Raw genomic sequence first — 60,948 nt, 5'->3', positions numbered from 1 at the left:
GAAAAGTTAATATTGCTTTCCCCAAAGTTAGGGAAAGGGAGAAGGGGAAGAGAAGGAAAGGAAACAGAAGAGAGAAGGAGGAGGAGGAGGAGAGAGAGAGAGAGAAAGAGAGAGACTTGACAGTTTTAAAAAGAACTACCAGTAGCCAGTGGAGAATCAGTAAGGTTCGTACTCAAAGCATGAAGTGGGCCCCTATCACACTATGATGCCATACAGTTTCATCCTTGTGAGAAGGGAATGAGGAAAGTAAACATGTTGAGAATGGAAATGATAACAATAAACCCTCCATTTCAAGAAAGAAAATGTATGACATGAGAAATACAACCTTTCTAAAAGTGGGATTAGTTATTGATTATAACCTTGTTTTAGTCTCATTTGGATCTAGGAATTTTCTCATGTAAGATTCATATTAATCATGGTATACATATATTAATCATGTATAGGATTACTATTACCATATTCTTTTGTGTGTCTCTAGTCAACAGATCTAGGAAAGTAGAGGAGCCATTATCCATCCACACTGAAAATGCAATAGGGCAAGAGAAATTTTGAGATTTTATTTCTTTATTTTCACTATATGGTAGAATTGAGGTATCTTTTCTGGAAAGATTTAAAATTATCTCTGGAAAAACGAGTTGGACCTGACAATGAAGGATGCTGAATTTAATAGGACAGAACTGAATGTTATTCTTTCAATATTTCTGAAATTATATTATTACCTGTGATATGTCATTGTTCAAACATGTTGCACTCTCCCACCACCAACGTCATCAGAAGAGTATAGAGCCTGGTTTGATTAACGTTGGATGTGGCTCTGTGACATGCTTTGTCCTTGGGAAGGTTGGGTGCAGTGCCTTGCCCATTGACCTTGTTCTCAGCCTTGCAGCTTGCTTTGACCAATGGATATTAGCAGATATGTCTCAAGTAGGTCTAGAAATGACCTCGCATGCCTGGGCTTATCTTCTTGCACTTCTGCCATCTGGGTGGGTAATACTTCTTTTGAATTACATCTGTAGCCTGGGCTCCAGAGTGAACATGGATAGAGAAAGCCGAATTTCAGTGAGAAGCCAAGTTCAGTTGGATTTACAGCTTGAAGCAGAGCGGCCCCATTGTGCTAGCCCAGGTGAGCTAACCTCTGCCTTACAAGCAGCTATGTGTTTATGTCATGGAGATTTTGTTATTTGCTACTTCACAATAGCTGAGCAATACATCATTATATCCTACAAATTTGGTAGGGTAACACAGCTAAGCATACAGTGAGAAGGGAATAAATGGAATAGACTGAAATCTGTTATCTATATTGCTTACACTCCAGTCTGTACTTGTATTCAGTATCCAACACAGGTATGTGTTTAAAGTTTTAATCGAATGAACTGTTCGAATGAATCTCTGTGGTTCTAAAGGGCAGGGACAAGGATTAGGAGAGTCTCTATAAAGAATGCTGGCTGGGCTACTTTGGTATTTTTCCTCTGGTATCCTCAACAGAGAGGCAAATGATTCACCCTGGGCTGAGTTGTTAAAAGAAAGCAGAGGATATAGGCCTCTTTGGGGAAAGTGTGCATTTTTCCTTTTCATTTTCTACTCTTCTTTAAGGAGAAAAAAGTCCTGTGCTCTGTACTGGTCAGATTCAAGGTCATGGATTAGTCCATAGGGATGGAATAATGGAGTGGAGAATAAAGAAATCATTGGTGAGAATACTTCAGGACAAAGGTTCCAGGAGGTCCAGGTTTACCCTGGAGAGATGAAGAAGTGGTGTGTGTTTGGGATGGGGCAGGGCCAGCTGCTTGGGGGGTTGCCTTAATATATCTACTTTGTTCAGTTGATCCCCCTGCATGTACTGAATCTCCATAGCAGGACCTCCTGATCCCATTCCAGCACCTCCTTGCTTGGGCTCTGACTCTCACTCTTCGTTGTTCCCTCTGTCACGTGCACCATCTCTTCAGAGTACTTGGGGTATAAGAGGCTGTGCTGGACCACCAAGTCCCTGCCTCCCTGAATGGATACTCTCTTTCCCCTGTTGGCCCTGATATCCATGTCAGAGGCACCATCCTCAGTGTCTTGCCTCAGACACGTCTAGGATGAGGAGGTTACTGCCCACCCCTGTGAATGTCTGCTCTGCTAGTTTCAGCTGCTATTTCAGTCATCCACTGGAGAGATTGGAATATATTCTCCACGAATAAAGGGAGAACACCATGCTTAGTTTGAATTCTACCCAGATCTGTCCTCCACCATTGTTCTGTGTTCTTCTCTGCTCCCAGGGAGACTTCATGGCTCCCTTGCTGGTGGGAGGCAAGGAAGGTGTTTGCTGCCCAAGTGGCATGTCTTATCTTTCCTGTGGCCAGAGTAGATTTATTTTACTGCCCAACCTCCTTATGACCTCAGCAGAGAGCAAGGTGGAACAAAGAGCAAGTGATCCCTCAGAGCCTGGGGACCCCTCCCACAGCAGGTGTGCCTTTGATGGTCCTGCTTGCCAGAATCTCTACAGAGAAAAACTCTTAGAAGGTCAGTCCTATGTCCTTACTCTGACCTTGCAGTGGGATTCCACTTGGGTTTGGTCAATGGAAGAGACCCATAGGAGACTGAAAGTGGAAGGAGAGGGTTGTAGGTGCATTTCTTTCCCACGTGTCCTTTTTTCCAAACCGAATCTGATGACAGTGGGATGCCTCCACACCACAGCTCCCCTGGTCACCCCATCTGTCATAGTCCTCTGGCTCCAGTAACTTGGTTTTCTCCTTGTATTCCTTAACTGTAAGGAGATAACTACTTCTTGCTTTAGCTAGCGTCTAGGTGCTTCACTATTTCTTGTTCTATTCCTTTACCCTGCCCACACCTCTATAAGCTACCTTTACATTAAAGTCTCTTCTTTGAACTACACAAGGCTGAATTCTATTATCTGTGTGGACTGTGACTAATAATGCTACCTTTCATTGTCTCTGTCTCCTTCCTGTACATCTATTCATTGGATGATGGATCACTTGAAACATCTGTGTCTCTTATTTTTGCGCTGATATCTTCCAGCTTTATGTGATTTTGTTCTGCCCAAGTGGCATGTCGTATCTTTCTTGTGGCCAAAGTAGGTTTATTTTACTGCCCAGTCTCATTATGACCTCAGCAGAGAGCAAGGTGGAACAAAGAGCAAGCGATCCCTCAGAGTCTGGGGACCCTTCCCCAGATGGGACACAGCTGGAAAGAAGAGCAGACCAAATTTGAACACTGCTTCATGGCAGTTTGTTTTTGTTGTATGGATGTGGTAACTTCTCTAATCTAGGGATTATAACAGTAAATTTGCTCACTTCAAGTTCTTTTCTATTCCCTGAGTTATTTCAGTTTCGTTTTGAGGTTGGTTATTTTGTTTATTCCTCTTGATCTATCTCCTTTGTGCTACTGATTTTCTAAATGTGGAGGAAATTTGCTTCTCTCTTCATAAGAATAGGAAAATAAGCTATTTTCACTGGATAGTTGGTTTCCTGTGTTATATTTTCCAGGATAATGCAGAACAGCTGCTGTATGTATGGGAGCTTTATGCACATGGGCCAGACTTGGCAACTTTGCTTTAGAATAAGGGAGAAGGGGCAGTGGAGCAGAGGTAGGCAGAATGCCCAACCCTACCCTCCCTCACAGCCCAGAAATGAGGCAGTGATAGAACAGCCAACTGGAGAGGTGGAGAACAGAGTAAGTGCTCTTAGACCCAATGTTACACAGTCTGAGACCTGGAGAGACTTGAAGTTCAGGTACCAGAGAAGAAAATAAGGACAGAGTTCCTCAACCTGATACCTGAACTAAGGTAATGGGAGGTGGGAGGAGCTGAGAAAGAAAGAGGGAGAGAAAAAGCACATAGGCTCACTCCTTTAACACAACTGGAAAGAAGAACAGAACAAATTTGAACACCAGAGTAGCAGTGGGGTCACTGAAAAACATCAAGCCATTTAACCCAACTTGTGGACAGAAAGCCATGCCAGATATGGTAACCATTTTATGAAGCCCACAGTTGGCCAGCCACCCTAGAAGAAATTAAATCAACATAGCTTCTCCCCATCTTTAGGTAGCAAAAAATATAACCAGAGGGATACCCCTGCAGTGGGATGTCACAATATTCCCTGTAAAAGGGATTTGTAGAGGGATTGCAAGTAGTTGAAAGCTTCTGAAACCCCCTTCACCTCATAGTGAATAAGAAGAGTTGAGTGGAGCACACCCACCCTTCAAAGAACCAGCTGAACCCAGCACTCTCCACAGCCTTTGTGGGAGCCTGGGTAGAGAAGGAGTGAACCTGCACAATTCATGGTGATAAGAAGTGAGAGCTCAGAACTGCACAGGAAAGTAGTCTCTGTTCCAGGCAAGAGAGGGGGATAGCACCCATGATTCGTGGCTGCACCCAGTACGAGTTTCTACATGGGTAGTACAGCTCTTTTATTCCCCAACAGTGGAGGGGAGCAGTGCCCATGGTTCACAATTGGCAGTGGGAGCTAGAACTCAGGTGAATCAACTGAGTCTCTTTCACAGTTATAGGGCTAGTGCTCCAGTGATCAGTGTTGGTCAGAGTGATGCTTCTGTACCACAGAGCACCCACAGAGAACCCACAGCTGCAAACCCTTTGCTTGCAGACAGCAACCAGGCTTTCTGCTACTTTGAAGAGGACTTCGTGAAGGGAAGCAGGTGTGTAGTGACTTGCAGCAGTCAGAATGACAACATCCAATCCTGAGGTCCTGCACACAACAGAAATATCCAACAGACACAGCACTGCACCTCCAAGCATTCAACCTCAGGCCCTTGGGCTGACAACTAAGAACCAGCTGGTGGAAGGTCCATAGCAACTAGGGGAGTGTCTCCATGCCCCAACACTTCTTGGGGGATCCAAAGTCAAAGAGAGATAGACACCTTCTTAAAGTCCCAAATCCTGATGAAATCCAAATAAAGACTGTTTCAATCAACTTTTTTGCTGCTGTGACTAAAAGACTTGGCAAACACAATTTCAGAGGAGGAAAAGTTTATTAGGGGGCTCACGGTTTCAGAGGTCTCAGTTCATAGTCTATTCCTTGGGGCTCACAGTGAGGCAGAACATCATAGCAGAAGATATGGGGAGGGAAGCAGTTCATATGATGATCAGCAAGGACAGAGAGAGAGAGAGAGAGAGAAAAAAGGGAGAGAGAGAGAGAGAGAAAGAGAGACTGCTCTCTCCAGATGCAAAATATATATGCCCCAAACACTTCCAATGCCCACCAGCCACATCCTGCCTGCCTTCAGTTATCACTCAGTTGACCCAAGGGATTAATTAATCTCAGGGATTAATTCATTGATTGATTTAAGGCTCTCAAACCCAGTCATTTCTCCTCTAAACCTCCTTGCATTGTTTCACACGTGAGTTTTGGGAGGAAACCTCAGATCAAAACCATAATAAAGATGCAAAAAGAATATTCTTCACATTGGCATGGTTTACTACAAATAGCCCTAATGTCAACTTCATTTTTATTTAATAGTTGCTATCAAGTATTTGATATTTGATATTGTGCCCTCAAACCATTTGATTGTATTTCTTCTAAAAAAAAAAAAAAAAACATGGATTAGAATCGTTCAGTTTTCCTAGCTCAGGCTTATATTGCTCCTCTTAACCCCTCTTTTCCCTCTTATGTTATCAGATACTGCCTCAAATCCCCCTCTCATCTATCTTCTTTCTGCCTTGATATGTATTATTATTTTATATCTTTCTTTTTCTCTCTTCTTTGGCTCAATCTTTCTCTCCTCTCTTTTCAACCTCTGTGTAATGCAATAACAATTTTACTATACTTAATAACTGATTTTTCAATCTATTTCAGAATTTTACTACATGTTTATGCCTGGAATAAAAGAACTGTGAAGAACAGTATCAAAGAATTTTGGGGTTTTCCTCAGGTTAAATAGTATGTGACTTTGCTTTGAAGTGGTTACAGAAAATAGGGTTCAGTGTCTTCTCTTTAAATAGTGTTAAAATGGGGACAGCAGAGGACATACATTGAGGCAATGCCTGAATATTTGTCCAGCTCAAGGCTCTCAAGAGAAAGAAGCTTACTAAATAATCCTTTGCATAAAATAAAAAGTGATAATCATCCCTATATGTGGGATGTAAGCAGTTTGAGAAAGCAAGGGAATATATCACCCCAAAGAACCCACAACACATCAACAATTGACTCCATGGACACCACAGTGGAAGAACTATTGGAGAAGAATTTTAAAAGTTCATATTGAAATGTTCATTGAACTAAAAGATGTAAGAAATGAACTTAAAGATAAAATGCAGGAAGTTTCACTTCTTTTCAGCAAAGAGAGAGATTCTGAAAAAGAACTAAATAGAAAACCTGGAAATAAAAACTCAATAAATCAAACAAAGAATTCAATGGAAAGCATCACCAATACCTCTGACCACTTTGGAGATAGATTTTCAGGGCTTGAAGACAAATTATACAGAGTTGAAAATAAAGTCAGTAATACAGAAAAAGTGTTGAGACCATGTCAGAATATTCAAGAAATCTGGGATAACATTAAGAGACAAAATTTAAAATAACCGAGGTTGAAGAAGACCCTGAAATGCAAACTATAGGAATAGGAATGCACAATCTTTTCAATGAAATATTTTAAAACTTTCTAAATCTTAGGAATAAGACAGAAATCCAAATACCAGATGCATATAAAACTCCAAATAGGCAATAAAACCCAAAGACACTATAATGAAAATGCCTAATATACAGAATAAGGATAAAATTTTAGAAGCTGTAGGAGAAAAATGACAAGTCAAATTTATAGGAAAAACAATTCATATTTCGACTGATATCTTGACCCATGCCCTAAATCCAGAAGGGCTTGGAATAATATATACCAAATCCAGGAAAAAAAGGTGGCAACAAGATTGCTATATCCAGCAAAATTATCCTTCAGAATTGAATATGAAATGAAAACCTTCCATGAAAAAAAGAAACTAAAAGAATGTATAACCACTAAGTCTGCATTACAAAACATACACAATGAAATATTTCATGCAGAAGAAATGAAAAATAAAAATAAAAATCAGCATAGGGATGAATTTCACTAGAATTTATTCAATTAGAGAGTCAAGTTGATTTAAACTTTAGAAATAAAAAAAATGACAGAAAGTAAAGATCATCACCCTGTAGCAATATTGAATTAAATGATGTATATACTTCAATCAAAAAACACAGATTGGCAAATTGATTGAAAAACAGGACTCAATTGTATGTTGTTTATAAGAGACTCACCTTGTAGACAAAGACATTCACAGACTTAAGGTGAAAGGATGGAAAAAGATACACCATGCAAATAAAAACAAAGAAAGCAGGGTAGCTGCTCTCATATCAGACAAAGTATATTCAGGCCAAAATTAATCAGAAGAGACAAAGATCACTTCCATACTGGTTAAGGGAATAATCCAACAGCAAGATATAAATACTTATGCCTCAAATAATGGTGCATCTATGTACATAAAATAAACCCTTCTCAAGAGAAAGAATAAAATAGACCACATTACAATAATACTGAATGATTTGAATACACATCTCTCATGGTTAAATAGATCATCCAGACATAACTAAGTAAAGACTCTTCAGAAATGAAAAATATTATTAATCAAATTGACCTAACAGATATCTATAGAACATTTCATCAACTGACAACTGAATTTACTCTCTTCTCAGCAGCACATATTCTCTATAATAGATGATATATTAGGACACAAAGACAATTTTAACAAATATAAAAAATGGATAAAATTTCATGCATTATATCAGATCACAATGAAATAAAATTAGAAATAAATGACAAGATTAAAAAAAAATTCCAGTAATGAGATTAAATCATTTTTAAGTGGGGAATGAATCACAGAAGAAATCAGGGGAGAAATTTAAAAAAATTCTTAGAAACAAATGAGGATAGAGATACAATATATCAAAATCTCTGGGACAATATGAATTCAGTTCAAAGAAGAAAGTTTATAGCACCGAGTTCCTACATTAAAATAAATAGAGGGTAGGGAATGTAGTTCAGTAGGCAGAGTGCTTATCTTGCAAGCACAAGGCCCTGGGTTCAATTCCCAGCACCAATAAATAAATAAATATCAAATAAATTATCCAATGCTACAACTCAAGGTCCTTGGAAAAGAAGAAGAAACTAGTACCAAAATAAGTAGGCGACAGGAAGTAATTAAAATCATCACTGAAATTAATGAAAGTGAGAATAAAAAAGTACAAAGGATCAATGAAACAACGTGTTTGTTCTTCAGAAAGATAAACAAGATTGATAAACCCTTAGCCAAAGTAATCAAAAGAAAAAGAGAAGAACCTAGAGATGAAAAGGAGATATCACTTCAGACAAAAAGGAAACCCAGAGAATCATTAGACACTATTTTGAAAATTTATACTCTGATAAACTAGAAAATCTCAAAGATGTTGACAGATTCCTATAAACTTATGACCTACTCACATTGAATTATGAGGGGAAAAAAAAAAAACTTCAGCAGACCACTATCAAGCAATGAAATTAAAGCAGCTTTTAAAAGGCTTACAAAAAATAAAATCCAGGATCAGATGGATTCTAAGCCAAACTCTACCTGATGATGTTTTTAATTGTAGATGGACACAATACCTTTATTTTATTTATTTTTAAGTGGTGCTGAAGATTGAACCTGTACTGAGGATTGAACCCAGTGCTTCACGCATGCTAGGTGAGCGCTTTACCACTGAGCTACAAGCCCAGCCCATCTACAAGACCTTTAAAGAAGAACTAGGGTCAATACTCTTCAAAGTGATCCACAAAATAAGGAGGGAACATTTCCAAATTCATTCTATGAAACTAGAATTGGAGATCTTTGCCAATTGCTCCTCCAGCAGGGAATTAATATCCAGAATGTATAAAGAATTCAAAAAACTTAATGCCACCCCAAATAACCCAATTAATAAATGGGCCAAAGATATAAAGAGACACTTCTCAAAAAAAGAAATACAAATGGCTAATAAACACACACACACACAAAAATGTTCATCATCTACAGCAATCAGGGAAATGCAAATCAAAACCACTCCAGTCAGAACTGTGAACATCAAGAATACAAATAATAAATACTGTTGAGAATGTGGGGGGAAAGGTACACTCATATATTGTTGGAGGGATTGTAAATTAATAAATCACTCTGGAAGGCAGTATAGAGATACCTCAAAAAACTAGGACTGTAACCATCATATGACCCAGCTATCCCACTCCCCAGTATGTATCTAAAAGATCTAAAATTAGCATACTATGGTGATACAACAATATCAATGTTTATAGCAGCACAATAACAATAGCCAAAGCATATAATCAGCCCTAGTGCCCATCAACAGATGAATGGATAAAGAAAATGTGGTCTGTATACACAATGGAGTTTTACTCAACCATAAAGAAGAATGAAACTATGATATTTTCTTGTAAATGGATGGAACTGGAAAACATCATATGAATGAAATAAGCCAGACCCCAAGAGTTCAGTGTCAAATATTTTCTCTCATATGTGAAGTTAGGCCAAAGGAAGGAAAGGAAGGCAGGCAGGCAGGCAGGTAGGGAGGGAAATCCCATGAAAACAGAAGAGAGATCAGTAGAATAGAGGGAAGGGATTGAGGGGGAGGGAAGAGGGAGAAGTGATGGAATAAATCTGGTCTAAACGTTCCTGTGTACATATATCAATATACATATATGCTGACTTTCACTTTTATGTATATCAGTAACACACTAAAGAAAAAATATATTAATAAACAGAAGATCAGAAGAGAAGAAAAGGGAATGGAAGAAGGGAGGAGGGAAGAGAAAGGGAAAGTACTGGGAATGAATTGAAGCAAATTATATCCATGTACATACAGTTATGTCAAAGTGAACCCCAATATTATATATACCCTATAATGAACTAATTTAAAAAAGAATAAGCAGGGAGTGGGGGTGAAGAGACATTTCACAGAGAGCTAGGTCTCCAAGAATGAACAGAAGTTCCCCATCTGGAAAATGAGCTTAGTGAGCCACATCTGCAAACCTGGACACTTGCCACTCAGTGATATCCCTAAGCATGAGGAGTTTAAGTACAGAACGTCTCTGGGGAAGGCAGCAATAGAACAGCAGAACAGATTAAGGAAAAATAGGCTCAAACTGATTTTAGCTCACCATGGCTGAACTCACAGGGCCTCTTACGACCTTGTGGAACTAATCCAGGTGAGAGGCATGGGTTATAATGTGCACTGGAGAAGGTTCAAACTAGAAATAATGGAGATTGTACATTAGAACACGGTAGGAAGGGGAGTGGTAGCCCAAGGAGGGGACTCAGACACAACTCTGACAGTGACTGTGCTAAGAGAGATTTCTCATTTCATTTCTCCTAACAACCAACCCCACAGTGGATTTAAGTATTAGCTCCAGTTTATAAATCGAAATTTGAGGTTCAGTGAGATGATTTCGAGTCCCAGCTTGTGAAGATGCCCCATATTTGCTCTCAGAGGGAGCAGGCCTGACTCCAAATCCTAAGACACTTCTAGCAAGGAGAGTACTCAGGGCCTACCCCTCTCCTACTGAACACAGACCTTGCTAGATGGAGAGGTCAAAGAGAGGTCATGGATCATGAAAATTCTTCACTAGCAGCAGAGGGTCACACATAGCTGAGATATTAATGCTCCAAAGTGACTCAGTTGGAAAAGTCCTGAGGGATGGGAAGGGAGGACCATCACCAAGTTGTTAAGGAGGGTCAATCTCAATTTCCAGAAAGTCAAAGAAGCCAGAAATTTTTATGGCAAAAGGAAAATCCTACCCAGCCCCTTCCCCAGTGACTGTGAAATGCATTCTGGCCCACAGAGCTCCATAGACTGGGTTTCTAGCCCTGAACACCAAAGAGTGAAGAAGGCTGGCTCTCTGTTTCTCACTCCTTGTCTCTGCTTTCTTGGAGAGCTTCAGGGGCTTTAGAAGACTGGTTGCCAGGCTCTGATACCACTAGAGGGTGCTGTTTCCTTTCTCAGCTGAGACAGAGGGTCTAGCAGCCAACATGAGGCATGCTGGTTTCACCAAGAATGTCTGCAACCAGGAGATGCATACCCCTCAGGGGCAGTATGATTCTGGAGAAGGAGCTTCAATTTGGGGTCAAATGCCAGCTCTGCTTCTTCCTGGTGCTGGAGCCCTTTGCTGTTTTCTCCGACCTCTCACCTCCTCAGCAGTTCTCTGACCCCCCTGAAACTCAGGCAATTATTCTCAGAGTGTCCATGTGGCAGCCTGCCTTCAATGGTTCACCAGCAAAGCCTCAGAGGCAATAGGCAGCCCAGGCCATTCACAGCCACCCCACAAGGAGGTGGTGACAGTGTCAGTTAATGCCTGCACAGAGGACAGGTGTTCTTGGAGTCCAGTGGTTATTGGACAGGATATATTCTCAGTTTACACTTCTGTAAGTCACAATTACAGGCATCGTCTGTTAAATGTATTCCTCCCTACCTTTGTCAGAAGCTGCACTGTGTGTGGATCTGGGCTGAGCTCCTGGGACAGAGACAGCAATGGTGCCACCACCCACAACTCCAGGGGCAGCCATAGAAGGTTTTATGGGGAGTTGTACACGTCCAGTATTCAGGAGATGCACTGGAAGTAGATCTTACCCTCACAAGGTCCTCTGAGCACCCACGTGATTGTTAAATGTGTGTCTTGGGAGGAAACAGTGTTAGTGTATTCAAAATAGGAGCAGCCTTTGTAAGTAATGCTGTTCTATTTCATTTGAGTTCTGTCACCTGGTTCCAAAGGAGAAAAGGAGGCATTCTCATTTAATCCTCACTCCCACAACCTTGGAGTCCTTTCCAGGATCTACAAGGCCCCTGGTTGTTCTACTTGCTGCTCTGGAAGTTCGTCTCCTTGCCTGCTGACTGACATTGTGCAGCCACACTGCCCTCCCATGGGCTTCAGTGGGCTCCATGCCTCTGGCCGACCACAAAGGGCAAAATCTGTGCTCTCCGCCTGGTCCTTGTGTTTAAAGTGGACCCATTTCCCTACAGCATCCCACTCCCTGGAATAACTTATTTGTGTACTTGTCTCTTGTTTATCTTCTCCTCCATGATGACACAAGCACAGGGATTATGTCCAAGCAAGAGATTCAGGCTCTAGGAAGTCTGCGGCTAAAATTTCGGAACGAGTTTATGAAAGGCACATCTTCTTATGCCCATTTCATGGATGGGGAAATCAAGGTTCACAAGGAGAAGGAGTACGTGTGCTAGAAGCCATGCAGTTCCAGTCTGTTGGCATGAAGGGCTGGGTGGGTCCTGCCAGCACCGTTTGGCGTGCAGGGCTGCAGTCCTGGAGCTTGAGGTTCGCTGTGGGTGCGGCTCCGGGAGACCGCTGAGAGTTCACGTGGGCGGGCGCTGGCGGCGGCGGCGGTGGCAGCGCGGTCCGGCCGCTGCAGTGCCGGCGGGCTGTGGCTAAGCTGGAGGCAAGGAGGTTAAGCTCCGCACTTGGACAGCGCTTTGGCCCCTGGAGAAGGTGTACTATGAGCCCCAGGGCCACGTATCCTGTGGGTACAGGGACCGCAGCGCAGCAGGGCGGGGCGGACCATGCGGGCATTGAGTCTCTTAGAAGCAGAGTTTGCTGCTCGCCTTTGCCCCTCCTGCACTGGGGCTGGGCTTCAGGTGGGCTTCCTAGAGCCTGAGGCTCAGAGCTGTACAACCCGGTAGGGGGAGCCATCCTGCCCTGCTGTGGACCTGGGTCCCAGAAGTGCTTCAGTCTCCTTGCCTGAGACCTGGATGTCCGGGTACCTGGAACTCTGACTGCCAAAAGAAGAGGTAAGGAGTACACCTGAAGTGCCTGGTCATTAGGGGATAGTAGCTGTTTGCTGAGATTGCAGGAAACAAGACAAACCTCCTCCTCCATTCTTACCTCCCTCGGAGACTAACATTGTTTTGTTCATTAGTTTTCCACCTCTGTTTGGGAAGACAGGCTACATTGCATTTCTCTGGGTAAGTGGGGTTGCAACTTTTCCCATGTTGTCTTCAGAGCTGCCTGGGAACTAAATTCACAGCATTTTGTTGACCTTGCAATATAATCTGCCTCCCCTCCCAGAATTGCCATCCCTTAAGGTGTGTCAGGACTTCCTGAGGCTCTTTGGTCCCCGATGGTCAGGGCCACCCCAGCTGCCCTGGGGAGTGTATGTGATCACCTGGAGGAGATGCCAGAGTTGAAGGTACAGACTGGAGGTAGCATGAGGAAGGAAGGAAGAACAGTTGGGAACTTTGAAGACACAGATAGTGGTGCTCTCATTACCCTTTATTCCTGTGTTTCTCCCCCTGGCAGCTGTACTCTTTGACTCTACCATGTGCAGGAGGCCTTCCAGGATCCAAAGTGCTGGGAGGGAGACACCTCTTTCTAAGGACGTTATTACATTAGAGACTGATGGGGAAGAACCAGGGACTGGAGAAGGCTGTGCTTTCTTTGGCGCCCCCTGGTGGACACTCCCCGCTAGTGTACTGGGACTCTAAGCCAGCGTGTGGGGACTACTGGGCAATGGACTTTTGGCATGCTGCCATTCTCTCCCTGACCAACAGAGGCCCTGGGGCTTCAGGAATACTTTCACTCTGGGTTGAGGCACATGGCAGTTCCTTCAGGTGCTCACTTGGGTTCTGAGCTCCATGAGTGGATGAGATGTTCATCTCCAATTGTGCCCTGCCACTTTCATGAATCAGTTTGTCTCTTGCTTTGGTACAAACTCCCCTTTCCTCCTTTAAAATCTCTCTATATTTAGAAAGGAGAAAAGGGAGCCAGAGATTTCAGAATCAAACTGACCAGGGTTCCAGCTTCAGCTCTGTTCCTTATGAATTGTGGGACAACAGCCAGGACTCTTCATTTCACTGAGCTACAGCGTCCTGTTTTTTAACATGGGATTGATCTTAGATGGAACCAGGTGAATTTATTAACTTTATACATGCTCAAACATGGTCATATACTGGCAATTTTATAAAAAGGCTTCATTATAGGTCTGTGGTGTGAACTAGCATGCAGTGGGATGGCAAGTGAGAGCTGATGTCTCCTCTGCTCTTGGTCTCCTGGGAAAGCTCAAGACTTCCAGGGTGAAGAGAGCCCCTCCCTCTTTGTGGTCTCTTTTCCAAGATGGGGAATAGGTTTGCGTGGTTGCTCTCCAGCTCATTCTAGGGGTGCTGAGGTCTCTTAGGTAGGGTTGGTGGAATAGTGGGGAAGGGAACTAACATTTGATCAGCACCTACTATGTGCCAGGTTGCTCTGGTTCCAAAATGAGGAACTATACTCCCTGGCAGGTGGCTAATGAAGCTCCTGAACAGGGGCTTGTCCATCCAATTATACTCATTTGCTCAAAGAACCAAGATGGAGACTGGAACCAAAAGAGTGCCAGGAGTGGGGGCCCAAGTCCTATATGTTCCCATCAATCTCTTCATCTTCTGGCCTGGGAGGGAGCCAGACCACTCTGCAACATGGGTGTTACTTACCTTTCACACTGTACAGCTGAGGAAACTGAGACGAGGAAAGTTTAAGTGACCCTCACATAGGTACCCTCTCATAGATGGCAGAGCTGGGATTTGAACCCAACTCAACCATGTATGCTGCTGGCATCGAGGATCATTGGGCAGTATGCTGCTCTTTTTTCACATAGCTAGATGTTTGTAACTATGTTATAGAGGATATTGTTCTTGACTCCAGAGGCCCTGAGGTGACCTGAGAATGAGGTCTATAGCCCCTTCTTTGGTGTAAAGGCCCCAGCTGCCAGGTGATCCACTCCCTATAGTCAAATGGTCTCACTCTGGTCATTCCTAACCTTAGATTCTTTAGTTCCAATTGCTGAATCTGGAGCTGTGCCATGATAGCTTCCTACAAGGCCCTGGGTGCACCTGGATTCCTCCTCCTTCCTTATCTGGTTCTTTTGAGGCAACTCCCTCATGCATCACCTCATCTCCCAGCACATTCTCTGAAAAGTCAGCTGTCTTGCTAACCTGAGGTTCAAGGATTTGAATTGCTGCTGCCTTGGCCCTGGAGTGTGTTTCTGGAAATCTGCAATCCCTGTGTACATAGGGCCCCTCCAAGCATAAATTTGTGGCGTCTGCTCCAGGATGGCTCTTCCCAGCCTCTCGAGCTCTAGGGAAAGAGGCAAGGACCAACAGATAGTTTCACTTTTCTGACCCCACAGTCTTTTGCATCCTGCTTTACTGCTCTCTCAAACCCTCTGTCCTGTCTCTAGAAGCAGATAAAAGGGCTTAATGGCTGCGTTGTGGTATTGGAATGGTGTGTCCTGGCCTACTTGTGAATTGCAAGTTAACTCTCCATCAGTTCTCTGAAAAAGGAGCTGCGAGCCATGCTGACTCCCAATGCTGCCTTCTTCAGAGCTCTTCTTCTGTCATAGCCTTCTCCACCACCCTTTTCTGTGCATTCAAATAACCTTTCTGGAATGCATTTGGCTTGCTGTCACCCTTTCAGTGGCTTACCTAGCATCCCTCTTACTTAGCATTCTATCTCTCCAGCCTCATCTTTTGCTACTCCCTTCCTCCCAACCTGGCTCCAGTTATTTTGAACTGCTCCCCAGAGGCTCTCCTCTTTTCTGCTGTTGCACATGCTGTCCTCTGCACCTTGAATTCTCTCCTCCTTTTTGTCTATTTGAATGGGTGACTTGCCTGCAGTCTTTGAGCCCAAGATCAAAGACACTTCTCTCATCTCCCTGCTCTCTGCTCCTTCTCTCATCTCCTAATTCAGAGGCACCCCATACATACTGGTTTTGACAATAGCAATTTGGCCTTGAGGTCCATCTGCATTCCTAGAAGTCAGTTTCTGTGGTCTGGTATGGCCATGGCTATATGAGTCATCTTTGCAGCCCTTGTTTCTAGACTAAGGCTTGGCACATGTAATTTAGTAGATGAATGAATGAAGCAGTGATTATTTTCTGATCCTTCCCTGCCCCTGCCTAGTAACTCCCCTCTGATCATGCTACAGCTGGTGGTTTGGATTTGCTGGCGTTGCCCCTCACTAGCTCTGCTCTGTCTAATGGTCAGCCAGATCCTTGGGTATTTGTCCCATTTGCTGCATCTGAGGCCAGTACATCAGTGGTAGCTGTGGCTTACTTCATGTATTTGATCATGTGTACTTTATTTTGTCATGTTTAACTCCACATGGCCCTTATGCTAGTAAATCATGGTGCTGACAAAACCATTCTGCTTCCTGAGATCTAGAGCCCAAATAACCAGACTGTAAGCTGTCAGGAAAATTCCTGGTTTGACCTTGTAAATGATTCACTTATATAAATCAAACAAGGCTTATTTCTGTAAGTCAAATGTACATTGAATGGCATTTATGGCAACTGACAAATAGCTACTGATCTCTGGGTAATTCAGCCTTACTCTGTAAGAATTACCTTTAGGGCTGGGGAGATAGCTCAGTTGGTAGAGTGCTCGCCTCGCAAGCACAAAGCCCTGGGTTCAATCCCCAGCACTGTAAAAAAAAAAGATTTACCTTTAACTTGGAACTTGATCATGAAGAAGATTAGCTATGTTCAAAACTAGGCATAACTGATATGTGGGAAGTATTGAACATCTCAAATAGAATGTTCTGCTATGAATAGTGTTTGTCAAAATAGGGCCTGGCAATCACGGGCATCAGAATCCTTTGGGACACTTGTTAAAATACAGATTCCTGGGCCCCATCTCAGACTCACCTAATTACATTCTAGGGTAAGGGGTCCTGGAACCTGTACTTTCAGTATGCCCTGGAGTAATTTTGATGTTTAATGAAGGTTGAAAACTGTGAGCCTGTGGGACTAATGATAACTGGAAAACCTGTGAACCCATGTGGTAAATTGTATATGATACATATTGTGATAAGATGGGTGACTTTACATGTCAGAATGTCCATCATTCTGACAGGCTCTGGAGTACAAGTCCCAACTCAATCTTGGCAGAGGTCCCTTTGCTGAGGAGGCCCCAGGGAGAATCAACAGCCTGTGGTAAGGCATGGAAGTGTGGAACAACTGGTGTATTTAGGAAATGCAAACTGCATCAGGTGACTTGAGATACACATGGTGAGGGCTCCAGGGAGAGTGATGGGCAGCCCATGTCCTTGGCCAGGACTGTGTGCACATATGGTGGCAGCAGAAAGAAGGTGGTGTGCTGTGAGCTAGTCTTTGCATACCTGAAAGTCATCACCTTTGCCAAGTGTCACCTGAGGAATGAGACTGTCAGGTCAGGTAGGGACTGAGACCAGGAGGGTGCATTTTATGTTGACTTCCAAGGAGTGATTCTGTCCTAAAGGGTATGAGGTGACATGAGAGACTTACATACTTATTGTGAGCGGCAACATTTATTGCTGTCTCCATTTGGATAAAGTGCAACAAAGGGTAGAATTCAGTCCCTGAACAATTCTGCCTCTGAATTCTGGATACAATTCTCTAACTGGTATTCTAATTCAAAAGAGTATCTGCAGCATTAACAAACATTGCACAGCTTTATCACGAATAGAATGAAATGACTATCTGTTTTACAGTCTTCAACACATAATGCTGGCATCTAATCACAACTAAAGTCTAATTGCACTTGCCAAATGTGTTCCTTGTGGAAATTTTTTTAAAGATAAAATTCTGTCTGTTTTTCTTCTGTTTGTGTGATGCTATTTTACAGCTAAGAGATTAGTAACTTTCCAATTTCAGAAAAACTTGTATAATGATCATTAAATTAAAACAAATAAAGTTGTGCCTTTTGACTTAAAAAAAGAAACAGACTTGATTCCTAAGGTCAAAGGGAATGTGTGGAACAAATTCTGTCATCAGACAGACCTTGGTTTGTATCTGGGACCCATTACTGTGTGAGTAAGTTGCCTCGCTTCTCTGCATCTTAGATTCCTCGCCAATAAAATGGGTTGATATCCACCTTTCAGAATAAACTAGCTAACATATACAAAATGCAACACATGATTCTCAACATGCAAAAGCACTTCCTACACAGTAATGTTTATTAGATGCCATTCTGTTCCCTTGAGCCTTAGGTGATAGCTCCTGTTGTCCCAAGATAATACCCTTGGAATGAAGGCAGCCAAGAACCTTCTCCCTGGCCCCAACTCCTTCCTGGATTCCATCTGGAGGCATGATCACTGAGTCCCTTTTGTCTATTGGCCTTGCAGGTATCACGTGTGAATTTGGCCCCTTAGTTCAAGAGATCCTGGAATCTTCTCACATTCACCATGAACACCTCTCGCTTCCTGGCCTTGGTCTTCCCAGGATCCTCACTGGGTAAAAACACAAGTAAATTTGATGGTGTCCTATACAACTTCTCTGACCACTGCCAGGATTCTGTGAACCTGATGGCTATCATCATCACCTTCTACAGCATTGAGACCATCGTGGGGGTCCTAGGAAACCTCTGCCTAATATGTGTGGCCATGAAGCAAAAAGAGAAGAACAATGTTACCAACCTTCTAATTGCCAATCTGGCCTTCTCTGACTTCCTCATGTGCCTCATTTGCCAGCCACTCACTGTCATCTACACCATCATGGACTACTGGATCTTTGGAAAGGCCCTTTGCAAGATGTCAGCTTTCATCCAGTGTATGTCTGTGACAGTCTCCATCCTCTCGCTTGTTCTTGTGGCACTAGAGAGGCATCAGCTCATTATCAACCCAATGGGCTGGAAACCCAGCATCTCCCAGGCTTACTTGGGAATTGTGGTTATCTGGCTCATTGCTTGCTTGCTTTCCCTGCCTTTCCTTACTAACAGCATCCTGGAGAACATCTTCCACAAGAACCACTCCAAGGCTTTGGATTTTCTGGTGGACAAGGTGGTCTGTACTGAATCCTGGCCCCTGGATGACCATCGAATTATCTATACCACCTTCTTGCTACTTTTTCAGTACTGCATGCCCCTGGGCTTTATTCTGATCTGCTATGTGCGCATCTACCAGCGCCTGCAGAGGCAGGGTCGTGTATTCCGCAAGGGCACCTACAGCTGGCAAGCAGGGCAGATGAAAAGAGTCAACTGGATGCTCATGGCAATGGTGGCTGCCTTTGCATTATTCTGGTTGCCCTTCCATGTATTCAATACCCTGGAGGACTGGCATCATGAAGTCATCCCTGTCTGTCACAGCAACCTTATCTTCTTGGTGTGCCACCTGTTCGCTATGGCCTCTACCTGTGTCAACCCTTTCATTTATGGTTTTCTCAATACCAACTTCAAGAAGGAGGTCAAGGCCCTAGTGCTGTCTTGCCAACAGAGTGCCCCCTTAGAGGAGTCTGAGCATCTGCCCCTGTCGACAGTACACACAGAAGTCTCCAAAGGGTCTCTAAGGCTGAGTGGCAGGTCCAACCCCATTTAACCAGGTTCTGGACTTCTCTTGGCCACGTTACTTGCCAGGCCTTTCTATTTAGCTAAGTGCACATGCTGCAGGCTTGAGGGGGCATCCCATCAATCCTGGATTTCAGATCCCAGATAGTCTGTCAAGAGCCTATTTTTACATCGTGTGCATTGTGAAGTATGACATTCAGATGGTTCATCTATTTGTTTTTGGGAGAATTCTGAATCCAAATTCTACAGGTCACAGTGAACCTTGTGACTTGAACTGCAGGATGCCAGAGCCGGAGATGTCTGGTTATGACAGGAAGGGTTTATTATAACTCAGCACCAGATGCCTGGCCTGAGAAACCTTGAGGTCACTGCAGTGAGGGAAGTAGCACTTGGAGATAGAGCTCTGACCTTTCATCAACCCTTTCCCTCTGAGAGAGATGATGTTTGTGCAGATGTGCTTTGCAATTGGTAAGAATTCCATAGATGCAAGGCAGTGGAATTACTGCTGTAGCATTAGCACATCCAGCTGAATCCAGCTGAATAGGACGGATCCTGGCAGTCATAAGTCCTCATGGCCCTCTGCAGAAGGAGTTCCACTGTTCACAACCTACTCCATTCTTTTTCTCTTTCACTACATTTGCTACTTTATATGGACATTAGTTTGCAAGTATCTCTCTTTGATGAGATTGTCAGAACCTTGCTAACGACATTTGTATTGCCATAGAGCTCATATCCTCAATGCCTAGAACAGGCGCTGACATAGGGAGAGGGCTCCAGAAAAGTTTGCCATTATAGATCAATGGTAAAGGTGCCACTTGCCACTTGCTGCTGAGTGTTAGATCACAGGCAATTGCTCCATGCTCTGGTCCAGCATGGAAAGGGGTCAGGTCTCAGGCTACTACACCCACAGTCTCTCACTTGCCCTACCTGACTTCACAAGGAAGCAGGACATAAACTCTGTAGCCCTTCCTTGTGCTGACCCACTACAGAGGCCTACAGTCCTTAAGCCTATGTCTAGAGCCTCCTTCATCCATTCCTTGACCACTGAGAAAAGTTGCCCTAGGCCATGGTTCTTTCAAAGTGTTCCCAGGACTTTAGCATCCCATTGGCCTTTAGCAGAAGTAGGGTCAGGGATTCCTGAGTCTCACTTAATAAAGCACTGACTGGCAAGAGCAGGGGAGATGGAGAAAACAAGTATGAATATCTCCCTCAAGGAGGTCAAGGTTCAGTTCCCTTGATTCTGAACCAGATTCAATGATTGTGTGTGTACCCACAGCCTGTTCTTACATAAAAGGACATATCAAGATTGTTCCTGGGCCACCTAGGATGGGATGTCCCAACCTGACTCTTCCTACTTAAACCTAACCAAATGGACTTGCCTGAATACACCATGGTTTCATGAGGCTGGGTGTACAGTGTCAGGGCCCTCAAGAATTCTCACTGTGAGAAGACCAGCATTGGCCCAACATACATGATCTATCAAAGGGTCAGGCAGTAGTGGACCGAGCAGTCACATGGTGTCCTTGGTCCTGGGCTCTGCAAGAACCTGTGCAACTGACTCTTGAGACAAGTGGTCTTTGAGTCATCTGTTTCCTTCCTGAAACTTTTTGTCTTGTCTCCACTTTAGTCACATCTCCCATTCAGTTCTTTTTTTAACCTTTATCCTGGATTTTGAGGTGATATCTTGAGCCATTCTTGGACACAGCTTGTGTTGTCCTCTGGTGCAATCTGCTGCTGACTGTTTCATGTGACCATCTGTCAGAAAAGCCTAGACACTGGCATCCATCCTGGCAAGATGTCATTTTTCAAGCTCTCCAAAGAATTGAGGGACACAGCCCTCTCCAGATACCATAGAAGTACCTGAGTTGATTTCTCTTTATCAATCTCAATGATGCCAAAATGCTTGGGGACAAAAAATGCTTTAGGGTATTGGCACACTTGGAGACAGGGGCACCAGACTGAGTATCTGAAGGTGCTTGGTATTAGGAATTGGGTGGTGGGTGGAAACCTCACTGAACATCTTCTCTGCTCCTCTTCCCTTGCTTAGTGTGTGGCACAGCCCACCTGGATGGCTGTTTCCTGTTCCTGGTTCCTAATAATTCCCAGTTGCTTGGATACGGTAGACACTTGGTACTCAAAGTATGGTCAGAAGACTATCAGCCTCTCCCTTAATCAGAGCCTGTCAGATATGTCAAATTCTTGTTGCCATTCCAGACCTACTAAATAAGAATACACATTTTATCAAGATTTTTGGCTTAATTTCATGCACATTAAAGTTAAGATGTTTTGCTCTAGAAACAGATTAACGTGAAACCTAGGGTTACTGGGTGAGTACCTGCAAACACCTACTCTGGAATTTGGAGTACAGCTGTGAAATCTTTGTTTCAGACATGTGTCTTTAAACCTGTTATTACTGCAAAGGTGACTCAATTTTGGTTGTTTATGTCATCTCTGGCTGCATGTGAATGTGCTGTTTGTGAAGCCTTTTCATTCCTTACCAAATGTGTATTTGTGTAGTTACATTCAAAGGAAATGTGCCCATTTGTATTCTGCTGTTTCACCTAAAAATGTATCAACAGTTTTCCATCTTGCTAGGTACCATTTTTGAAGTTTGGAAATTGCATCTGTGAAGGTTAATACCTCTCACCATCTCTCTTTAGCTCCAGAAGGGACCCTTGCCAAGTGTAGTGGGAGTTTACCTTCCTATAGAGGAGCATCATGGTTGGGATTGGATACTCAAACACCCACAAAGACTGCCTGAGAACCCTCAGAGTGCAACACCTTTCAGAATCCTGGTTGTGAAAGTTAAAATCTGCCTAACTCTAGCCCTTCCTTTTTAAAGAAGTGTTATTGACTTGATTTTTTTCCTTTAGAAAATAATCACATTCTTGAAAATATGCAGTATATACAAAAATAAAGTTTTTTAAAAAGGAAATCATCAGTAGTTCCACCATCCAATGATAATCACTATTTACATTTTGAATATTCATTTTTTAAAGTTTGTATACGTATAATTATGTATGCATGTCTTTTTTAAAATATGATTGAGCTCATATTGTGCATATATTGACATTCATAAATAATTTTTAAAAATATTTTGTCTTTTTTTCACCTTTAAAAAGTTTCAGTTGTTCATTTATTAAGTAAATACATCAGGTGCCATGCTAGCTGCTGTAGATACAGTGGTAAATAAAATAGACATTGTCCATGTTCTCTGGAGCTTAGAGCCCATTGACTAGATGTATCTTATTATGTCCTTGATCATCAACCATTATGCCAGATGGAGAGGTTTCTAGACGTACTGCATGTAGTTCTGTGATCAACATCTATATAGAGAATGTTATCTGCATTTGGAATGATTTCCTTAGGGGTGATTTACAGAAGTGGAATTAATAGGCTAAAAGACATAGAAATTTTCAAGGCTTTTGATTTCTGAAGGGGCTGGAACAATTTCCGTTCCCTGACTAGTGTTAGTTTCATTGTTACCCTGGCAACTGTTGAGGATTTCCATTGGCTAAAGCTACCTGTCCTGAATTACCTAGACTGGGATGTCACATTTCCTGTCCCCAGGCTCCACCAGGCACTGTGGGCACTGAGTTTCCCAAGGCCAGCTCATGTCCCTCTGTGGTCTAACTACCATTTAAACAGGGATACTTGAACATGAAAGGAACACTATTAATAACCACCCTGGGAGGACTGGCAAAACCATCCCAGGAAACTGAAGTTTGAGGTCATCCTACTGTAGATAAACTTAATCTCTTTACATACATTGAAAGTTCATTGTCTGGCCCCACCTACCTTTACAGGTTTTTGTTTTAATATATACCTACCCTATCACAGGGTCTAATCACAGTGAACTTGCAGTTCCTCTGCATATCTGGGCTCTTTTCTTTCTGTACAGTTTTTCCTGCCATTTCTACCTCCTCACTCCACCGTACCCTCAATCTTCTACCAAGTCTGTAATGTCCCCCTCACCTATATATGTTGCTATAAATCCTACTGCACCTTCAAAAAACAAATCCAATTGCACCATTCATTACTGCATTCATCCAAAAAAATATTTAGTGATAGCTTATTATGTGTCAGGCACATGGTAGATAAGACTGAAGAGATTCTACTTTTCATGGAACCTTAATTCATATAGTGCAATTGTAATAACTGGTTCTAGGGATGGGCACAGAGTTCTGTGCTGGAGAGTTACCCTGTTACGTGTTCAAAAGAAACATCCACCATCCCACAGATCTCCAAGCTCCTTGAGAGCAAAGCCCAAGAGGACCATCAAACATCCCTATGGCCTATTATATGCCCTTGGATAGAGCAGGCTCTCAACCAACATTTGTCAAATGAATAATTAATTTCAAAGAAGCTTATTTATTTAATCTGAAGAGAATTTTCTAACAATTAGTTCAGGATTCTCCATGACTATGTAGGACCAATCAATGATGAACCTGCATTTCCACTGATCTTTGAGAAACCCCAGCCCAGGTAGGCTGCCCTTCACCTATCTTCTGGGGTTTGAGGAGAGTGCTTGGGAGCATGGCTGTGTAACCATGGCCTGGAAGTTCCTCCTTGTTTAAATGTCACCACTTACTTAAAACCCATTCCCTCCAACTCTGAAAACAGTTTATCAGGGTAATTGTATGCCCAGCCAAAGCTCTTAAAATACATATGCTTTCATTCATAAAGCTCTGAATGAGGCATTTGATAAGTCATTCTTCTGACTGCCAAGGAAATCAGGCTGAAAATAGGGCACATTTTCAGAACAAAGAGCTCCAGCTCACTGATGAAAACCCTGAGATACCATATCTCCCTTAATAGGGAGTCTGCTTAGTGGTGGCCAGCTGCCTGTGCCATCTTGTAAATGTCATGTGTAGTCCCTTCTTGGTTTTGTGTGGGAGGTTGTCTACTTGGGCTTTCCTAAAGAGAAGGCTTCTTTTAAGTACCTTTTGTTTTTTGAACTGACCATCTCTTCAACCTTCATACCTTCAGCTGTGGGAGATTGTATCTTAACTCTTCACAACAGGTGTCAGCTGTGAGCACTGGTCTCTTCCCCCAGGTTCCTCGGCACTGTCAGGGTGTGCTGCCCTGTGTCAGTGGGGCCTCAGCCACTGGGGTTTCTCACTGATATATTTAACTATTCACAGTAATGGCCTATTCCAACTTTTGTCTAGTATATAACTTTAAAAGAAATTTAAAATGCAAGAGGGAAAGAGAGAGTTTCTAGAGCAAGATATGAATAACCTGGATATGAAGTGAGATACACTAATCCTTCATTATTCTCCCTGTATCCCAATATCCTGCTTATTTGGAAAATTGCTCCATTCCACCATCTTGATTCTTGACTTTCCAGAAACTGTGCTCATGGTCCACATTTTCATCTCTCTGGAGAAACAAACATAAATAATATTCTCTTTGTATTTAAAACTTCTCCTTTCCTTGAGTTGATACTTAAGACAACCCAGTGGAACTCCCACTTAACTTGAGGGTGAAGGATTGCTGTGCAGTCTCACCTCCCAAGAGATTTTCTGTGCAAACTTGATATGCACTCATTTAACTTTTCCTAAGTCTTTTTGATCTTTGGTTATAAAGGAGCTAGTGTGAACTCTCAAAAGAGTGCAGGCTTTGGACTTTGGAGTTAGATATGCCTGAAGTCTTAAAAGGTCTTTCTCATAATGTTTCTTTCTTTCCTTTTTTTTTTTTTTTTTTAACATTTGTATAATGATACAGTGTTAGACCTAAGCAGGAAGCCCTCTTAAAGGGTTCAGCCCCCAAATTGTGATAATTTAGGTCTCTAGAATTCAAGGAATGGAATGGTTGGACAATGAAAGTGTGAGATGGTGGGGAAGAAACAAGCAGTTCTTGAGTCACAGGGAACTTTCTTGTGGTTTGGACATATTCTTTTTAAGGACAGGCCAATTTCCCATGAAGACACATATGGTCACCAATTCTCCATGAACTGAAATTTTCATGACTTCCACAACTGCAAATGAATTAACTTTTTATTCAATTCCAGTTTGAAATGATAAAGAAAAGCCTCCAAATGGCCAGGTTTCAAAAGCTGAATTTTTAATGGAGGCAAAGGAGAAGTAGGGTTTTACAAAAGCATGGCAACCTTTTCTCATGTCAAGTGGTCTGAGGGTATGGTGGGGGAAGAGATTGTTTCCACGAGGAGGCTGAAATTTGGCAGTAATAACACAGAGTTCATGGGCAACTGAACACAGAGTTCAGTAATAACACAGAGTTCATGAGAGGGTTAAACAAGGTAGTATCTTTATAGCATGGGACCTCTTATTCATGGTAAACGGATAAACCATTTGTCCGGGCCTAATAACAATAACAATAATGGGGTCTAGCCTGCTAAGCCCCTTATCACTCAGGAAGGAGAAACACCATCAGTTATTTCAAGAAAATTTCAAGCAAACACTTGTAAATTTGTTATAAAATTATTGTCTAGGTGACTGCAAAGATGTAAAGACAGAATAGTAAGTTGTCACAGAGGGATGAAACATGGGAAACAGCTTCCATGCTAAGGATAGGGAAAAAATGAGAAGAGGTTGGGCTCATTAAAATCGGGATCTAGGAGAAGGGGACTGAGTGTACTGGGGTCTTCAAGGACAGCACCTTGAGGCTGGCTCTGGAGGTCATGGAAAACTGCAAATGGGATCCCTGTGCAGCTGTGGGAAGGAGCCTCCACCTATGGAGGAAGGAGCTTCAACAGGTCCTACTCCCAAGGGAGGCAGCAGAGAGGGAGGGAAAAGCCCTACCTTTCTCCAGCCTCACAGTTTCCCTACAGTGCCCTGTATTGGTAGACTCCACAAGGGAGCAGCTGACCACACAGAAAGGGGTTTGTAGAGACTCAGTCCTCAATCATGAAGTGTGATTTCTAAAGGGTGTTTGTTTATGAAGAATAGTAGCTTACTTTCTGGCATGGTGCTACTCAAAGAAGACCTCTTTGAGCATTTTGCTCAAGGTCACAGAGCTGATGTGTGGTGCAGCCTTACATCCAAACCTTTAGTCTGTGGCCTACTCTCTGCTTGGCACCACATTAGGATTGCTGAAGATAATGCCTGGCACAAGGCTCAAGCAGAAGCTGGGTCATTCCATGTTTAGTGGAAGCTGGGATGTGCTACTTCTAGGTAAGTTTATCTCATATCTGGGGCACTTTACCAGATGAGGGTTCCAATATATTTCCTTGGGATGCTGGAATGCTCCAGAGTTTCTGGAGTCTCCTGGTGACTTTGGGAAAGGGAATATATTTCTCATCTGAATCTCTCCTCTTCAATTCTCAATCTTGTGATATATTCTGAACATGCTGGTATAGCACTTTTTAGGGTCCAGATTCTTCTGGTTTGTCCTATTCTTTGTTGTATGACTGGGGTTTGCCAAAAAGAAGCACTATCAGGCATTAACCTTCAGACTTCTTTGAGAGTATGTCTTTTAATTAACACAGTCTCTAGAGCTGTATGGTATGGTATAGCCTCTGGCCACATGTGTATGGCTACTGAGCACTTGAAATGTGATTCATCTAAATTGAGGTGTGTTAAGTACAAATTTTATAAATTTTACCACAAGTTTAAAGATAGCATCCTCCAAAAGAATGGGATTGTGTCACTTTTTTAAATGTGTTGAAGTGTAACATTTTAGATATATCAGGTTGAACTATAAAAACTAATGTCATTTTTCTATTTTACATTTAAAAAATAGATTATTTTTAGAGTAGCTTTAGGTTCCTAGCAAAATTGAGCTAAAAGTAGAAATATCCCACATCCCCCAACCCCCTCACACACAGCACCCCCCGCCCCATTACCAAGATCTCCCTCCAGAGCAGTGCCTTTGTTACAATCTTAATCACACATCATAATCATCCAAAGCCCATAGTTTATATTAGGGTTCAGTCCTGGCTGTGACTGAGTTTGGACAAAATATAATGATGTGTCCACCATTGCAGCATTATATAGAGTATTTTCATTGCCTTCAAATTCCTATGTGTTCCACCTGTTTATCCTCCTTCTTCCCAACCCTAGCCAAGCACTGCATGTAGTTGGAATTATACAGTAGGTAGCTTTCTCATACTGGCTTCCTCCAGTTAGTAATATGCACTTAAGTTCCCTCTTTGTCTTTTCAGGGCTTGATTCTTTAGTATTGAATAATATTGCATCTTTGGGATCTACTGAAGTTTGTCACTCACATACTGAAGAACATCTTCCTTGCTACCAAGTTTTGACAATTATGAATAAAGCTGCTATAAATATCCACATGCAGGTTTTTGTGTGGATGTGAACTTTCAACTTCTTTGGGTAAAAATCAAGAAGAAATGTTGCTGGATTATACTGTAAGAGTATTTTTAGTTTGGAAGAAACTTCCAAACTTTCTCCCAAAGTGTCAGTGCCATTTTGCATTGCCACCAGCAGAGGATGAGAGTTCCTCTTGTTCCATGTCCTTACCAGCATTAGGAATTTTCACTGTTCTGAATTTTGATCATTGTAGTAGATGTGAAGCCATTGTTTGACATTCCTTAACAATGTTTGGTGTGGAGCATCTTTTCATGTATCTATTTGCCCCTGTACATCTTCTTTGGTGAGGTGTCTATTCAAGTCTTTTGCCCATTTTTAAAATGGATTTGTTTTCTTATTGTTGAGTTTTCAAGTTCTTGGTATATTTTGGAGAAGAGTCCTTTATCACTTGTGTCTCCCGGATATATTTTTTCCCAGTCTGTGTTTTGCTTCTTATTCTTGTCATCTTTTTGTTCTTTAAATGTGGTACTAGATGATTTCTGATTACACTGTGACTTGTGTCCCATTCTTTGGACCGTGCTGCTGTGAAGCCACTCACTATCCATGTGGTATGAAGTGAACAAGGGAGCCCTTTAAGCTTTCAGCATGTTGTCCCCTCATCTCTAATCTCAAGCAGCTGGGTCTTTACCACCTATGAGACCAGGGAGTCCATGGCTGTGGGCAGGGCCAACAGTCCTGAAACCTAGTCTTAGGGAGAGGTATATGCAGCTGGTGCACTTCAACCTCATTATTCATTGGCCCTTCCTCTGTACCTGGTGTCACTGAGACCCCTTGCAAATGGACTGGTCCAAAACAACTTCAGTGTATGATGAGGAGTTTAATCACAGAGCCAGAACATTGGTGAAGAGCCATTCTCCATGAGGGTGTATGAAAGGATATATTTAGGTCTTAACCAGGTAAACAGGCTAGGAAAAGTCAGAGGACACACATGAGCAATGGTGGGGTAGGGGGTGCACCTGACAAGTGTAAGAACCTAAAATGAATGGATCTGGTGCATTTGGGGATGTGAAGGTGGCTGAGAGTGAACCCAAATGGAGACATGAGATGTGGTGTGTAAGTTCTTCCATCTCAGGTTAAGCAGTTTGACTCTGTTATATAGGTGAGGAGAGGGCTCCAGGGGATTACTGCAGGGAATGCCATGATTAGCTTTGAAGTTTGGGAAGCTGCCTTTGGCTGCAGTGAGAAGGAGCAGAGTGATAACTAAAGTGTTCAATTGATTCCTGGTTTCCTTTTTTCTCTGCAGGTTGGCCTCAGGGAGAAGTTCATCTCCTGCAGAATTCTATGGATGCTTGCTCTAGCTAAAATCAGTCCTGGTAGGACACAGCTGGGACCCAGGCCCTTGACCACATCAGAGCATGGCTGCTGTTCCTTGACTATGTGAACTGAGCTGGAGAAATGAGGCAGATAACCAGATTGTTACACACCTCATTGTAACTGGATTCCAAGTCCTGGTCCCACCTGATGAGAGGCTCTGCTTCTTTGACCATTACAAGCCCAGAATCACTTTCCTGGAGTCTGACCTCAGCCCAGCTTAGTCTCTGTACACTGCCCTGGAATGGGTCAACATAGTTGTTCCTGAGCTTATCTCTATGGGTTTCTGCCAATAAACCCTGCTCCAGCAGGCAGTGTGAAAGTTGTCAAGCAATTTTTCCTTGTTTATGTAAGGAGTTTTGGGGCCTACCACCATTTCCACGAAGTTTTGCTTTAGTTTGCTAAGGGGAGGCCACTCTCATCCACAAGCATAGAGTCCTGTTGAATGCAGGAATCTGGAAGAGGATGAACTATTATAGGGAATCCTGATGAGGCTGCATCCTCCTACTCCTTCCTTCACTGTCGGCATTTCAGAATCAAGCAAAGACCCTTGATGACAGAATCTGTGCCAGTACCAACAGGTGGAATACCCAGTTTACAGTTGAAGGTCCATGATTTTTCGTAAGGTCATAGTCTCATTTTAGTGAGCACCATCCTGATTTTTCTGATGGTTCAATTAGTTAATTTATTCATTAATGTTAATGCTAATCATTGCATGTCAGAGCTGCTCGATTGACTGTTAAAAGCCAGATAACAGCTTCATTGTTTCCAAATAGTACTGAACACTTACTGGCACATGGTACTAAATAATGAGCCATAAAAATACAAAATGTTGAGGAAAAAATGCGTAATGTTCAGTGACCCACATCATGGTATTGCCAGCCTGCCACTGGGTCCTGCAGTTGGGCCTGGGTCCAGCCATGCATTCTGTGCCTGTATCAGAATGTCAGTGTTGAGCCTTCCCAGGCAGCTTCTTTAGGGAACTCTTGGCCTCCTCCTCCCTCCTGCTTTGCCTGAGCTGGCCTAGAGCTCAGGACTGGGCAGTGTCAAAGTGTCTAAGCCTTGGGGAAGTGACACATCCAAAGCACATGAGGATTCCTTCTTTATGGAGAGTTTATCCCATAATTCATGGCCTCACAGTGCCCTAGTCTCCCAGCATCCTCAAAGAGATCTGCATTCCTTCTCACTCTTCAGTCTTTGTCATTGCAGCCTGCAACCTCAGTGAGGCACCATATTAAAAACCCATCCCATGACTTTGTCAATGCCCTTCAAAACCAAGTCCCTGCAAAGTATTCTATACTCACAGCCACCACTCTCCCTTGTCCTTTATTTCTCAAGTGGTGGCATTTTGACTTCTATAGCTGCTGAAATGACATGGTCATCAACACACAGTTTGGGTCCTTGCCCTCCTTGAACTTTGCAGCATTTCCTTCTTGACATCACCTCCTGAAATTCCCTTTTACATTAGCTTCACAACATGACTCCAGCCTCATCCTCTTGAATCTGTCTGTATCTTTGTGGTTGGCACCTCTGTCTCTCATACATGGGAGACATGTATGAGAGACACGGACTGCTCCAGGGTGTGCCTTGGCATTTGTTTCCCACTCCACATCCTTCCTGTGAGCAATTGCACATGTGCTTGTGAACTTACTTGCCATTTACAGGTTTAAGGTTCCAGATTTGCAACTGTTCCACACCCTGTTTACTTGCTGACTGGACAATCATGGGTATCTCAAACATACTTCAAGCACAAGTCCAAACATCCATTTTGACTTCTACTGCTGCTGCAGTTGCCCTCCATAAAATCAGAAATGGCATGGTCATTGCCTCATGGTGGTGCCCAGGGGCTTTTAGGCATGTCTCCCTCTCCAGATGGCTTTTCCATTCTCTTTGATCTAACTTCCCTTCTTAACTCCATTCTACCATATTCCTTGTTTTTGGTTCCTCAAATATGGCACATTTTGCCCAGCTTGGTGCCTGTAAAATTCCTGTACTTCTTCCAATTCTAAGTTTATCTTCCCTGGAAACTTTCTCTGATTCCCCTACTTTTTGTCTGCATCCCAAGAACACTCTGCAATATCTCCATTAGTCCCTTAGGAAGTCTTGGAACTGGGAAGAAGAAAGGAAGTCTCTGTTTTTTCACCCACCTCTCACCCTCTTAAGCCAAAGAATTAGACATTTGTCCCCTGGGCATCCATCAGCACAATACCTGGCCCAGAGTAAATATCCCACGAAAGGACATTGTGATGGTTTACACCATGAGGAACAGAAAAATAAATGTAGAAACTTGGAGATGAGTTGGGCCTCCAAGAGGGGAACGGGAAAGAGTCAGGCTGGAAACTTCATCTGCCCTATGCTGCAGCTAATCAAGGCTAAGGCCATTGCTGGCAACTATGTGAAAATGGCGACTTTTATAAATCATTCAAACTAGACTTTGGGTTTTAGGGAAATGGGGCTTATCCACCTGTATTTAAGAAAGTAGCATGTTGTACTATAAATTAAGTGAGGAAAGACAGATACCCAGAAAGACAGAGAGACACACAGAGAAAGGGGAATAAGGAAGAGGAAGAGTATAAAGAGAGGGGTGCAGAGGAACAGTGGATTCTGATGGAAGCCAGTTCTCTGACTTGGGCTTGGTATTTTATCACTTGATCTTATGTACTTCCTTTTCCCTAGGCAAAACTGTTGACACAGCAATCTATGAAATTTCTATATATCAATACAGAGAACTCTTAATCAAGGCTTGCGTTACTATGCAAATGTGCAAACTTCCTTCTTCGGATAAACAGGCTTTCAGTAGTGATTTTAGAAATAGTTTTAAAAAACTGCTCCAGATGAGATGCAAGGTGCATTTCCTCCTCCAGGGGCCCAGGGGCCTTGACCCTTCTGTTCTCAGTTCCCCCTGCTGTGCTGTGGTCATTTCTATGGTCATTGTCTTTGGGTCATTGTCATTAAAGCTGACATTAAAGCTGTTCTTTACTACTTATGATCTGCTATATACATTCATTCTCTCACTTAACAATGAAAGGGAATGGATTCTGTGTGTCATTAGTGAATGGGGGCCAGGCTCTTGGGGCTGCTGAAAGTAGGACTACAAGGATGGAAAAGGCACCCTGTGAGAGTTCAGAGCTTTTCTGGGACATTTATAATTGTTCATTTAGAGGTTTTTTGTTGTTGTTGTTTGTTTGTTTGTTTGTTTTTGCAGTGTAAGAGTTGAACCCAGCACTCTACCACTGAGCACTCTACCACCTCAGTCCCATTGCTCATTAGATTTCTGTACAAAATCCCTTTTCCATGTTCCATATCATACAGTAAAATAGAAAAACAATCAAAAGTCCATGAGAAAAGGGTAAATAATCTATGCATGACAGGCTATTGTGATGATATTGAAAAGATTTTAATAGCACAGAAAATGCTCATGAGCCACTAAATGTTTTTTTAAGTACAGTAAATCTCAGGGTACATGCACCACTATTTGTAAGTGTACACATTCATGTTAAACAACCACAACCACCACCCTGTAAGGAAATAGCCCAGGGATTATGGGATTATAGTTATATTCTTGTTTGTTTATTTCCCATATAATATACGCATATTCCAAGTTTTCTATAATAAGCAGATGTTACATGTTTGGTCAGAAATACCTACTTTAAAAAAATTCTTCATGGTTGGATGGAAGAGCCTATTCAGAAAGCTTCTTAGGGTTCCTTGGGTTCTTGCTTTTCTGCCATTACAGCTGCGTTCTAATCATTCTTGCAGGAGAAATGAAGAGGAATGTAAGAGAACATGCATATTTCTAAGCTTCTGATACTTTTCCTCAAATCAGTTTCCTGCCAGGCTGTGCTGCTTCACCTTCCCCCCCGGCAGGAGAAGCACAGGCTTTAGAGTAGCCAGCTTGATTCTGAGAGAACATTTGGTGGCAGCTCACTTCTCTCCTATAGGATGCTGAATGGTCTGTCACCAAGGCTCCTTTCAGATCTTACCTTCAGTGAGGCCTGGTGTTTTAGACAGCTTTTTCCTGCTGTGGCCAAAGACCTGACAAGAACAATTTTAGAGGAGGAAAAGTTTGTTTGGGAGCTCATCATTTCAGAGATCTCAGTCCATAGACAGCCAGCCCCATTCCTCAGAGCTTGAGGTGAGGCAGAACATCATGGTAGAAGAGGATAGTGGAGGAAATCAGCTCAAGACATGACATCAGGAAGCATAGAGAGACTCCACTCATCAAATAGAAATATATACACCAAAGACAAGTCCTCAATAACCCACCTCCACCAGCCATACCCTTCATACCCTACCTGCCTTCCGTTACCATTGAGGTAATCCCTATTAAGGGATTAATTCACAATTGGGTAAAGGCTCTCATAACCCAATCATTTCTCCTCTAAACTCTAATGCGTTGTCTTGCACATGAGCTTTTGGGGGGCCACTTAATATTTAAACTATAGCACCTGGTTAAGTGTTGAGAAATAACATGCACTTGGACAGGAGACTGGAGTACATTTTAATCAGCCACCAACAGCATTATTTCCGAGAGTCTGAGCCCTGCTACTGCTGGAGATCCTTGTCTGTGTTGGCTGGAAGGGCTTGGGTGTGTCTGAATTGAATTGTTATCTCCAGGAAGCCTGCCCACTCCAGCTGCTGTCCCCATCACTAAGATGACACTAAGATTATAGGAAACATAAAGCAAAGGGCTGTGGCAGTGGGCAACCAGGCAGCCAAATGACCTGCATGCGACCTCATGTCCTAGGCCACCAGATCTTTACCTGTGACATGCATTCTAGTGTCCTTCTCTTAAATGTCCAACCGTTCTGCATGTCCTGAGATAATAGACACCAGGTGAACTCTCAGGGTGACTCCACCACCTGGATAAACTCCTGAGTGTGTTTTCTCAGCGTCATTTGAAGTTTTTCTTTGTTTTTGGACCCAGGATCTTAAGTTCTTTGAACTCAAAGTGTTAGGATTGGAATCTATCTAGATCAAACATCTCAAATTACTTAAGAATAAATGGACCTAGAAGGACCCCAATGTCACTTGGAGGCCGAGACTCCTCCAGTTATTGCAGAGCACTCCTCCCACCACTCTGCTCCCTTCCCCTAATTTCAAGAGCAAGCTGAGGTCAACCCCTGGGTTCTTGGTTCTGAGTGAATGTCAATTCTCAAACCCATGATGACCAAAATGTCTGTCTCCAAGGTAAGCACAGTAAGGCTAAGTGCTTCTTGCCTGAATAGAATCAGTAGCCATGGAGAAACTGATCCCCTCCTGAGGCTTTGGCAGAAAGGAGGAAAGGGGCTTCTCTCTTTCTGACTCTACCAGATGGTGCTTAACAGAAAACCAAGGCTACATATGGGTAAGAAATAGAGGGAGGGATGGTTTATCTCAGCCTTCCTGTGTCCTGTGGCTATGGCACAAGTCCTAGGGTATTCTGGGAGAAGGGCATTGAGCTATGAGAGTCATTTCTGCATCTATTGGAGTGTTCTTTCAAAGTTCCTAGACATGACACAGAGGGACTCAGTCTAGATCTCATTGACTGGCTTGATGGACACTGGAGACTGAATTAGAGCAAAGGGACAGTGATCATTCAGTCTCAGTGATTCTTGGGTCATTGTGAAAAGTCTTGGCTGACAACCTTTGGTGCCATGCTAAGAGCTGCCTGTTTTGGGGATAGAGAGGGCTCCCTGGATATTTTCATTAATCAGAAATTTAATTACAAAGAATGAGGCATCACTCACACTTCATTAAGAATATATGGGGCATTTATTAGAAGGGAGTAATGGCCTCCCATGATGCCCAGAGTGAAAAGTATGTCACAGGGCCACATGAAGAGTGGAAGTGGAAACTAATGGAAGCTGAGGTGTCTTGTTCACCACTTATGAAACCCTGTGGCTTCTCTTTTTTTCTCTTTTCTGCCTTTGCTTCACTGTTCTCTCTCTTTGTGCTTACCCTTTCTTCCTGCATTCTGGCTTTCCTGAGTCAACAAATCTTACAATTCAGAGTTTGAACATTAAACAAAGACTGACAATAGTCACTAGAATTCCAGTTGCAAATTCCTAGATGAGGGATTAGGATTGACTCAGCCTAAACCAGGAGAGTCTATCCTAGCTCTGGTAGCTATAGGAAAAGTTGGGACACTGCCCATCTGAAGTAAACACACACAAGAGTTTTAGGGGAGGGTGGAACAGAAGAGGAAAATTGAGTAACACTTCAGTTAGAATATGGAAGGCCAAGATTCTGGTATTCAGAGTGGACAGGACGAGGTCAATGACCATTACAGAATGCCACCTGAACAAGGCCTGATTCTCCCTAGGAATGGCGGTGGATGAGTCAGTTCTTTGAAGACTTCATTCTCCATCTACATTTCCTCTCAGATATATTCTAAATCTTAATGTGTGTGGTTATATTGTGAGACTCCAAAAGACTGGGAAAAGAATGGCTAGAGAGCCACATATTAGTCAGAGTTCTCGAGAGGAACATAATCAACAGGAAGTATAATTATAAAAAGGGAATTTATTAGATTGGCTTATACGACCTTAGAAGCTAGATAGTCCACAATGACCATCTGCAACTAGAGAGCTGGAAGAACCAGCAGCTGCGCAGTCTAAGACTCAGAAGCCACAGAACAAGAAGGATCAACATTGCTACCCTAGTCTGAGACCAAGGCTTCTGGAAACTACCTAGAGAATCACTGGCAGTGTTCCTTTGGAAGAGTGAACAAGTGAGAGGCCGATATCCTCAGATGATCGAAACGGCAATCAAGATCCCATTCAAGAAGAGTCCAGCTTGCATCTGCTTCCTTGTTCTTCCAACTTCTATTCCATCCTATTGGACAGTGCCATCCATGTTTAGGGAGGGTCTCCACTTCAGTTCACTATCCCACATTCCAATCATTCCTAGACACTCCTCATTGACACACCCAGAGGCCTCTTAATCTTCAGCATCTCTTAATCCAATCAAGTTGATGATTCAAATTAACTATTACAAGCAGTGACATGAACACTGTCCAGAACTCATACAGTGTAGGGAATATCTGCATTTCTACCATGTAGAGTGGACAGTATTTTAGAAAACCCAGTGAATCATGTATTACCAGTAGGACTCAGTTAACCCTAGAATAGTCTATTCTAAACCCTCTCCTTCAGTCAAAGCTTAATATTGGGCCGCAGAAGGAGCAGAGTGATTTCCAAGAAACTCATTTGCCCATCAGAAAAAAACACCTAACATTCTTTTGAAAAGGACAACAAAAAACAGCATTCAACAATATATAATTTAAAATATTCAGCATCAAATAAAAATATGTATGTAAAGACACATAAAAATGCAACCTGTCTTAGGAAGAAAAACTAGTCAATAAAAGTAAAATCAGAAAAGGGGGAATTCTAAGATGGGTGAATAGTGGTACCCAGTGCTTCCCTCCTCCTCAACAAGGAAGGACAAAAACTGCCAATGAATATTTACATTTCAAGTTGAATGACTGAGGGAGGGCACTGGAACTCAGCAAGGGAGACCCAGGAACCCTGTAAGACATAGAGAACTGGGATAGTAGCACAGGGAAGAACAAAGTGACTGTGCCCTGGCTCCGTGGTCTGAAAGAATTTCCATACAGGTAAAAAGATAACCAGGAGAGTTCCAGTGGACCCCATAGACATAGACGCTGGCAATCCTAGCTACAAGAGAGTTCCACAGTTGATTCATGCTTATATTATTAGCCCAGTAAGGTAGCTACCTGGATCCACACAGTAACTTTACTTTAGAGAATGTACTTTTATTATCTTTCATGTCCATTCCAGAAGACTGGCTCCTGCAGCATGGCTAGACCCAGTAGTATAACTTTTACCTCAGCACGCGAGTCAATGCAGAGCCCCATACTCCAGGGAGCTAGTGGTAAAGCACAATGGGGGAAATGTTGCCCCTCAGATTTGAGAGACTGGTCTGCTTTTACCGTGGGTCTGGGGGACCTTGCTGTTGTGCTTCTTTGGCCTGCATACAACTGTTTTGCCTATGGGCATGTGGTTCATGCTCCTGTTCCTGAGCCCAGCTCCAGTTTTATCCCATATGTAATTAGAGAAAATACATGATGGAATTTTAGTTTTTTAATAATTCATTGAGGCTTGCTTGCTTTGTGTGGTTTGGTTTTCTGTAGTGTCGTGTTAACGCTTGATCTTCTCTCTTTAGTTTGTTTTTGTTTTATCAGTGGGTCTTATTTTTTTTACATGTTTTCATGATGATAGTTATCAACCTTTCACATCTGGATGGAGTATTCCTTTAAGGATTTCTTGTAAGGTTGAACTAATGATGAATTTGCTCAGTTTTTGTTCCTCTTGGAAACTTTTTGTTTTGTTTTGTTTTTTTGTTCCAGGGATTGAACTCAGGTACACTGAACTACTGAGCAAAATTTCCAGTCCTATTTTGCAATTTATGTAGAGACAGAGTCTCACTGAGTCAAGTAGTGCTTCACTTTTGCTTAGACTGGCTTTGAATATGCAATCCTTCTGTCTCAGCCTCCAGAGCTTCTAGGATTACAGGAGTATGCTACTGTGTCAGGCTTTCTTTTATTTCTGAAAGTCAGCTTTGCTATGTATACTATTTTTGACTGACTGGCTTTTCTTTTTCACTTTGAATATCTTATTCCATTTCATCCTGGCCTGTAAGGTCTTGTCTAAGAAATCGACTTTAGTCTAATAGGGGTTTCCTTAAATAGAACTTGGCTAAGTGAAATATGCTAAACTCAGAACATACATCGGAGAAATGCAATTCTTTTAATAATGTTCTGTGAAAACTGAGTATCTCTCAAAATGTATAAATGCATTCTACTATCATGTACAACAAGTGAAAAATAATTAAAGAAACTGAATATCTTGAATGTACAAAATCAACTCAAAATGAGAAAAAGGCCTGAGTTGACATTTCACAAAAGAGAATGTACAAAGGAAAATACAAATCCAAACCACCATGAAATATTCTCTCACCCCAGTTAGAATAGCTATTATCAAAGACACACACACAAAAAAATGACAAATGCCAGTGAGTTTGTGGAAGCGGTATTCCCATACACTGTTGGGAATATATACAAATTAGTATATCCATTGTCAAAAACAGTATGAAGATTCCTCAGAAACAAAAAACAGGGCTACCATATAATTTCATAATCCCACTACTGCATATATACCCAAAGAAAGAAAATCAGCATGTTAGAGACACCTGCACACCGTGTTTATTTTAGCACAAGTCACCATAGATTAGCTATGGAATCAAGATATGTGTCCATCAACAAATGAATGTATACATATTTATATCTATGCAAATATAAATATTTCACATTTACTTTTATCCATTTGTTTGAATAATGTATATAGCAATTCAGACATAAAAAATGTAATTCTGTCATTTACATCAAATTGGGTACAACTGGAGACCATGACAAAAGAAATAAGCCAGACACAGAAACAAATACCACATGCTCTCACTTATATGTGAAAGCTAAAAAGTTGATGTCAAACAAGGGAATAGAAGAATGGGTATCAGAAACTTGGAAGGATGTAAGAGGATGGTGGAGAGAGGATGGCAAGTGGAAGGATACAGCTGGACAGAGGGGAAGCACTTCTAATATTCTATAGCCATCAACTAAGGTTGGCAGCATTAGTTGAATATTTCAAAACAGCTGGTAGAGGGAATTTTGAATGTTCCCAGAACAAAGAAATGATGTCTGAGGTGATAGATATGAAATTACACTGATTTGATTATTACATATTGTATGCATGTATTAAAATATCACATTATACCCCACAAATATGCATAAAAATCATGTGTCAATTAAAATGTGTTTACTATTCCCAATGTATGAAACAGCCCAGCTTAGCAACACAGCTCAACATAGAATATTGGTTATTTCCCCTCTTTTGCTATTGCTCAGCACCAAAAGAATATTGTACTCCACACACTTAGGCTAGAGAAAGACCAAAATTCAAAAACATGATGTATGAATTCTGCTGAGTGCATTTAACTTTTGCACCATTGTGAAGCTTAAAAACTGGGGACTGACTGTATACATATGGAGAACTTGGACTCACATAGATGAGGTGGGGAACATCTGATACTCTCAACTGTGATTTATTTCCTAATATCTGTATTTGCTACCTTCTTTTTCAGACTTGAGAATCCCTTCCCATCCCCACTGATATCCCCAGTCCATTTGCCTGCTAAGTCCTTCTCTGTGCCAATGTGTGCAGGAGTGTTTTATTTTAGCCTGTACTTTGACAAGTTTGCTGTGTTCTAACTTCTCTTCCTTGCACAACCAAGTTCCTGATGCTGCCTCCTGGGTCTTGGTACCCACATCTGCTTAGGCTTTGGAGGATGGGGCTGGAGTTTGTTCTGTGAGATTACAGCCTGGGCATCGTCTGTATTTGTCCTGTGCTTTAACTCACCTGTATGCTCCAGATACACACAGGGACAAGGGCAGTTCCTCCAAGAGAATGAAATAGAAAATACTTTTACTTTTTTTTTTTTTTTTTTTTCAGTTTCTGTTCTCTGGTATCTCAGCAACTGTCCCCAGAAAGGCTTTTTGGGCTATGAATATGTTACCCAGTACCCACAGGCTGCAATTTGTTAATTTTCAGACTTTATTGGATCTGGTGGTGCTCAGAGGAGCAAGATTCTCAGTGAATGAGCCATTGTCTTCAGTTTATTCTAAATTTTTCCCAGAGGAGAATAATTTCAGGGCTTGGAACTCAAGGATGCATCAGTATGTCTCTGAGGATAAAGTGGTCAGTATCCAAGACCCCAGTTAACCTCCATGGTGCTGGGTGCTGGGCACTTATATCCAACATATGTTTTCCTATCTATCTCTTGTACTGCTGACTGGGCTAGAACTCAATCTGGCCTCTGGGACCCCTCTTGAGTCCCTGATCTTTGGCCTAAGGCACAAAACCTAGAAAACCTCCTTCTTGTTTTCTTTCCCCATACCCCTCTCATGGTATCCACACAATATATCACCCAAACCCAGATACATTTAAATGTGAAAGGGGATTTGCATTATTTTCCCAGGACTGCGGTAATAAATTGTCACAAACATCATGGTTTAAAAGAATGGAAATTGAGCTCATGGTTCTGGAGACCAGAAGTCCCAAGTGGAGGTGTCACAGGGTTGTGCTCCCTTCAGAGACTTAAGGAGGCGTCCCTGCCTCTTCCTGCTCTGGGTGTCTCCAGGCTTGCCTTATGGATGCATCGCTCTAGTGTCTTCCTCCATCATCACAGGACTTCTCTGGGTGTGGACCTCTCTTTTTCCATCTCTGACAAGGACACTTTGTACTCAAGCTTTTATCTGACAACGTACTGGTATTCAAAATAATAATAATGAAAGAAATTCTACAATTTAATAATAGGAAAGTAAACAACTTGTTTAAAAATGGATAAATCATGACAACCTCATTTGACAAGACTTTATTTAATCATGTCTACAAAGATTTTTGTCTAAAAATGCTCAGTTTCTCAGGGACCCAGGAATTTGAGTGTGCACATATCTTTTTGAAGGCAAATATCTCTCTGAGAACCTATCCAAACATCTGCCATCCTCTTGTGATTAATAAGATGTTTTTTGAATATAACTCTATACATATGCCTAAGAAGCTGGGATAAGTTTTTTTTTTTTAAATAGGACATTTTTCATACAATTTTATACAAGTAAATATAGAAACAAAAATTGTCTCGTCCAGCAAGTACAATGAAGACTTGGCTCTCAGATGCCCTTTTAAGAATTTTATTTGGGGAGAGCTTTGAGCCGAGTGCCTGGTTCTTCTTTCCCTCCTCCTCCTCCTCCTCCTCTTCCTCGTCCTCCTCATCCTCCTCCTCCTCCTCCTCCTCCTCCTCCTCCCTCTTCTCACCGCACAGCTCTCTCTCTTCTTCTTCTTCTCCCCGCGGAAAATACGCAGCTTTATGGGATGTAACAGCCAATCACCTAACAGGTCAGGCGTTTGGCTCGTGGACACTTAATGGTGGGTAATGAGGACATGTACCTGATCACGAGCTAAGCATGGACATGGAGGAGATCAGTCAGCCAATAGAAAGCACTTCCTTAAAGTTGTTTTTGTTTGTGGTTGGGCTTCTCAGCGCCATCTTAGGGCGAGGCTAGCTACCACTGCAGACCCTACAGGGCAGCGGCCTCCAACAAAAAATACACACAAATTACAAGCATGTGACTTATTTTTGATAAGTGAAACATGTAACAAACATCCAGATGGAAGAATTAAACATTGCAAGCACTGAAGAAACCCACCCGTGCTCTGACCCAGTTACAACCACAGAATGGGAACCATAAGGCCGTGCGTGCCATCTTGGGATTTCACTGGAATTGTCTCTGGGTAGAGCTACTTGGGGACCTGTCATCTTGTAGTTATGGGCACCTGTGGTGCCATGCTCCAGTAGAGCAGGCCTTTTGGGAACACCTGTGGGCAGACCTCTGCAGAATCATTGACCCTTGAGTCAGCTGCTGACTCAACCTTAGAGATGAGGGTGAATGCAAATACTGACATGCTTTAGGACTTGACAACAGTGCAGCTCACCTGTTAATCAGGGAAGGAATATTAATGAAGCTAACAGCTGAAGGTCTTTATTAGGAGGTGAGATGAAGATCACAAGTGTTACTGTAATGTGGAAGCATCAAAGTAGAAAAGATAGGGAGGATCTTGGGGAGGATGCAAAGCTTAGCTTCTCACAAAAGAAATGAGAAAAGCCTGGTACGTCTGCATGTCTAGAGAGTAAAGATGCCCAGTATAGGCCACAGAGGTTGAAGGTGAGAGACTAGAAGGAGGAAAGACCTTTCTTGGAAAGACTGGAGTTTTGCCTTACTCAGAGGTAATGTGGAACCACTAATTATCTTAGGGTTTCTACAGTGCTGTGAAATAAAGAATTTGTTTGCTCTTAGTCCCAACTTTCCAGCAAGAACTCCCAAACTTTTGCTATTTCCAGAGGGGTAGGAGTGTCTTTGTTATTCATAGTGGGTCCCTGGGACCACAGATGAATTTATGCTAATGAGGTAGTGATTCATGGTAGGACCCTAGATAATTTTAGGTTGTGGTTGATCAACCTTGTGATTAGAGGGTTGGGTCATTGAACCACCTGATATCAGCCCAATCTTTGGGGAGATGAAGGGGACTGGAAATTGAGTACAATCACATGAGCAATGAGTCAATAAATCTTGCCTACATAATGAAATCCAAATAAAATCTCTGGAAATGGGAGCTTTCTTGAGCATCTCTGCTAGGAAATCATACATACGTGTTCCAGGGGGATAAGTCATCTCACAGACATGGATATTTTGAATTTGGGAATCCTCCTAAACCTAGCTCTACGGGTCACCTCATTTGGCTGATTTGTATCTTTTATGATAAAACAGTAATCCTAAGTATGAGAGTTTGGTATCATTCTAGTGAATTATTGAACCTGAAGTGCTGAGGAGGAACCTTCAAATTTGTAGCCAATTGCTCATAAGTACAGGTAGCACGAGAATGCAGCTGGTGTCTTGTGGGACCATGAACCTCTGAGATCTGTACCTCCATTCCCACTCACAAGTGTGCCTGCACACACATGCGCATACACAAACCCTTACGGGGCATCTGGCATGCTGGCCTGCTTATACACAGACTTTCCTGGGAGGCAATAGCAGAGATTAGGTAGGGCACGTTGATACTCCCCTGATGACTAGAGTGAGCAACCAGGTCTGGTCATTGGTGTCTCTGTCTGAATAAATAGAAGAGGCTGTCTTTGTTCATTTCCAGCAGCACAACCCCCTCAGCAGAATGTGGGATTGGAAAGATCCCAGTACTCACATTAACATAGATGGAATTCTCAGTAGGTCTGCAATCTGTTTCCCTCTCCAGGTTCTGGAAACTCCATAATCTCTGTGGAGTCACCTGCTTGGGCAACCATGGCTCTGTGGAAATGCTTGCTAGAGAGTGCAGGCTCTAGATCCATCAGACCTGGCCTCGATCCCTGGCACCATCTCCTACCTGCTTCTACATGCTCTGTGACTGCGAGAAATTACCTTCTCTCTCTGGGTCTTTGCTTTCTCATCTGCAAATTAGAAAGTTCTTTGGCTTTCTGTGGGTCTGGGAAGGAGGAAATGCAATTATATTTTATGTGCTATCTGGTACCATGGTCACACAAGATGTTCAACAAGTAAAGATTTGGTTGCACCAAACAGTGACAAGACAGCTGCCTGTCCTCTTTGTCCAGTGCAGGGGATAATGAGGGAGCCCACATTTTGTGTGCACTTATTTGTGCAAGGCACAACTTTGGGTACTACCTTGGTGCCCTCCTCAGGTCCCAAATCAGTTGTCCCAGGCCAGTCTCATGGACTGGATTAGGAAAGCTTGGAATGACTATAACTCCAAGGTTATATGGGGGCCAACCTGCCAGAATGAGCCCAGCATTGAGCCCAAAATGGTAATTCAAACCAGATGTGCATGAATAATAATGGGGTGCTAAGGAGTTATTGGGGAAAAGTTTGGGGTCTTGAACATCTGGAGGAGGAGCTGGGCAGTACCTGTTCATCTAATTTGTATCTATTGCATGTACCTTTCAGAGGTGGAAAGGTACATGAAGCTGCTGTTATTTCAACAAGGAGTCTCAGGCTGCTGGGGTGAAAACCAAGGCCATCGTAAGTAGCTGAAGCTGAAGTCCACACTTACCCCTTCTTCAAACCTATCTCTTGCTCCTTCCATAAAATTTCCTGTAATTAAGAGATGACCATTATGCCCTTTTGGCCACCTCCCAACTGACTCCTGAATTATCTCACTGCAGAGATCTCATTACTGCCAAGAATGTGGCTCCAGCCTCCCCTACGTCAGCTACTAATGAGCACCTTAATTTGATTGCCTCCAAATGAATGTGATGCAAAATTAAAAGATGCCAGAAGACACTGCTATAAATCGAATGATTTGGCTTCAATTTATTATGCTTTGAATTCAATTATATTTGAATCCACTCTCTGAATATCAATCCAACTGCTGGGTACAGAACCATAACTGGAAAGGGCTATTTTTATTTCATTCCAGTCAGCTCCATGTGGCTTAAGCTCCACAATAGCATTGTATGGAAAACCTCAGCTTTGGGAGGTCAAGTGAGTTCAAGGCCAGTTGCTGAACCTCCTGCCAGCCAGCCAGCATGTTTCCTGTCTGGGAAGGAATTCAATGCAATGTACCAGATTAAAATGGTCTAAAAATTATTTTTAGTGCATAAACATTTCAAGAGACTATACAAAAGGGAGTTTTGTAGTCATAGAATTTGTTGTGTGATGGGCCATAGGAGACAAGGTGAGCCGAGTTCTGGCCACAAACTCTCTGTGCGAACTGGGCAAATGACCAATCTTTCCCAGCCTCAGTTTTCCCATTTGAGAAAATGAGGAAGTTGGGCTTCAAGAACCAGGAACCCTGGACTCTGGTGTTATTCTCCTTTTGTTCACTAGCCTTGGGACCTGGCTCCTTTGGTTGCCTCTGGGACTTTCTTACTGGCTGGCCAAAGGTTGGAATTAGCCAATAGGAAGTTCTGGATGGAAGGCAAAAGCGTAGAAAGAGAGAGGTCAGGGCTCCCCCACCCATCCAAGGATGCATTACTTTAAAGTTCTAGCTCTTGTTCCAGCTCCTTCTTTACCTCTCCAGGTTTTTCTTGCTCTGTGTACCCTATTTCCTCTTTGAGCCTTCAGTCCCATGAGTGATAATGAATCCTAGAGTTACTTGACTTGTCTCTGTGTTTCTTCTCATCTCTTGTTTTTTCTTTTAACTGTACAAACTTCCATAAGGAATATTTGCATTAACATCTCTTTATGTGAACCATCTGGAATGAATATTATTTCTTGTCATGACCTTGAATAGTGCAGATATGAAATCCAAATTTTGATTGAGTCTTCTCTTGGAGGATTCCCCAAGGAGAGGAACTGCAGTTAAGAAAAATGGAGGATCCTAGTTAGGGAGACAGGCATGCAGCTGGGGAGGTCTAGGAGCTTTGAGGCTGGGCCAGCCAGGGAGAGGCTGTTCTGTGGGCACTGATAGCCTATAGCACAGAGCACATCTGGGTGCAGGGGTAGGTACCAACCATGCAGGAGTGCCAGAGGGCCTGGAATTGTAGGACCTGGTTTCAGAAAGTGGAAGATAGTTCTACAGAAAGAAAAAGCATGAGGGAAAGGCTCCCCACCCCAACTTGATCCTCCCCTCATTTGAATGTGGGAGAGTGAAAAGTCCCTGACTGAGAGAACAAAGTGTCTTCAGAGAACCCCAGAGGAAGGTGCTTTAAGAAGAGCCAATGCAGAGGATTCGCCCTGAAATGGGACTCCCAAGGGCATGGTGAAAAGGGCATGTTGTCATAATGGTGGAAGAACTAGAAGGAGAAGAGTCCCAGAGCCTAATGGAGTGCGAGGGAAGGAGACAGGGAGGGACTAGGACTTACTTTTGCTCTTGGTTCAGTGACCATGGGTTGCAGGGGTGGGCTCAGGAAAGGGCTCAACAAGGGTTATTTATAGTTCCCTGCATTGGTCAATGACCCAGGCCTTTAGGAGGAGGGTGAAACATCCCACTGGGATTTTAGGTCCAGGAGTTAAGCCAGACTGGAGGAGCACTCTGCAATGAGCATCAGGCCTGGTCATGGGCAGGACAGCAGCAGGGCCACTCTGGGGCACAGGCTGGTCAGGATCCAGGGCTACAGCTACCTGCCTTAGGGTCAGCTGGCTCAGAGCCTTGAAATTGGTTTTGTTGGCTTCATATCCTGGACCTAGTGCTTCCTTTTGGAGCAATGAGTACTGATTTACCTGGAGATATGAGGAAGAAGGAGCTACTAGGAGAGATGGAGTCTCTGTCATTATGGGTGCTCAAGATGTTCTGGAAGGCTGTGATAGCAGAAAGGAGTGAGGGTAGGAGAGATGGTGTGGAGGTGGGAAGGATGGCGGAATGACATGAACATTATTACCTTATATACATGTATTATTACACAACTGGCATGACACTGTACCATGTGCATCCAGAGGAATGAGAAGTTATGTTCCATTTGTGTACAATGTGTCAACATGAATTCTATTGTCATGTACAACTAATTAGAACAAATATGAAAAAAAGAAAAAAAAGCAATCCATTTCAGGATGATGGCCACTTCTGGCTTAGGCACTATGGGGAACACTACCTGCTGCCACTAGAGCTTATAGGAAAATATATAGAACAAGAGTAATGCAGCTGTTGTTGTAGGATTTGTGAACATGTGTACAGGATCATGCAGCCACATCAATGTTTATAGCAACTCAATTCACAATAGCTAGATTGTGGAACCAACTTAAATGCTCTTCAACAGATGAATGGGTAAGGAAACTGTGGTGTATATACACAATGGAATATTATTCAGTCATGAAGAAAAATAATATTATGGTATTTGCAGATAAGTGGATGGAATTGAAGACTATCATGCTAAGTGAAATAAACCAGTCCCAAAAAACCAAAGGCCAAATGTTTTCCCTGGTAAGTGGATGATGATGCATAATAGTGGTGGTGGGGGAGTGGGGGGTGAGAGAAGAATGGAGGAACTTTAGATTATGTAGAGGGAAATGAGAGGGAGGAGAGGGTGGTGGTATGAAAGATGGTGAAACGAGGCAGACAACATTACCCTATGTATGTGTATAATTACATGATGGTATGAATCTACATGGTGCACAACCATAGAAACAAAAAGTTGTACCCCATTTGTGTACAATGAATCAAAATGCAATCTGTAAAAATTTCTAAAAAATTAAAAAATTTTAAAATTTTTAAAAAAAGAATTCATATTGGGTAAGGCAGGAGAGAATAATGGTATTTTGGATTAAACAGAGGGGATTGAAGGGAGGGAAGTGGGCATGGGGGTAGGAATCACAGTAGAATGAATTGGACATTATTACCCTATGTGCATATATGATTATGTGACCTATATAACTCTACATCCTGTGCAACCAGAAGAATGATACGCTATACTCCATTTATGTATGATGTGTCAAAATGCATTCTACTATCATATATAACTGATTAGAACAAATAAAATAATAATTAAAAAAGAGAAAGGATGAACATGTCAGAGATGGATATTGATGGAAGCAGATGGCTTCCTGGCCTGGGCTCTGGGTGGCTGTGCCCTGAGTCAACAGGAAACTCAATGCCAGAACGCCAGACCAGGACGTCTTTGTAAGCAGAGGTTAGGATCTAGGCAAGGAGTCTGTGCATCTGCTCAGGACCCCAGGAAGCAGAGGGAAATGGGATTGAGACAGATATCCCTCAGATTCTCTCTAGTCACCTACCAGGCCAAACTGACAGGCCAGGATTAGGTAGGAGAAAGAAGTATGGAGCAAGCAGGGTGAGACCCACTTTGTGGACAAACACTGGGGACACGTGATCCATATGCCTGGGAAGTAGATGGATTGGACAGAGGCAGGCATTCTTGTTAGGACACAGATACCTTAGTGTCTCCTGCAGAGAGAGAGAACAGTAGATCCATTTCTTCATTTGTTCATTTGCTCATTCATTTTAATTGCTTTTTGATTAAAGCACATGAATTTTACCAATTGTACATTTTGAGTTTTAAAATTGTTTTTAATTGACAGATAAGAACTGTACATCTCTATGGGCCCATTGTGATATTTCAGTACATTTATTCATTGAGTAGTGATCAGTTCAGGATATTTAGATTATCCATTATCTCAAACATGTAACATTTCTTTGTGAAGAGAATGTTCAGAATCTTCCCTTCTAGCTATGTTGAATTAAAAATATGATATTATTGAATGAATTTTTGAACAAACTTGGAACACCTATTTTTCATTGAAATCTGATGAAAAAAATTTCCTTCTAAAAGGCATAACTTGAACACTAATAAGAGTGATTCCAATTACAATTTTTTCTCCATGACCCTAAGATTTTATCTCAAATGGAATCACAATAGTAGATATTGATCAGATCAGCACTTCCCATTCCAAGCTTAAGACATTTATCCAAATATTTAAAAGTCTTTCACTTTCACAGATGTTCAATGAAATGCAAGAAAATAGGAAAAAATCAAATAAAAGAGAAGGTTTATGATGAAAGGAAACAGTTTTCAACCTCACCCCTCCCCATCCTGGCCTCCTCCTCCAGAGTCAACTTCTTTTAAACATGTCCATTTATAGCAGTTCTCCAAAACTCCAAACACCACAGGTACACCCTCTTATTTCTTGATTCATCTACAGAAAGTTTATTGACCTCCTACAACGGGAAATTTGAGAAAGCTTCATGTATACATCTCTTCCTTCTTTTATGTTCCTAAAATTTTATTGTTTTATTCTAATTATTTTTAGAATAAAAATATTTTAGTTCTCCTGTTATTTACCTTAAAAATTCTAAACTGCATAATTGTACCTTTATTCTGTATTTCATTGACCTCAGTCAGGTAGTGGACTGCTGGACAGTTTGGGTCTGCTCCCATCCATTCTCACTTTCTTTTGGAAGAGCTCTTTCCTTTTGCCCACATGGACCTGGACTGTTGGCTGGCCAGTCAGCGTACACTGTGCCCTCTGCCATGGCCACTGCTGGACACCGGCATGTCCCCTAGTTTGGGTCGTTAAGAATCAATCCTTTCAGAACTGTCACTACAGACACTGTTATTTTTTATTTATTTATTTGAATTTTTAATTTTTCTAATTAGTTATATATGACAGTAGAATGCATTTATGCATTCTGATAAATCATACATAAATGGAGTATAATTTCTCATTTTCCTGATTGTACATATTGTAGGATCACATTGGTTTTTCTCCAGAATTATGTCTAGTAGGGAAATGCAAAGTTGGCTCTCGGAGGGTCCCTCCAGGCCCCTCCACTTGGACAGATCTTGTCTTAGTCAACCCGGAGGCCAACAGAGGTGAAAGAAGAAGTTGTGTGGGAGAAACAAAGTTGTGATGAGAAGGACTGCTGGATCCGTCTCACTGAAGTCTAGTGATCGTCACATTTACATTAACTTGAAATTTCATTGTTAGCATCACTGCACTGTATTAGCTTCCTGAGCAATACAGGAATGATAGTAGTTATTAAGTACTCGACCCCATATATAATGAGAATCAACACCTAAGATGTCTGTACTGTTTTGTATAGAAAATCACTCATATGTTGTTTACCTAAAATATAACTAATCTTACAAATTCGGGGATCAGAAGTCTTAAATGAATTTAATGGGGTTAAAATCACAATGCCTACAGGACCAGAGAAGGCTGTGCTAGAGGCTTTGGTGGAGAGCAATGTTCTGGGCTTTTCTGATCTTCTGGAGGCTGCTTGCTCCCTCCATCACCGTGTGGCCTCGGGTGAGTTGTGCCCATACTGACCCTAGATCCTCCTCATACTGAACCTGTTTCCAGTAAACTGCTCTCGCAGCAGCAGGTCATCAACTCTCTGGTCAAAGCAGAGTGCTGGGAGGAGGCGGCTCATCCCTGTGGGGCCACTGTGGTCTTCTTTCACCAGCAACCCTGGAAAAGGATCTGACGAAGACACAGGTGGCACCAAGAATTGTCCCAGGAAAGGAGTGTGTCCCCATTAGAGATGGGAGCTTCCTGGTGGCTGAGGTGGTGGTATTGAGGTGGATCAAGACTATTTTAAGAAAGTTGTCCATCCAACACTGTCATTTGGATCCTCCACTCACTCATCCTATTTCAAATAAAACACACCACATTTAACCTCCTTCAATGAAGTGTACATAACTGCAAAATTTGCATATGTAAATGATATGCAACAACCAGTCTACTAGCTGATATGTTACATGTCTTAGGCATTTGACGAATTGCTGGCATGTCATAGATTCATACATATTGCAAAACATTAAATTTATAAAACATTTTTGCAGTTTTATGTATTTTAAAGGATTCACTGTTTTTCATATTTTGAAAGTATATACTAGCCCTGGGAGTGGGGGGAAAGAAGGCTCTGTATTCTGGCCCACTAATAGACAAAACAGCCTTGAGAATTGTTTTTGGTTGGACAATGGAGGCCAGACTTGCTAAGGAGGCTGTCAGCCAGGATGCTAGTCATACCAGGAGGCATGGTATTCAGGCCATAACTGGCATGATGTCCCAGACCCACAGATGACCACTCCCTGTGTAGACAGTGGGTACAATCCTGCCCTTGCCATCTGTGGGCTGTGTGATTTCAGACAAATTAAATGTCCTTTCTAGTTCTTCAATGTTCTAAGGTCCTTTGATCTCTAGAATCTCAAGGAACAGCAAGACCATCAGGCTGTGGTTTGTTGTTTTCTATCTCTTAACCCCTTTCTCAAATATAGGATACGGGATTTGCTTTATGTGGTGTACTCTTATGTACACCCCCATCTTGATCTTGAGACCATGAGAAAGCCTACTGTGCTGAAGTACTAGGGGGAACATGTGTCAGATATACCTTTTATTTTTTCTTGGTAAAGGGGAGAGGAGAGATAAAGTACTCAGTTTGTGGGTGAGGATTCTGTCCCTTTACTTAGATAGCACACATTCCTAAGCTCTTTATCTTCCCATTCATAACTCTAAAATTGCTAAAGCCTGATACCTGCCCTTCATGCCAATGGGTATGAATAGACTGACATAGTCCTTGGGGGAAGGAAAAAGAAAGGTCAAAGGGCACCCATCTAGAAACCCACTACAAGGACCAGAAAGAGCAGGCACCAGCCAGGCAGCACTTTGGTGGACCCATCAGGAGCAGTAGAGGTGAGGATGTGAGCTTCAGCTATTTGCCATGGGCTGGTTCAGTTGGGACTTGGGAGGGATGTCGCAGGTGGGAGTGGGCGACTTGAGAGTATGATGCCCAAGAAGACTGGATACTGCCAGCATTCAGCTCAGGGCAATGGCCAGGCTGGTACAGGAACAGGAGTTGGAGTTCAAGGTGGCATGGCCACACTTTCCCAAGTAGGTCCAAGTAAGAGATTAATGCTCTCCTGAAAGTGAGGTCCAGGTATGCAGCCAGGAGTGTAGCCATACAGAAATATGATGAGTACTATTGCTGTTGTGTCATTGCAAGTGTTGAAAGTACATGATGAAGTTCCATGAGAATATCACTGGAGATGCCATTTGAACCATCTGAAAAATCTCTTCCCTAATGAGGCTCACATTCCAGGAAGGGAGCAAGCACCTCCTCCCCTAATAAAAAGACAGTGTATGTCAAATGCTGTAACTGTACTGAAGAGAAACACAAAGGGAGGTGGGAGAATAATAATGGTGGGAGTGAGATTAGAAAGGTAAATGAGGAATGGTTTCTAAGAAGGAGTGAGAAGAAAGAAGATAAGTCTTAGTCAATTTTGTGTTGCTGTAACAGAATACCTGAGTTGGCTAATTTATAAAGAATAGAGGTTTCTTTGGCTCACACCAAACTTTGAAGGTTGGGAAGTTCAATATAATGCTGATATATCTGGTGGTGGCCTTATGCTGTGCTATAACATAGTGGGAGAGTGAAAGAGCAAATGACTGTGTCAGGAACAGAGGTGATCTAGAGGGACAGCCTTGCTTTCGAATAACCTGCTCTTATGTTAACTAATCCAGTCCCAAGAGAAAGACGTCAGCCCCTCCCAATTACCTCTTAAAATCCCACTTACCTATTCTGCTGAAATGACAGTCAAATTCCAGCAGTACTTTTGGTGGGACAAACTAAAGTTTATTTCTGACCATAGCAACTAAAATTAGGGAAGTGATCCTGCTGACCCAGGGACACCTGCTGGTCAGAGCGGCTCGCAGGTTGTACTTCTGTACTTTGTCCTTCTCACCGTGTTCACCTACTGGGACCATGGCCTCAGTATAGCAGAAACTACAACACAGGGTGTGTGTGTCCCCAGTGCAGGAGGTTAAGCCCCCCTCCCCCTGCCGCCACCGCAGGCAGGACAGAACCTGAGCGTTCTGGATTGAACTTTCAAAGAAATAACTCTTAAAGTCAAGGATCCTGCCCTCCTTCCTACTACCATGACCTTTTGCTGAATCCTCTTTGGTGCATTAAGGGGCAACACCTGTCCTTTGCAAAATGATGACTAAGAATAAGTCATAATTAAAAGAGATTTGGAGAAAACCAACCTCTTGCTTTATAGTGGAGGAAATATATCCAAAGAGGGTGGATAATTTTTTCAGAGTCACATAGCTGACTTGGAGAGAGTTTCCTGAACACTCACCAGTGCTACTTCTTCTACTGTGGTTAGACCTCTACCAGGGGAAATTACAGAGACCCAAAGAAACATGTCGCCAATGGTGTAATGTGATAGGAGATGGGAGTGAAGGATGTGTGTGGCATGGTCATGGCCTTAATGGCATAGTATGAATGCTAGCACACACCTGGCATGTGGAAAACCCTTCATGAGTGCTGTTCCCTACCCCTCTGCTGCCAAGTTTAGGACATGACAGCTGGCTTTCCTTGCTGAGACTAGGACCCTGTGCGTTATTGGCACTCCCCTGAGGTTTACTAATTGACTATATGAACACTGAAGTATGGTGATGTGCTCCTCCTGCTTTCTCATCTCAAAAAACCTTCTTTATATAAGTGGTTTGGGTGAGGGTATAAAGGGAATCAATTTTCACCCACTCACCCTCATGAGATTATCATACATGCATATGAGCACACACAAACACACATACACAAACACACATCTGACTGCTCAAACTGGTTAAGCTACTAAGCATGCTCCAGGACCTAAGGTAATACTTGTTAATCTCATTTTTTTTATACTTTAGCAGGAAAGAAAAACATTCCTCCACAGCTGCAGAGCTCTTTGTGAGCATCACAAAGTCTTTAATCAGGTTGTGGCAGACAGGATGATCCGTGCTTCAGGAATCTGCTTATTTGATAACTCAATTCTAAGGCCTGGCCCCATTTGTAATCATTGATGGCACAACCCATGGAAACCTAGAATCCAATTAGGCTAGAGGCTGCATCATTTCTTATCCCTCCTGCAGCCTTGCATTGGTCCCTACCATCCCTCTTCTTGACTGAAGGCTCCCTGAAGTCTGCAGAGCAAACTTCCTCCTGGGCGCCTCACATGTTGGACTTATAGGAAACAGGATATTCTTGGTCCCAGGGGCTGGGATACTTGGTACAATTTCAGGTGTTTAGTGAAAGGAGACATTTCATTATCTCAGGTCCCACCTAGTCTTAGAGGTCCTGTGCATTTTCAAAACTTACCCAGCCAGAAAGTCTTTTGGTGTGAGGCTACCTGATTTGCTTATTGACAAGAAATATTGAAGTAGAGACTGCCAGAAAATAATACATGGGTTTTTTTTCTAATACTTATTTTTTTTAATTTTTTCATACATGTTTATAGGGTAATGACATGGGGATTTTAATGACACAAAAAGCAGACCTCAAATAGGTTTAATCAGTTTCATTCATAGAAAAATGCAACTGTACTAGTAGATAAGGGTCAAATGTCTTGGCATCATGCCATCAGATGAGAAGTTTCTGGATTGTCCTGGGATTCACACTCACTCTAAACCTCTGTAACAAGTCAGGATTACCTTTCTAGAATTCTCTGATGGACTACATTTGTTCCAGAATTCAGTATCCTCATCCTATGAACTATTGAGGAGAAGGAAGATCTTTCAACTTTCATGTCAGCACCAATAGTTGGGTGGTGACTGCTTTTAAATCTGGATCTAGGATTCTGAGGTGTTAAATGGGTTTAGTGGAAAAGAATACAGTGTTCAACCAGCCTTTCCCACAGTTGCAGGAAAGTTGAGAGCGGGCACATGTGTTACATGACTTTCTATCTTTGCACCAGACCATCCTGAGCCTTGTTAGTGGATGTACTGCCTTTGGGTGTCCTCAGAGTATCAAGGATGATGAAGAACGTGTGCTCTCAGGTCAGCGTGTGGTGCTCTGGTTGGGGAAGGTGCAGGTATCAGTGTCACACTGTTCGGCATATGCACTTTGCAGGTGAACATTCCTGAGTGCAAAACCTGCTTCTGACAATTTTGGGGTGACAGTGGTCTAGTCACCTAATAACTCTGAGCCTAGAACCTTTATCTGTAAAATGAAGAGAACACTAACATCTCAGGGTAGGCGTGGTCGTTGCATGGCATCAGATATTGAAGCATTAGATGCCTATCTCCCAGCCTTGGTACTGGTGTGAAAGCACAGACACAGACCTCTATACTGTCCTGGGTTCAGAGAAGACTCTGCAGTGAGGCTCTGGTTTGAATTGCAAGTGATTCTCAGGCAGCCTTCAGTAGAAAGCACCGAGGCCATTCAGCACAGAGTAAAACATTCTGTCCCACTTCTGGTTAGGGAAACCTGAACTATGGAACAGAAGAAGAAAAAAAGACAGTTAAGGTCAAAATTCAAAATAACTTTCCTGAAATATAGGAAAACTTGAATTTACTGACTGAAAGGTGAATTGATACAGTGAGGTCAACACTGAGACTGCTCTTTATAAAATGAATGTTTGCCACAAAGAAAATAATCCTCGTAAGGGTTTCCAGTGATAAACCACGTCTCAAAAACACACACACACAAAAACTGACCACAATGACCACCCTCCACAACAGCCTCATGGACACCCACATCAAGAGAAGCATTTGAAGCATGAAAACTAAGGGTTCTGAAAATCCTCCTCTTTGAACATCAAGAACACTGTCAAAAATCATCAAAATTAACTTTTCCAGAGCTCTGGAAGTTAACTGAAGACTCTCAACAATTCAAGTAGCATTTATTCATGAAAAACAACTCAATCTCCCAAAAACCCAAACGTTATGGTGTTTTAACTAGACTTTCTCCTACCCTTATCTCCCGCGGTCCACAGTAGACTTGAAAACAAAAGGCCTCACAGCCCTGGCCACTGTGCAGTCCAGCAGCCTGGCAGCCACTGCACAGAACAGAACAGGTTTGAGCTCCTTTAAAAATCCCATCCCCAGGGAACGCTCACCAGTTTATCTGTCTGACAGCTCCCTGGAAAAGCTCCATTCTCAGGGATTTATTTGACATGGTTCAGAGATTATTCTGTGTGAACCGCCTCATCCTGAGGGCATTTGTCACAAACAATCAGCTTGGGCTCAGGGGAGCTCAGCAGTGGTGGAGAGCTGCCTAGCATGTGTGAGGCTGTGGGTTTCATCCCCAGCATCACAGAACAAAGGAAACAAAGAGAAGTTTCTAAGAAACAAATGAGCAAAAAACGTAAAATCAATCAGCAGAAATTGTTTAAAACTACAGTTCCCTGAGAGGACAATACCAATCTGGGCTAACATAGCAACAAAAATCACAAGGACAAACTGGAGAGATTTTCGAGGGGCCTTGGAAAAGCTCCAACATATTCCTGGGAATCTAGAAGACCACATTCTTGTGAAGAGTCATGCAGATGCCCAACACATACCTAACTAGGGCTTAGCAAGTGAGTGTTGATTGACTTTGAGGCTTTGCAAGATGCTTGCTGGAGTATTAAAGACATGATTCAATGTACAGAAAGTTCCTCAACAAAGGGAGGGAGACTTAGTGGTACATGGAATTTAAAGAAACCTCTGTGCATCATTAGCTGGTCGCTAAACTAACCAAGAAAAGATTCTCATGCCTGTATATGACAAAGAATTAGATGATTACCAGACAGATAATAATTACCTAGCTAGAAAAGTAATTAGATAATTGGTTCAGAAAAGTCAATAAACCAACTGAAATGGTACCAGCAGCAGTGGCAGCACTAACAATGACAACAAGACCAACAACAAACCCGGAAGGAACATTGTATCTTATTTTCAGAGATGACACATTAGTTTATTTAAAGTGTCCATAAAAAAAAAAAAAACACACACACACACACGCACTTGTGAAGTGTAAAGGCAGCAAAGTGTGACTCATTTACAAAGGGAAAAAAAGCTGTTTGTGTATAATGGATCTTAAAATTTTTTAGAAAGAAAAGAATTAAAAGTATGAAAATGATGTCTCACTAAAGAATGTCAATGAGATAGAAAGCATAAAAAGAGAACCATATAAAACTTTGAAATTCAAAAGAACAACTGAAGTGAATTATTCACAGAATGGCTCAACAACATATTTGAGTAAGTAGAAGAAAGATTCAGTGAGTTGAAGATAGATCTGTTGAGATTATACAGTGTGAGGAACAGAAAGAAAAAAGTAAAGTGAGCAGCCCTGCAGAGACTTGTGCAGGACATAAAGCTTAGCAACAGATGCATCATGAGGACACTAGAAGAGAGAATAGAAAGCATAGAAAGGGTATTTGAAGAAATAATTGCCACAGATTTCCCATATTTTGTAAAACATTAATTTGCATACTCAAGAAGTTCATTGAATACCAAGTGTCAGAATCAAAACTGTCAAGAGCAAAGGGAGAATCATGAAAGCATCAAGAGAAACAACCCATCATGTCCAGGCACACTTCAATGAGATTAAGAGGAGACGAAGTGAACAGGGGACTTGAGCCACCATTGCTGGCTGTGGAGATGAGGAAGAGGGCTATGAAGAAAGCAGTGGCTAGTTGTTGAAAACCCTTCACTGACAGCCAGCAAACGGGAATCGGGTCATACAACTGCAAGGAACTTTGTTTTCACAACAACCAGGAGGAGCAAAGAATGGCCCTAGAGCTTCCACAGAAGAATGTAAATTCATAACACCTGTTTTTAACTCGTTAAGACTAATGTCATACTGCATACCTATGGAACTGTAAGATGATAAATTTGTGTTGTTTAAGCTCTAAGTTTGTGGTAATTTGTTATATTAAAAATCAACACCAAATGTATTGTCCAACCACAGTAGAATGAAATAATAAAGATTGGAGTAAAATAAATGGAAATCAGAAAACACTAAATGAAAGGGGGAGAAAAAGAAAGCCCAAATAGTTGTTTCATTAAGAATATCATCAAAATTGAGAAATTTTTAATTTTACCAACCAAGTAAAAGAGAGAGAAAAATATTAATATATGAGAAATGAAAGAAGGGACAGCACTATGAAGCTTACAGCAATAAAAGTGTTATAAAGGAATGTATGGCAGTAAGTTTTATACACTAGGTGACATGGAATAATTCCTACAAAGATATAAATTACCAAAAGTGACTAAAAAAGAGAACAAATATAAAAATTTGAAAGACATATAATATGAGGTTGAATTAATAATTAATATATTTACAACAAAGAAATGCTCAGGGACAGACAGCTTCACTAGTTAATTCTATTTAAAATTTAAAGAAAAATTATTTTCAATTATTTATGATCTCATCCAAAAACAGAACAAGCAACATTTCAAATCATTCTATAACATCATTATTATCATTCTATAACATCGTTATTATTGTGATACCAAAACCGAAGACATCGTAAGGAAACAATAGACAAATACCTCTTAGGGATATTGGTACAAAAATTCTCAAGATAATACTATCATACCAAATTCAGCAACATATGAAAGTGACTATACATCACGACTAACTAGAATTTAGGAAACCAAATTTGGTTTAATATAAGAATATTAAAGGTATATACCACATTCTAGAATGAAGCACAAAACTACATAATCTCAATAGATGCTGAAGCATTCAACTCAATTAACATCCTCTCATGACAAAAACACTCATCAAATTGGAACCAGAGGAACTTGTAAAATGTTGATAAAGGGCATCTGTAGGAAACTATAACTGACATTATATACATGAGTGAAAGTTTTTTTTTTTGTTTTTTGTTGTTTTTTTTTTTATAAAAGCAGTAAGAAGGAAAGGAGGTCCACTCTATTACCAGTTCTCCTTGGCATTGTGTTGAAGGTTTGAACTAGGACAATTATATAAATAAAAAAAATAAGTTAATTAAAAAAAATGACATCCAGATTGGATAGGAAGTAGTAATACTGTATCCACAGATGATATGATCCAAGGAATTCATAAAATATCCTTAATAAATGAGTTAAGCAATTATGCAGACCCAAGATCAATAAAAGAATCATTAGTAATTCTATAAACTAGCAATAAACAATATGAATATCAAATTAAGAAAACATTCAATTCACAACAGCAACAGAAAGAATAAAATACTTAATAAATTTAACAAAAGAAATGCAAAACATGTACAACTGAAAACTATGAAATACCACTGACAGAAAATAAATCAAAGGAAAGATACCCCATGTTCAAGGATTTGGAAGACTTAATATTAAGATGGCAAGGCTTTCCAAATTGGTCTATAGATGCAATGTGGTCCCTAAGATAACATGCATTATTTTCCCTCAGAAATTCATATGGAAATACAAGAAACCCAGAAAAGCCAATAAATCTTGAAAGAGAAGGACAATGTTGGAGAATTTAGGCAGTGTGGTATTGGAACAAGGTAGAACTGAAAAATCCAAAACTAAATCCTCGCATTTATGATTAATTAATTTTTGACAAAGTTATCAAGGTGATACTTTAATGGGACTTAAAAAATACCTTCAGTGAATGGTGTTGAGACAAGAAGATAGGCACACACACAAAAAAATAAAGTTAAATATAGAAAAATTAATTGGATGAAAATTCTACATGTAAAGATTAAAACTTTATAATTTAGAAGAAATGGCAGAGAATTCTTGGCTATAGCATCAAAGTATGAGTGACAAAAGAAAAAAAATCTGGACATTTTAACAATCTGAGAAGGTCAACAGACAACTTACAGGAGGAGAAGAGGACATTTGCTCATCAGATACATGCAAGGGAATTAGGTAAGGGACTTGTATGCAGAATATATTTTTAAAAACACTCTTCTTATTCAACAATAAAAGACAAATAACCTGATTAAGACATGGACAAAGGATTTGAATAAAGATTTCTCAGAAGAAGATACACACCTGACCGAAAAAAAAAAAAAATATATATATATATATATATATATGAAAAAGTTCTCATCATCATTAGTCATTAGGAAAATGCAATGAAACCCCAAGAAGATATCACTATGCAGACAGTAGTGTAGTTTTAATAAAAAAGACAGAGAATAACAAGTGTTTGTGAAGACATGGAAAAAGTGGAAAGCTTATGCATTGCAGGTGTGAATGTAAAATGATGTAGTCACTATGGAAAACAGTCTGGCATTTCAAAAAGTTAAGTGTAGAAATACCACGTGACTCAGCAGTTCCATTTCTGGGTACATACCCAGGATAATCAAAAACATTTGTCCACACATAATATGCCACAGGCATATTTGGTAGCAGCATTATTCATCATAGTTAAGGTAGAAGCAACCCAATGTGAACTGATGAGTGGATAAGCAGTTGTTGTATTCCATTCCTGTGGTGTGAGAGCGAGTTGACTTGGACATGGCAGGTTCACTGAACTCTGCCAAGTGGAGGGATCAGAATCCACAATTCATAGGAAAACAAATGCAAAAGACTTTTAAATAAATGAAAATGTTTAAAATTTCACTTGTCATCATAGGAAGATAAACTAAAACATTGAATCATTTTATTTTACTCACCAGATTTATGATGATCAAATTTTCTAAGTTTACTCTTGTTAGCAAAAAGGATACAAAATTGGTACTTTACTGTTATTTGGAATGTTATTTGGGTTGCAATTAGGCAAAATTTTTCTTAGCTACAATTCACATGCCATTTTAACTACAAACTGTATTTTAGGAGTCTCTCCTATGACTGTACTGTATGAAGTGGAATGATAGTTAATGAAATGTGATTTACAATAGCAAATGAGCAAAAACAGCCAAAGTGAACAGAGAAGTCAGTAAAGTGTGGCATATTCACAAGAAAATTTTCGCTGCTATGAAAAGAAGTATTGACTTATTTTCTAGGTTATTTTAAACTAGTATAAGACCAAAGCTGGAAAAGTGGGGAAAAACACATATATCTGCACATTCTTAACAAAAGTTTTGGAAGTATATACAAGAAATATAAATTGTGAAAGTTTTTGGAGAGATTTTGGCTAGAATTCTGGAGTGGTATAGATATATAATTTTACCATTTGCCATTTTGTACTATTTGAGTTTTATCAAACATGTGCATTACTTATTTTGCTTTTAACTTTTTTCGTTTTTATGAACATTTAATTTTTTTCAAATAATTATGGATTCATAGGAAATTGCAAAGAGGTTCTGTTATCCTTTTCCCAGCTTCCCTGAATGTTTACATTTTACATTCTATAGTCGAACATCAAAATCGGGAAACTTGACATAGACATGATGTGTGCTATTCTATGAATTTCATCACGTGTAGATTTGCATTACCATCAACCTACAGAAAGATTCCATCACCACAAAGATCTCCCTGGGGCAATGCTTTGTGCTCATGCCACCCCCCTCTCACCAGCTCTAAAGTCTGGTAATCACGGACCTATTTTATAATTTTTCCTTAGAAAAATTATTCATAAACAGGATCATACAGTATGCAACCTTTTGATAATCCTTTTTCACTTAGCCCAATGTCCTTTAGATTCATCAAATCTGTTCATGTACCAATAATGCTTCTTTTTATTGCTCCATCTTGGTGTGATTGTATTAGTTTGTTTAACTACTCATCCACTGAGGGACATTTTGGTTGGTTTTTAGTTTGCGATTATTATGAGAAAATACAGGAGATAATCTTCCAAATCTAGAGTTTGGTGAAGACTTTCAAGACATGGCACTAAAAACATGTTCTATGAAAGGAAAATAATGATAAATTGGATTTCATCAAAATGAAAAATTTGCTCTGCAAACGATTCTGCTAAAGGATGAAAGAACAAGGTACAGATATTAAAATATATATAGGTGCAAAGCATATATCTGATAATGGACTCCAATCTAGAATATATAAAGGAATCTTACAATTCAATAGTAAAAAGTAATCCAATGAGAAATGGAAAATAGATAAAGAGACATTTCATGGCAGAGGCAAGAAATGAGGCTGAACAACACTTGACACTGGGGAAATAAGATCATCATCTGAAATCACTACATGTCTATTAGAACAACTAAAATTAAAAGGCAATGACAAAAGCAAATGCTAGCAAGATGTAGAGAAACTGTATTTCTAATACCTTGTGGGACCAATGGTACATAGGGCCACTATGGAAAATAGATGACAATTCCTTAAAGCAAGTAAGTAAACAAAA

General features: G+C 41.6%; 1 protein-coding gene across 7 annotated transcripts; it reads left to right on the top strand.

Moving 5' to 3' along the window:
- The first annotated feature begins 1,000 nt into the window (after nucleotides 1-1,000).
- Nucleotides 1,001-29,372, top strand: LOC306658813 (neuropeptide Y receptor type 4-2-like). Of its 7 annotated transcripts, none has more exons than XM_079136112.1 (3): nucleotides 12,408-12,803; nucleotides 18,145-19,336; nucleotides 28,839-29,372. In XM_079136112.1, exon 2 carries the CDS (start codon nucleotides 18,205-18,207, stop codon nucleotides 19,330-19,332), a length of 1,128 nt encoding a protein of 375 aa, XP_078992238.1. In that variant the 5' UTR covers nucleotides 12,408-12,803; nucleotides 18,145-18,204; the 3' UTR covers nucleotides 19,333-19,336; nucleotides 28,839-29,372. The 7 variants fall into 7 exon arrangements, with proteins under 7 accessions (XP_078992240.1, XP_078992242.1, XP_078992238.1 ...); XM_079136113.1 differs by lacking the exon at nucleotides 28,839-29,372 and having other exon boundaries at nucleotides 12,453-12,504; nucleotides 12,696-12,803; nucleotides 18,145-24,066; XM_079136114.1 differs by lacking the exons at nucleotides 12,408-12,803; nucleotides 28,839-29,372 and adding an exon at nucleotides 1,001-1,123 and having other exon boundaries at nucleotides 18,145-24,066.
- The last annotated feature ends 31,576 nt before the right edge of the window (nucleotides 29,373-60,948 follow it).

This window comes from Sciurus vulgaris, assembly GCF_902686455.1.
Source record: "Sciurus vulgaris genome assembly, chromosome: 4".
NCBI classification, from domain to species: domain Eukaryota; kingdom Metazoa; phylum Chordata; class Mammalia; order Rodentia; family Sciuridae; genus Sciurus; species Sciurus vulgaris.
The sequence above is the reverse complement of the archived record's forward strand: the minus strand, read 5'-3'. Positions and strand labels throughout refer to the sequence as shown.

Coding starts and splice junctions, on each gene's coding strand:
- LOC306658813 (XM_079136112.1), top strand. CDS start 18,205: ATGAACACCTCTCGCTTCCTGGCCTTGGTCTTCCCAGGATCCTCACTG.